We start from the raw sequence: 71,696 nt of genomic DNA on the forward strand, positions 1-71,696 counted from the left end.
TCGCCTGGCCGTAGCCAGCCCCTACTCTCCCCTGCTGGGAGGGGTCCCGCCCGCCTCTGCGTACACGGCACTTCACTGAATCTTTTCTCCTGTTACTTCTCCCTCTCTGCCGCACGTTTGTTTATTTTGGCTGCGCTGCGTCTTCATTGCTACACGGGGACTTCGTCGAGCGGCAACCAGCAGGGCCCACGCCTTGTTCTGGTGCCAGGGCTTGTTGCGGTGGCTGCTCTAGTTTCGGAGCCCAGGGCCCCTGTAGTTGGGGCCTGTGGGCTCAGCAGCTGAGGCTCATGGACTCTAGAACCCGACTTAGTAGTTTGGGCGCGTGGGTTTAGTTGCCCCGTGGCATGAGGAATCTTCCTGGGTCAGGGATTGAAGCCATGTCCCCCCGGCATTGGCAGGCGATTCTTAATCATCGGACTGCCAGGGAACTTCTTTGTTATTATGTGTTTGTTTGAATGCACTTGTATTCGCCCCAAGATTTAAAACTCTGCGTTTGAGACTCCCTGGCAGTCCAGCTGTTAAGACTCCCTGCTTCCACTGCAGGCCGGGGCGCGGGTTTGATCCCGGGTGGGGGACTGGGATCCCACCAGTAGGCGGCACTGCATGGCCAAGAAAGACCCGTGAGTTCAGACTCACGTCTTGTTCACCTTTGCCTCTGCCACCGAGTCCCTAGCATAGGCCCTTGTTACTCTCAGGGAGTTTCCATTTCTTTTTCTGAGGTCATGGTACCTACTTCATAGGGGTTCTGTGGCTACTAAACCAAAAATACACTGTTTAAATTTTGATACAGCATCTCAATTTTGATACAGTCAGTATTCAATAAATGTTAGCCATGATTATTGTTATTATCATCTGAAGGAATAAATGATGGAGCAAGTCCTACCTACTCTACCTTCAAAGTGTCCTTCTGAATTCCACTTCGTCTCCCTACTGCCACTATTATCACCCTGCTCCCAGCTGTGACCGTTCTTGATCCCATCTCTAACAGTCTAATGGGCCCCAACCTTTCCGGTTTTGCAGAAGACAGTTTTTCCACAGGCTGAGGAAGAGGAATGGTTTGGGGATGGTTCAAGCACGTTACCTTTATTGTGCCGTTTATTTCTGTATATATGTTCTGCTTTATTATAAAGCATTTTCAAGGGGAAAACCAGGGGGCCACTCTGTCACCAACACATATATCCAGACTTAGGGGACAGTCCTCTTTTTCCATGAAATGAAAATTTAGCAGAAGATACGCCTAGGTACATTTTCCCACAGTCCAAGGTTAATTCTCCAGGGCTGACTGCAGGCAGAGCAGAGGAAACCAAGGTCGGGGGACTTGCTTGGCTACCCAGACCCAGGAAAGCACCCTCTGAGGAAGTGCCCCAGACACGGAGCCCCAGACCTATCCTGACCCTGCCCTCACCAGCTTCAGGACATTCAACTGCAGGAACCCTGAGGTCCCAGCACAAGAGTGGGGAAAGCTTTGGATTCAGGACTTCTGAATTCCAGGTGATCCGGGCAAGCTACCTCCCCTCTCAGGGCCTCAGTTTGTAACTATGCCATAGGTTGTTGACTTGAAAATATCTTTCAAGCGCCCTCCAATCGTCACGGTCTATAATTAAATGAGCTTCAGGTGTGGGATCCTCTGGACTAGGCTGTTTGAAGGGCGGGGCTGCAGGGGAGAGAAACCCAACATGGAGGCAACTGAACCAAACTGAGCGGTAGGAGCTCGGTATGGCCAGCAGGTGGAGCCATTGCCACACCAAGATGCTCAAATCAAAGGCGGGGGAGATTCTGATTTCTCTAGACAGCAATGGGTCCCTCAGGGCAAGCTGTCCAGCAACAAGAAGAACCAGCTGCCACCCCACGCTGTCCCCTAAACACACACACACACAGACGGCTTGCTCCCAAAGCCTACACATTCTGACAAACTCAGGGTAATGTACTGTTACAGGTTGCTTAGCCTGAGGCTGACAGCATATTGAAAAGCAGAGACATTACTTTGCTAACAAAGTCCGTCTAGTCAAAGCTGTGGTTTTTCCAGTAGCCATGTATGGATGTGAGAGTTGGACTATAAAGAAAGCTGAGCACCAAAGAATTGATGCTTTTGAACTGTGGTGTTGGAGAAGACTCTTGAGAGTCCCTTGGACTGCAAGGAGATCCAATCAGTCCATCCTAAAGGAAATCAGTCCTGAATATTCATTGGAAGGATGTTGAAGCTGAAACTCCAATACTTTGGCCACCTGATGTGAAGAACTGACTCATTTGAAAAGACCCTGATGCTGGGAAAGATTGAAGGCAGGAGAAGGGGACGACAGAGGATGAGATGGTTGGATGGCAGCACTGACTCAATGGACATGAGTTTGATAAACTCCGGGAATTGGTGATGGACAGGGAGGCCTGGCGTGCTGCAGTCCGAGGGGTCGCAAAGAGTCGGACACGACTTAGCAACTGAGCTGAACTGAGCCTGAGGCTGAAGGAGTTTCAAAGACCCAGCTGCCTTTTCTCCTCCTGGTTTCCCGGGAGTCTGTACCCCGTACCACCAGTCTTACCTGGCCAGACTCTCCTCCAGTCACTCTCAGGGCAGGATGTGTGACCAGATAGAGGCCAGCCTGACTTTTTTTAAATTAACATCTTCCCTTTCTCCAACCCCCAGCCATCACCTTCTAAGGAAACCTCAAGACTTCCTCCCTTTGCCTCCCTGAGTCTTGGGGAGGAACGTCTGGTTAGAGCAGTGGGAGAAAAGCAAGGGGGAAGTGGGGCGGGGCGGGGGGGTGCTGCTGAGGGGAAAGGTCTGGCCTGGGCCAGATAAGCCTGGAAGGATCCTTTGTTTGGCCCCAACCGCCTCTGCCATTGTTGACACACTTGGGAGCCTTTCCCGAAGGTCCTGAATGTCTGACAGCTCCCCTTCCCCCATTTCCTATGGGCTTGGGTGGAGTGGGGGTGTCTGGGCTCTGTGGGTGGGGGTTCGCTTACAGACAGCTTTGCAGTTAGGCTGCTTTCTTAATGCAGAGGTGGAAACCACCCCCTCCAGGGGCTGGCAGCCGGATCTCTTAGAAAGACATTCCCACACTGTGCCTCACTGTTGTGCCCGAAGCTGGGGGCAGGGATGGTGTGACAGCTGAGAGTTCACAGGCCCTGGTTCCTTCCCATGGTCTGGCATCTTTTGCATATGTACCTCTTCTCAGAAGGTGTTCACGAAGGGCATGGCTCCTAAGTCGTAGGCATTCTCTCTGCTTTTCTTTCTGCAACTAAGAGCATCAGCTTCCCTAAGAGCATTCCTGTCTCCCCTCCGAGAGGGGAGCAGTCAGTAGGCCCAGACGAAAGGCAGCATCCTGGTTGGTACCCTGAGATGGCCAGCCCCACCCCCACGTCCTGCACGGTCCCCTTAGGTCTCGTGGGGAGACCTCTGCTCTGGTCTTCAGACACACCCAGCTGGCACAGAACACAGAACAGATGTGTTTCAGTATCACTTTAATTACATTATTTACACACAGCATTTTTTATTCAGAAAAACAAACAAAAAATCCACCCCATCTTCCTATCTCTGGAAAGTTCTATTTCCAACCGTCATTGAAATCAGGATCCCTTTTCACCCTTCTGGAAAAAGAAAAAAAAAAACCAAGCACCTGGGTCACCTGCAGAAAAGGTGGCTGTGGTGAGGGTCCTCTGGAGAAGTCCCGGGGCCCTGACCACAAGGGGTGCAGAGTGGCTAAAGGGTTCAGGGTTAGGGAGACAGAGACAGAAGGAGTCTGCTGGGAGACTGAGGCCACAGTTCAACCCAGGAGTCAGGGAGAGGCGGGAGGAGGCCGTCGAGACAGAGGTGAAGGTCAGAACCTAGCCTCAGAGCAAAAGGCTTCCTTCGAAGCTCACGAGTCAAGAGATCTGGTCCCATGGTCCTGTCCACTCTGACCCACTGGCAGAAACGGCAGCCCCAGCAGAGGCTCTCCGTGGCCCTGCAGAGACTGGGACCAAGCTGTGTGCCCTCACCCCTCTGCCCTTTGAGTGGGAACCCATGTGTCCACATGTATCACCAGGTCAGGTCCTCCAAACACACAGACTCTGGACCTTGTTCTAAAACTTGGAGTCCGGTTCCAGGCTCAGCCAGAAAAGCTGCACAGGCCTCAGTCTACAGAGGCAGCGGTGGGGGTGGGGGTGATTTACCTGTGGAGCTCAGGGAACTTAGAGCGCAAGAGGGGAGCTGGTGAGCAAACGCTCAGTGCCTCAGAGGGCGGAATAATGGAGATGGTTAAGACGGCATGATTTTCTGGCCGACCATTACAAAGGGGCAAGTGCGGGGGATTGCTCTGGTGTTCCTAAAGTAGAGAAAGAAAAATACAAGGAAGAAACAGGAAAAGGCAACACCTCTTGGGACGAAATCACAGTTCAGAAAAGCCCCTGCTTTCCCCTGGGAGGTCCTATAATGAGGCAGAAAGGAGGTGGAGGAAAGGGGCCCTTCTGTGGAAGCTGCAAGACCATCTGCCCCCCACCCTCCACCCCCCGAGGAGCTTCTCAGCATCTTGGCTGTGCGCATCACACCTTTCCTCAGAGTAGCCCAACGGTGGGTGCAGGGAGCTGAATGCGTGGAGGGCAGGAGGACCCCTTGGCCTGGTACAGGGCGGGCCTCCGGGGATGGCTTCCCTGGGTATGTGCGCTGGGAAAGGGGAGATGGTGAGGGGGCGCCGCTTTGGCGCAGAGGCTGCAAGCGCTCAGACCCAGGGAGGGGCTCCTCCCCCGGATCCCTCCCAGCCTCACCCCTCCCCAGCCACGTCACAGTTCGGTATCAGCTACCACACGTTGTCTCGCTGAATGGCCGTTTCTGGAGGTGGCCTGGCCGGTGCCATTCTCCTGAGCCCCTCGATTCACAATGGCCTTTCCCTGAGCCTCAGGGGAGGCCTCAGGGCCTGAGCTATAGCCCTGGCCTCCACCGTTCTCCACGTAATAAGGGTCTTCGCCCTGGATGGTGTATAAATAAAGGAGCATTATCTCGTAAGCATGGGAGCCAGGGGAGGGGGAGGGGGAGGCGGGGGAGGGGGCTGCAGCTGCGTGTGCAGACTCCTTTCTTCCTGAAGAGCGCTCAGGGTTCCAGCTCCTAGAGGAGAAAGGACAGAGGAGAGGCGCCACACAGTGCCACGGCAGCTCGAGAGCCAACTCGCGCCAGGACCTGGGCCATCCCCAGAGGAGGCCAGGGGCCAGAGGCCAACAGCCAAACCCTCCTCCAGACCACTTCAAGAGTCGAGGTTCCTTCCACACGTCCCCTTCTTGTGAGACACTGGGTACCCACGGGCCTTTAATATGCTTGCAAAGAAGTGGCTGCTTTAGCTGCCTGTTCTGGTTTGTACCCAGCTAAACTATCCCAGGGACAACAATCAATTGATGACGCAAACCAGCTATTACCATGGTGAGGGGGGCAGGGCCCCAGTTCATGCCACCCTCCCCCATCTACTATATATTGTTTTGACTCGTCCACAAACACAGTAATGTGCGTGCACACACATTCCTGTGTGAGGGCACAGAAGTATCTCTTCTGGTATTTCTCCTCCCCTTCCGTGACATGCATAGACCTCCCCAGGAGACCTAGCTTCCTCATGTGCTTTGCCCTGGAGCCCAGAACTGACCAGCCTTTCTCCTGCTGGGCTCCAGCTGCGGCGGTTCATCAGGAAATAGCACGTGGTGATCAGGATGGCCAGCAGGATCCCCGAGGTGACCAGTGCAATCAAGGTCTTCCGGGAATAGCTCTGGTGGCTGCTGACATCTTCTTCAGAGATGTCCTGGATGCCCATCTTGAAGAGAAGCCACAGAAAAGTGAGCCTTCCACTTGTGGAACGTGAGTCCTAGAAGAGGAGCCCGGCCCATGCTAGACGCCTCTGTGTGACTCAACACTGAATACACCCAAGAAGACACAGACCTCAGGGGTTTTCTAAACAGGACTTTAGACTGGTATCTCTTCATTAAGCCGAACTGTAAAATTTTGTTTCAAAGATAGAAGGACAAAGACTGTTGGAGAAGGGTGAAGAGGTAGGAAGGGTAGGTAGGTCTGGAGAATATGACTACTTTCTCCCCTGAGACCCCTCATCTCCACAAACTTACCTCTCTCAGGTCAGACTGGTACCTTTTCAGAAGTTTGATCTTGCTGGAACTTTCTGGAATGAGAAACGGAGTTTGCTGCATCCAGAAGCTGGAACAGCTCCTCCTGCGCTGTTCTAGGTGCTCTGACAGTGAGGGCAGATCTCAGAGGGTCTTTCCCAGACTCAGCACGGCCCTGCTCACCGGCACCTCTGCCCTCTGAGCTACAATGCCTGGTTTCTACCCAGCATCCTCTAGCCTCAGCCCGTCTCCCCCTCTAGACCTCAGCACAGACCTGTCCCTTACCTGTCCTGTTGGTCAGGACCAGCAGCAGGCACTGAGGCTTCACCTCAGACTGGGTCAGGAGCAAGGAGCACACCTCGGCCTGTTCCTCCTGACACAGGACCCGGGTCAGCTTCTCTTCATTGTTCTTCTTAAACTCCTCCTGGGACAACAGAGAAGGGTGGTGAGCAGGACATGTGGTCGCTGGTATCCTCTGCACTGTATCCGGAGTCTCAGGCAGTAATTTGGATTAAAGTCCCATTGTTACCCTCAAAACAAAAAGAATCCTTTTTCCCCCCCTAAAATTCCAAATGAAAAAAAAAAAAATCTTGCAAACTTCATATGTGCAAAAACACAATAAGAAAAAAAAAACCTCCAAAATTTCCCAAGACCAAAAGGTGGTCTTAGCTGGCACTCTATGATGTCAGAGAACAAATTCAGGAACCATTACCTTATTGAAGGATTGCCCATGTAAACCTACACTATCCAAATTAAGTTCAAAAGAAATCACCAATAACACAAAATATTAACAGTGCAATACTGAACTCCGGGAGTTGGTGATGGACAGGGAGGCCTGGCGTGCTGCGATTCATGGGGTCGCAAAGAGTCGGACACAACTGAGTGACTGAACTGAACTGACTGAATACAAAATGAAGATAAAACCCTCTGTTTCAAGGTTATAAGAGGCCCAGATATTGAAGGAAAAGCCAAGGGAGGTGAGGAGTAGAGAAGAAATTCATGACTATAGTTGCAATGGGATCCTCATCCCTTCCCTCTTAGTCTCCAAGGGATCTCACAAACAGCATGGCTCAAACTCAAGTGGGGCTCTTGTCTAGTCTTCCATTCCCTGTCCCCACTAGAGACACAGAACCCAGTTTTATATGAGGTGGACAGGTCACTCCAGGTTGCTGGCTGACTGGTCCGTGGAGTCAGACGCTCAGACTCAGAAGACAAACTCTGACAATTCTTCAACAGTAAAGTCCCAGGAAAGGGATGAATTAGAAGCCCTGGCTGTTCCCCCTCCTCAGTCTTCCAGGATTTATTCCAGCAGCCTCCGAAGGGAGTGGCCTGCTCTACCCAGAAAAAGAATCAAAACCAAGACTCTCTCCTCTGTCCGGATGGCAGATGGCGGGGGAGGAAATGCCTGAGCAGCTCTGACAGCTTTCCTGTGAGGGGAAAGCTGCTGGGGCGTGTGAGGGGCATCAGAGCTGAGCCTCCGCGGAGGAGAAAGCTTCCTGTTTGCGGAGCGGTGCTGCTCCGGGGGCAAGGCCACAGGGCCCTCCCAGCTTGGCAAGCAGCCTGGGTATTTTCCTACTGCTGTGGCCCAAGGCAGTAAAACCCAGGCTCCTTTGCTCCTGCACAAGGCAAGGTCAAGATTGGCCTCAAGTCCCAGCTTTCTTCTGCCAGCTGGAATTCAAGGCTTTGGGGAGGCCAGACAGCAGGGCGAGTCCAGCGGGAACCTCAGAAGGTTCCCAAGAGCCAAGCTTACAGAGAGATGAGTCCTCAGGCCACGGCTCCTTCTCCCTTGGGAGAAGGACAGATGAGGCGGGTCTCCAGGGAAGTCCCAGGATAGGAGCTCCTCACAACAGCATTCGCTGTGGGGAGTCTGGGCACCGCACTGGATGTGATCAGCAGTCTCCTTCCTCTCTGGGCTCGCATCCCCTCGGACTTGTCTTGCTGCCCCGTGAGTACCTTCTGGATAAGGAGGAGGGAAGTCCCTGCCTGGATGACTCTGGGCTCGTAAGCTGTCTCTGGCTGACATGTGTCTCGTTCCCGAGAGAGGCAGGGGGACGGGGCTCCTGGACAGTCTAACCAAGTCAAACAAGGAGGCCCCTCCTTGGTGTGCTAAGAAGCTCCGCCTCGATCAGACTCAGCTGTTCCGATGGTGGTCAGGACTGCGCGAATCCCTGGTTGTGTGTGTGGTGTGTGTGTGGAGCGGGGCTAGCAATAAATTCCACGTGGTCAGAGCTGTTGGTGTGTATGCACGGCCATGAAGATAGGTGCCGCCTCCTATGTCTCAGGCACTGGTTCTAAGTGCTTTCTGCATGTTGACTCACTTAGGTTTCACACAACTCTATGAGATGGATACTATTATTCTCCCCATTTTATAGATGAAGAAACTGAGGCACAGAGAGTCTTCAGAGTTGACAGAGCTAGTCACACGGTAAGAACCCTAAGAGAGGCACAATCAGGTACCGTGGACATGTACAGGAGAGCAAGCACACACCTGCTTTGGGGTTATCAGAAACATCTCAAAATAGACCTCACAGAATGGACAGACTGTACACAGGAGAAGCTGGGGAAGGGCCTTGGCAGTGTGGGTGCCACCCTGAGGAAGCTCCGGCATGCACGACCCTGCAGCCTTCACAATACGGGTTGCCCCGGGAATGAAGCATGTGGCCTTTCCCCTTGGAATTTCATCCTTCAGGACTCGATTCCACCCCCTCCTCAAAGAAGCCAGTCCCCGTCTTCCAGCAGACTGGGTATCCGTCCTTGCTCTGCTATTTACTAGATTCTTTGCAAGTCATACAGCTCATCTGAGTGTGAGGTTCCTCAGCTGAAGACTCAGTAGGGGTGGTGACTGAAGAGCTGGTCTGTAAAGAGTGTCTGACAAGGTGCTTGGAACCAAGTGGGCACGGGATAAATGGCAGCTGTTCTGAAGCAACACCTCCTAGACTGTTCGCCTAGAATCTACACGTCGATGTTTAATCACATTCTGCCTTACTGCTATTATCATTTCTCTGTGACTAGATTGTAAGGCTTCTTAGTGGGGGGCGGGGGGGATGCGGGTGGACGTTAAATAATTTTGAACCCAGACTGCACGAAGCATAGCACCAGAAAAACAAGAACTCAGTGAACTCTTGTTCATCTTAATGCCCCAAGTGGTTTGACTTCCACACAGGGGCCCTCCGCCCCTTGTTTAGTTTCTTGGACTCGATTCAGGGGAATAACAGTAGCCAGCCAGCCTCCCTCCTACTCTGGAATCCAACAGCACCAGTGAATTGTGTTTGAGCTTGGACAGAAGCAGGTGGATCCTGAACAAAGCACAATGCGCCTCCGGATGCTTGAAATAAACATCCTCCCCCGAGAGAGGCTGCAGGCAGGCATCGTGGGACAGTGGGCAGGAGGAAGCCACGGCCTCACCATGTTGCTCATGGGAATCAGGCTGCATCAGCTGGCACATGATACTTTATAAAAGCAATTATCGTCATCATAATAAAACCACCTCAATTTTCTAAAGCAGCATTCTCAAACTTTGCAAAGACCAGCATGTTAAAGAAGCACATTAAATATTGGAGTAGGGAGAGAGGAACAGGTATTTTTCTAAACTTTAAGATATTACTCAGTCTTAAATCTCTAGGATCAGTCACCTCTCTATCTCCCTTCCTCCCTCTCTCTCAGTATTTTATTGACTTTGGTGTAAGCTTGGCAATGCAGCTAAAATCTCTCTTTTCATATAGAGACTGGAATAATTAAAGGACCCATTACAAATCACACAGGTGGGCAGCTGACCAAAAGTTAGGGTGTCCCAGATCTCAGGTTCTTCCCAGAAGACACACTGTCTTCATCAGTCCTCCATCTGCAAGTTATCTTTTCTGCATGGAAACTGACCTTTAGTGTTTGAGCAGAGGGCACGGAATTCACGGGCTGGGGGACATTATCTGGAGGCAGCCTGCCTCCAATGAAGTAAACGTTACAGCACAAGGGGGATATGAGCTAGCTGAGTAAATATCACCCCTGCTTATAAACATACGTGGTTCTAAAGAAAGGCAGTGCTGAAAGACAAACTGGAAGGCAAAGGACTTGAATAGAGGTTTCTGCAGAGAACATACACAAATGGTTAGTAAGCACAGGAAAGGATGCTCGGCATCATTAATCATTAGGAAATGGCATCAAATGCACCTCACGTCCAATCCGATGGCTACTATGAAAAAAACGAAAATAATGAGTGCTGGTGAGGATGAGGAGAAACTGGAACGTCTGTGTCCCATTGGTGAGCACAGGAAGTGGTGCAGCTATTATGGAAAACAGTATGGTGATTCCTCAAAATTTTAAAAATAGAGTTACCATATGATCCAGCAGTTCCATTTCTGGATATATACCAAAAGAAATGAAATAAGAGTGTTGAGATATCTGAGCAAACATGTTCATAACAGCATTATTAACCATAAGCCAAAAAGGGGAAGCAACCCAAGTGTTCATAGGTGAATGGATGAATAAAATTGGATATGAACATACAATGGAATATTATCCAGCCTTAAAAAAGAAAATTCTGACATATGCTACATCAAGGATGACCCTTGAGGACATCAGACTGAGTGATTACATATCAGTCACAAAAAGATAAATACTATATGATTCCACTCATACGAGGTGCCTAGAATAACCAAATTCATAGAGATAGAAGGAATAGTGGCTATCAGGGAGAAGGAAGAGGCAGGGGGAAAAGGAAGTTGTTTAGTGGGTGGAGTTTCAGTTCTGGAAGATGAAACGAGTTCTAAACGTCAATCACACAACAGGGTGAATGTACTCAGCAGTACTGAACTGCACACTTAAAATGGTAAAGTTCATGTTATGTATATTTTACCACCATTAAAATGACTCCTTGGTAGATTCCCCTGGATCTGTAGATAATAAGAGAATAAGGGCTTCCCTGGTAGCTCGGCTGGTAAAGAAGATGGTAAAGAGTCTGTCTGCAATGTGGGAGACCTAGGTTTGATCCCTGGCTGGGGAAGATCCCCTGAAGAAGGGAATGGCAACCCACTCCGGTATTCTTGCCTGGAAAATCCCATGGATGGAGGAGCCTGGCAGGCTCCCCCAGTCCATGGGGTCGCAAAGAGTCAGATAGGACTGAGCAACTCATACACGCATAAGAGAATAAAGTAAGCTTACATTCTGAAAACTAGGCGGGAAATCACAACCACAAAAAAGTAAATTAACCTGCTGTTGCAGCAGAGAGAATGAACGTCAGACGTGGGTGACACGTTCTGCAAATGAGGCTCCTGAGATGTAGTAACAGCTGCTTGACAAGAGTATGGGATTACCGTCCTCTGGCTGACATAGGTGACCTCTATCTAGAGGTGAAGCACAGGAGCAAAAGGAGAGTAGCTGGGATAGAAATGTCTGCAGGATGCACGTACAGGAGGCAGGCTGAGTAATCCCCATAGCAAGAGCTAGCAGACTGGATCCTCACTGTCTCATCCTTTCCTGTGCTTACTAACCATTTGTGTATGTTCTCTGCAGAAACCTCTATTCAAGTCCTTTGCCCTCCAGTTTGTCTTTCAGCACTGCCTTTCTTTAGAACCACGTATGTTTATAAGCAGGGGCATCAAGTAGATTTTACCAGTGTAAAATAAGTGTCTGGAGAGCGGAGAACAATGCTTATTTCTGTTATGGGAACTTATGAGATGGAAGAGCATGACAGCATTACATAAGTACTCGAGGGTGTGATGTCAGGAGGACCCACGTCCTTCATGCTTCTCATTAGGCCTGAGTTTCCCATTGATGGGAACCAGGGCCATAAGGCCCTCTGACGCCCAAGGTACGAAACCAACGTAAGGAAGACTAAGAGGCACCACACCACTGTCGGGGAGAAGCTGATTATCAGAGAAGCACGCAGTAGGGCTCATGGAAAAGGAATCTGGGGAACGGGAGCTGTGGCCCAAAACTCTGGAAGAAGGATTACTGACTGAGGAAAACAGGGGGCGATGTTGCCTGGGGGCCGGGGAAGAGGAACCCCCCAGGAAGACAGGGATCAACAGTGGCAGAAGGAAAAAGAAAGAAAAGGAAACCAGCAGTGCACAGGTGCTGCTATCTAGCTGGTGCATCACGGGCAGCGCAGAAGCCTTCTTTAGGATATTGGGGGAATTACTATCTTTCCACATCCCTACTCGCGGGTTCTCCCCAAATTACAGTGGAGTGCAGATCTTTTCAGCTGTGGCATCAAGTAGATTAGACAGTAAAGGCCTCAGAGAGAGAGAGACTGCTGCACAGTAAAAGCCGTTATTTCTGGAGTAGCAGTAAGTTTCTGGCACTTATCTGGTACGATGACCCTCGTTAAATGTGAACTTTGAAGAGAAGTGGACAGACATTTAGAATAAATCGTCTGCGATTAGCTCTAAATCGTTTGTATGAAGAATTAGTATTCTGGCACAGACCACCGCAATGCACAGGAAAATAAGTGCTCAGCCAAGATAATACAGAGAGAGACAGAAGATGATCATTTCTCTTGGCTATAATTAGCAAACTGTTGGGCAAAAAAAAAAAAAAAGGTTTTTTTTAAATGAGTAGAGTTGAAAATCAGCATCAGAAACACACAGAATCTTAACGTGGACACACTGTATATTCATGCTTAACTATTTTACAAGTTGCACTTAGCTATTCCCATTGCGTGAACCTATGTCTTCCAAATTTCTGTTGTTTTTTAAAATTGTAAGTTAAATAATTTTCTTAGGTATAATTGTAGAAGACCTGTGAGTTAGAATGACCCAACTGATAATCAAAGATACTAACAGTCAAAATGGACAAAAACAAGGAACATCACACCCTCTTTAGACTTCAGTATTTACCCAGACTCTTTCCAAAATACATGCATGTCACATGTCATATATATGGTTCCCTGAAATGGATTCCCAACTTGTAAGAACATGCTTTTTTTCTGTAAGTAAATATCACTCTTCCTATCATCTTTTCTTTCATCCAGGAAATTGTTACTGTCAGGAAACTGGATTTACTGAAACAAAGCAAGGAGATCTGCTGTCATCATTAAAAATTAATTCAGTGCAGAACAGTTTGCCATGTAATAAGACAGGAAACGGAAAGAACAGGCATAACTACTAAAAAGAAAGACAAAACCAACATATTATGAGAAATGACATGAAGGTTTACCTTAAAAATGAAAAATAATCATTAAAAAAATAATCTCCTGGAATTAATAAGCATGTTAAAGAAAATGGCTAGACCCAAGATAAATATGAAAAACTCAATGAGCTTTCTAATATACAAGAAACAATCAACTGGAATATATCGTGGAAAATCTATATAATAAGTCTTAAGAAATCCATAAAACCTATAACATTTTAAAAATTAAAAAAATAAAAAGACACAGAACAGTACCAGAGGAAAAAATCAGAAAAAAATGGTGAGATTTTCGAGCGGTTCCAATTAAAATTTCAATGGTTTTGTGGGGGTTTTTGACTTGTTTCTAAAATTTTTCTAAAAAAATAGATGAAAAATGCCTTATACACAGGTCTTTGTATAGCAAAGACCTGCTTGGCTAGATCTTGAAAGTGTTGGTGTATAACACTATAAGGGCTTCCCTGGAAGCTCAGCCGGTAAAGACTTCACCTCCAGTGCAGGAGACCCCGGTCCAATTCCTGGGTCGGGAGGATCCCCGGGAGAAGGGACAGGCTACCCACTCCAGTATCCTTGGGCTTCCCTGCTGGTTCAGGCAGTAAAGAATCCTGCAATATGGGAGACCTGGGTTCGATCCCTGGGTTGGGAAGATCCCCTGAAGAAGGGTGTGCGCCCCACTCCGGTATTCTTGCCTGGAGAATCCCATGGACAGAGGAGCCTGGCGGGCTGCAGTCCATGGGGTCAAAGAGTCAGACATGACTGAGCGACTAAGCATAGCACAGGGCACAGAAAAACTTAATACAAACTAAAGGAAAAATCTCGGTCAATAAAGGAGAGAATCATTGAATAAATAATGCTAGGGGAACTGGTTATATGGAGAATGAAGCATTTACAGCAAAAAATTCTCTCTATATTCAAGAGTTATATGAAAATAATAATAAATTGTTTTTTTAGGTGACTATATTTCCTGAAGGACTTTCCTAACATAAAAGCAACCCTAAATCGGACTATATACTACAATATGCATGTGCGCGTGCTCAGTCACATCCAACTATTTGCAACCCCATGGACTGCAGCCCGCCAGGCTCCTCTGTCCATGGGATTTTCCAGACAAGCATACTGGGGTGGGCTGCCACTCCCTCCTCCAGGGGAGCTTCCCCACCTAGGGATGGAACCCGTGTCTCCTGCATTGGCAAGCAGATTCTTAACCATGGAGTCCCCTGAGAAGCCTATACAGTACAACAGAGGAGGGGGGAGAGTAAATTTAAATAAAATCATCTTTGCCTTCTTTGTCCACCAGATGGGGCCTCTTACTCCCTAAATCCAAAGCTCAATATTCAAAGCAGCCTATCCATGTTAAACTGCCCCTGCCTCCACCCAACTCGCTCCTTCCAAGACTCACCTTAAGGAGGTTCAGAAGTAATTTCGGGAGGAGAGGGAGGGGAACGGAATGGGCAGAGGGGTTTGACTTACACAGCTGGAGGTCTCATTTAGCTTCAGGCAGATGCTGTGGGCCAATTTCACTTCTTTGACTCTGGAACATTTTATTTCAGTCTGTATTAAAAAAAAAAGTAAATAAGTCAGCATCATTTCTTCCCCACCTCTTTTCTGGTTTGATTTCTATGACATAGGTTTTAAAGAGGTTTCAAAAAAAAAAAAAAAAAAGAAAGAAATTTAAACATGTTGTTAGGAGACTAGAAAGTTATAAGACATACTCTTCTTTCACCTCACTTCTTAATACATCAGATAGTCAAAACTTTAGTTACTAGCCTGGGCTTGCAGGCAAGTAGCTATTTGCAATCTTGGTAAACATTGGCTTGGATGCTGCCGAAATGGAAGAGGGTAGGATCTTTCCCCTTGGAGCTGTTTTCCTTCCAGCGAATTACACGCTTGCAGGGGAACAGATAATGAGGGGGCCAGGCAGACTCTGGTGACACTCATTTTACTCTTGGGCCCTGGGACTCTCCAGATTTCTATCCTGGCTCCCTTAAAAACAGAAACCAGGCAGGTCTCCCATGCCTGCTGGCAGGCTCCATGGCCTCACATTTTTGACTCTTCCTGCTGAAAGCTGCTGATAGCCACAAGCCCCAAGACTGAACAAGGCAGAGTGAGCTCAACACCCCCAGTCTTCTTAGCTCCTCAATGCCTCTCTACACCTGGTATACCACCAAACCCTCTGGCAGAAAGGAAACAGTATTTGCCCTAAACATTTTGGGAAAAGCAGCACCATTAAGTGCAAGATAGTTTCCAAATATGCCCAAAGGCAAGTGGTACCTTGGTCCATGACTAGACCAAGAGGTATAAGAAAGAACCACCAAGGCTTGGATGGATTTCTGAGAATCCTCTTCACTCTCTACTCTCTGAAAACATTATACCCATGGCACAGATCAGTCTTGCCACCAAACCCTACCCTTCTCCTCCCCTTTCAGCAATCTTTAAGCTGCATATTTCTCATGTGAACTCCTATATGATCAAAATTCATTGGTTTGGATAAGCAGAGGTTAAGGGGAAGGGAGAGAGCTTGCATAGATATGAAGTGAGGGGGTAATCTGTCATTTTTAGCCCAGTTCACCCACCTTGAGGATATTTTGGGTAGGAGAAAATGATGGAGAGGTATTAATGGAAGAAGTCACAGGGCTGGTACTATTGTATAGGGAATCCGAAATATTTCCAGGAAACGTGCTGGGCTGCAGAGTCACCTCTGAAGTCGCAAAGCTGATGAGGGTAGAAGATGCCATGGTGGCTAAAGAGGTCTGTGGTTGGACAGAAGAGTTCACCGCTCCAGAGGCTGGGAGGGTCTCAGAGGCAGACGTGAAATTGACTGTAGATGCTGGAACTGACCAGTACACAGTGTGAACACATGCACAACGGCATAAACACACAGACAGACACACAAACACATCTCAGTTCATTCACATAGGCTCGGACTTCAACCCAGAAAAGGGAATCTGAGGAGTTAAAAATTACTTCACGTCCTAACCCTTGGCAACTCATTTCCAGCCAGCTGTTGAAACCATAGCTATAATCTACAATGTGTTAGAAATGCCCTCCAAGACGCTGAAACTGAACATTGAAACTGGTACCTTAGAGACACCAAAGACCCCCAATTTGTACATGGTTTGCTTTACTTAGAAAAGATCATAGATTTTTCTTTATCACTAAGCTGGACTCAGGAGTACAAGGAGAATTACTGATCAGAACGAGCAGCCCAGACGTTGACTGGAGAAAGCTGTCACTACAGGAAGAATTGTCTAGGACATACTTCAGGGTTCCCTAAGCATGATACTCAAGCCATTATTAAAAGGAGCTTGTATGTTTCCATCTGTGGGGGAACATAGAGGACAGAGGTGGTTTGCAAATATCCTAATACTTCACCCAAGTGCCAGTAGCATCCTTCTGGGGGCTTGAGATGAGAAATCTTTACCTAAGGTGACTTCTGTGGTCCCATTGCTGTCCTGAGAGACATTGTAGAGGATGGTGCTTCTAAAAGTACTTGCGTTCATGCTTCTCTGGTCAGACACAGTTGTAGAGACAGGTGAAGATATTCCTGGGTTGGGTGACACTGTGGTATTACTAGTTGTGGTCATATTTGTGAATACCATAGAAGCTATAGAGAACAAAGAAGAAATATCAGAGTGCAGATCATCCTGAAGCCTCATAACATCACCTGATTCAGTTTCTTGACATTAGGGAGAATCCATCTAGAACATCCCCTGGCAACAGAGCAGAACAAAGACCCCCTCCTGGACAGTGGACTAATTTCGCACTAGATTTTTTCCCAAGGAAACAGAGAAAGAAAAGTTTGCATGCACCAAGCATCTAGCATAGTATTATTTATAGGAGGGAAAAGTGGCAAGCAACTAAATGAATTACAACAGGGTAAATGTTATATGCACTCAGCATACCATAATCACTACAAACAAAAGTATGCCACAATTATAGCAGCACGAGAATATGAGGCAATGCTTATAATAGGCTAAGTAAAATAGAAAAATTTCAAATTACACCTGAATAAGTATTGCCAAGATCTAAAATGTGGGGAAAGATGCTTCTATTTCCTTTTGAATGTATCCTCTCCATTCAATTTATTAACTCGGAATAACCACTAGATTCACACCATCTCTACGCAATCCTTTAAAAAATCTTTTTTCCTTCGTAGATTGCCCCATTACCCAAATCCTTTCATTCTCTCCCTCAGGGCCTTAAAACCTATTCTTTTTTTATTTTTTATTGTTTTTTTTAATTGAGGAACTGTGGCTCACAAGCCCAAGATTCCTTTTGGGAAACTCTGACCTAGGAATCTAGCTGATGGACTAGAGAGCATATGACTTGGTTTCTCATCAAACGCTGTGGGGACAGACACCTGGGTTCTGGTTCTGCCAAAAATACGATAATTTAATGTGTGTGTGTATTAATTTTTAAGTGAGGGTCTTTTCTTATTTGGATTGTTGGGGAAATCAACGAGATAACAAATGCTATAGCATAATGTTTCCAGAAGCAGTTATTCTCTGAAACTTTTCCGCAGGTTCTTAACCCTCCCATGTTCCCTGTGGTGCCCAGCAGTGCTATCCTCAGGTCCAGGAAGGAAAAGCTAGCTGTATGGACCCTGCGCTTAAGAGCCTACACACTGTTCCTTCTCCTGCCCTCCCTGTTCCCAAACTGTGAGGAGTCCATGGAGCCAACAGAGGGGTACACTCTCTTCTAGATCGTGTGTTGGGACCAGAAGCCCTAGAACTTCTTGCCCAAATGGCTCTTTGCTTACTGGAGGACCTGCATGGGTCTCTTCTCCATCCTTCCAAGGGTGAACTGCAGCTCCAGTGAATATTCTCCAAGCTCAAGGGTGGCCAGTGTGCAGGGAAAAGGCGAGAGCTCAAGTGTGTGTGTGGGGTGTCCCTTGCCTGCATGCATGTCCCTTACAGTGTGGACCAGAGCCCTGGGTAAGAGGAAGAGAAGAGGGTGGGCAAAGGCCGAGGACCATCTCTTCCTGCTAAGCCCCCCTGTGACACTGACCCCCAAGGCTCTGAGAGTCTTAAATTCAAATCTGGCCTTCCAGGTGGCCATGAAGGTACATTTTTAAGAAGATAAAAGATACTTTATTTACCAGTTCGTTGGCCTGATTTATACCTTGAAGTATTTAGACATAGAATATATGGGATATGGGCCTCTACTGTATTCTTGGCTTGAGCCCTAGAAACAATTAGAGGTAGACTTGGCATCCAGAGCTCACACCCAGCAATACCATCCTGAAGGAAAGGCCCCCCAGGGTCCCAGGGCACCCTAAAGCTTGTCTCTAACTTTTCTGATTGAGATCTGAGTCTGTGCTTTTCAGAGGTTTCCAGGTAAAAGCAGTGCAGAAGAACACCTCTTCTTTTCCGCAGCCTCAAGGCAGCAGTTAGGCAATGGTTTCAAGGCAATGAATTTTCCCCCAAAGGTGGGGTCAAGTCTCACTCTCCGTCATCCACCTCTCTTCCCAGCCTGCTTCAGGCAGGCTGGTACTCCTGCTGAATACAAAGCACCTATCTGAAAATGATGGGGCACAAGAGGAGAACACGTGGTATTACTATTTCCATTTCAGAGATAAGAACCTGGGTCACCAAGGTTTCAGCCAAGGGGGAACGTTGTCATCCATGCAGGGCGAGGAGCCATGGGGCGCCCGAGGTTTAGCTGACCCTTGAGTAGAAGCAGCGAGAGGGTCAGGGGTCCAAACTGCTAAGGATGAGGATGCATCCTCCACACTTCGGAGAGAAAAGGGTGGGCTTCTGGCTGGCTGGGGTTGGGGGCAGGAGGGATGAACCTCTCAAAATAAAATAGATGGGGAAGCAGACCCAGTGGTTTTGTCCTTAAATCAGTCCCTCTCGTCCTCTGTCATCCCCTTCTGCTGCTGCTTTCTATCTTTCCCAGGGGGCCACAGAGGAGGAGACAGTTGGATGGCATCCTCGACTCAACGGACATGAGTTTGAGCAAGCTCCAGGAGATGATGAAGGACAGGGAAGCCTGGCGTGCTGCAGTCCACGGGGTCGCAAAGAGTCGGCCACGACTGAGCGACTGAACAACAACAAGTCCTTCTCAGCAATCTGACCCGAAGGTCTAAGTTCAGTGCAGGGGGCAGGTGGTGGGAACATTTGGACACTGAACTGAAGGACCATCCTCCCAAGGTTACCATTCCAAAGTACCACTGGCGTTCCCCCTCGACATCCCTCCTGCCCACCCTGTTTTTCTTCTTCCTCCAGGACACCGATTCTTGGGAATCCCATCTGGCCCAGCCTGGCCCAGCCCTCTCCTCTCCCCAACAAAATCTGGGCCTGGCTGAGGTTATGTCATGCTTTTGAACCCCCTCCCCTGGGGCCTCCTTCACCCAGACAAACAGTTTTGAACTTTTCCAGATGTGAAGAGAGACCCACTGCCCGTTCTGAGCACAGAGGTGGCTGTTCCAGAGGAGTGAAGCAACTCAGCACCCCAGCCAGCTCCTGAGCCACCGGGGTCAGGCTCCCGGCTGGGGCTGCCTCCTCCCACATCCCCCTGCCCCTCTGCTAAGAATGGACGAACAGGTTGCAGGATCTGTCTGCAAATGAGGAGGGAACCCCAACCGCAGATTCACATCCCCGAGCCTAGGTGGAGTGGGGAAGCCTGTGAGACCCTTGAAAGGTAAGACAAAGAGGGAAGGCAGGAGGGCAAGGCTGAGTAATGGGGTATGTATGAGCTGGTGCAGGGCAAGGTGACCCCTTGGCAGAGCCCTGGGGGCCGATCCTGACCTAGGCGCCGCGCCTGGAGACTGTCGGTGAAGAGGGCTCTTGTTTTCACAGCCTCTAGGGCTCCCTCTCTAGTGCTCCCATGAAGAGATGGGTCTTGGAGGAACGCAATGAAAAGAATCAAGACCGGCCACAGGTCTGTTTTTATCCTGTCTTCCCCGACATGCCCCTGGCGTTAGACCATCCAAGGCGGATCTTTCTTTATCTGAGCTTCTCATCCTCAACTGCGTATGGAAGTCATAGCAGCCTCCCAGCCAGATCCAGGAGACGGTCAATGAAGCTTCTACCTCATTTCACTCTAGAAACTGGAGGAATGGCCCTTACCCCAACCCAACAGAGCATTATGCCACAAGTTAAACTTGAATGAACGCCCATCTTCTGCTGTTCACCTCTCACTCCGTCTGTATTAACTGTGTCTCCTGAAGCACACTATTTCCCCCTACCTACCCTACTTGATCTCAGCCCATGAACTCAGGATAAAAGGAGACAGGGATTGAGCAGTTAGAGACATGAGGATTCCAAGAAGCCAAAGAGATGTCATGAAATTCATGTTGTAAACGTCATGCATTTAACCACAGGTACTTATTTCAGAGGCAATTAGTCTTGTTTGACACAGAAACCTAACAAACGTCTTGATCTGCTATCCTAGTCAAAGCTAAAAATTAGTAAGAGACTACCAGAAGCAAACAAGGCAAAGCAACAGCTGAAAATGAAGAAACAGCAATAAATTAAAACCAGACACGAGCATTACAACCCACACTAGTCTGGAACCATTTGTGGTCAGAGTAAATAAAAAATACACACTTTCATAAGTATTTACACTCAATGGACATGAACCTGAGCAAACTCCAGGAGATAGTGAAGGACAGGAAGGCCTGGCTTGCTGCAGTCCATGGGGTCGCAAAGAGTCGGACATGACTTATCGACCGAACAATGAGAATTAACAATGGCACTGAGTTGCACCATAACCAGATTATTTTCCTGATACATCTAAGTCTGAAGGTTAAAGCCCTTTTTTCCCCAATACAGCAAGAAAGCAGAAACATATGTAATAGGTTTTTAAAAGATTTCTACCTACAATTAACATATTGAAAATTCTTTTAAACTTTAAAGGGTATTTACAAATCTTCAGAGATCCAGAAAGCTCTGCTACCTAAATGACTAAACTCCTGTACTTTAAGAGATGTGTTTCCCTGTTATTTGGTCTTGTTTTCACAGCCCTCTGAGTTGTAGTGGTGCTGTTTTTTCTTTTTTTGCTGGTTCTGTTAGCCAGGCAGCCCCATTCTGCCCACCCTTTCAGGTTCTAGCACCTGGCCTGAGAGCAGTTTCCTGGAGGAGAGCTTGGATATCTTAGATGCAGACCTGGGAAGAAGGAACAAGCTGGCTCTGCTGGGACCCCACAGCCTGCACTGATGGCTGATGAGAAGACAGGGGAGCCCCAGAACAGAGAGCTCAGACTCTGTAATCGGACTGTGTTGAAAGGTTCCTCTACCAAGTTCTAGCTTCATGACCATAGGAAGCTTCTTCCCCTTTCTATACCTTATCTGTAAAATGGAGATAAAAATAGCCCGTTCCTCCTTGCTCTTTGGAGGAATAAAGGTGATAGGGGGTGTAAAGCAGTTGCTTATCTGCTAAGTGATTATCTTTAGGACAAAGGACAGGTCCCTTTTCTCCTGCCTCTAGGAGACGTAAGACATATATCTGTACAACTTATCTGGCAGAAGACCATAGACACTGTTTCCTGAGTGTAGGTCTTGTCACCTCAGTTACATTGCAGATTTCCTGAGTGCCGGAACCCTCTCTTAGACTTATTTTTAACTCAAGGCGCTGAACACAACCCTGAGTTCACAATATGCACTTGGGTTGAATGGCAACTGCATCAGGCGTGTTCACACTGACCACTTCTCTGTATTGATAGAACCATCTCATTCAATGCTATAAGAGGAAATTAATTTAATTAAGGAAATGCCCTTGAGAGGATAATCAGAATTAGGAAAGTTCTAGAAACTAAGTCATATGGCTGAGGGCTTAGTGTTATTTCATCTAGATCAATGGTTGATGCTTGGTGCTGGTGGACCAAATCTGACCCATGGGTTGTGTGTTGTTTGGCCAGTGAGCTAAGAATGGCTTCTACAGGTTTAGAGTGTTGTAAAATAAAACAATGTAGAATATGTGTCAGAGACCACATATGGACTCCAGAGCCTAAAATATTTACTATCTGGCCCTTTACAGAAAAAAAAAAAAAAATTCACTGATCTTTGATCCAGACAGGAAGAATTTGAGGAGAGAGAATAAGTCTTCTTCTAGATTAATTTCACTTATTCATTCATTCTTAATTTTCCAAAGCACCAGTGATGTGCAGAGGACCAGACTCAGCACTGCAGGGAGCGCAAATTAACACCTTTCTACTGTTAGGTGTTACTGTCACTAGAAGTCAAATAAATCCCTGTCCTCAAGGAATTTGTAATCTCGTGGGGCAGACTAGAAAGGTTGTTAAGGATTGTCCTGAAGAAAGATCAGATTTAATTCTATGAGAGAGACCCGGGTTCGATCCCTGGGTTGGGAAGATCCTCTGGAGAAGGAAATGGCACCCCACTCCAGTGTTGTTGCCTGGGAAATCCCATGGATGGAGGAGCCTGGTGGGCTACAGTCTATGGGGTCGCAAAGAGTCAGACACGACTGAGCGACTTCACCTCACCTCACCTCAAGGAATAGAATTACAATCAATGACTAGAAGGTACAGAAAGGCTAATTCCACTGCAGTACCCACGCCCCTAGAAAAAGCTAATAATCATACGATTTTTAAACGACTCTGGGAGACAACAAGGTACCCATGTTCCTGGGAGCATTCAGGAAGCCTCCACGCTATGGGTCTCGGCGGGTTTGGGTCATGTGCAACTGGATCAAAGTTTTAGGCTAATGCCTTCCTATGCTACAGAGGCTAAGTTGAGGTGTGAGCATAAACTGAGAGTCTGTGGCCTGAGTGTTCCCAGGGTTCTGAGACTTCCCTTTAATGTTCAAATAGCACATCTTGGACCCCTATCCACTTCCTGGGGAACCCTAATACCGTGAGCTCTCTTAGGGGGCCTACGTTTCTCCCAGTCACCTCTTCCTCCGCTTTCATCATTTCCAGGAACCCCTGTTTTATAGCTCTGAGCTCAGGCTGCAGGAGCTCTCCTTCTACACTGCTGTGCCATGGGCTTGCCAAATACCCATTCCTTGATTCCCCCTACCCAGAGCAGAGCTAACAGTGCTGCAAGGCCAGTGGGAACTGACTGAAGGTTTAAGATCATGCAGGGAGATTACAGCAAAACCCAGAAGAGACAACAGCATCATCTTGAAAGACCAGGCATTCCCGTGCTAAACAGCCGGGCCACGTCATAAGGAATTTTCGCAGGCAGGTCTTTTCCACCCTGCACTCACTACTGTTCCCCTATTGCTCCAAGCGCTTCCCTCCTCTCTCTATGCTTCCTGGGCTCGGAGTCCTTTAGCCTTTTGTCTCTTGGGTTCATGCAATACAAAGTTCCGCTTTATTTTATCACGCTCAGCAATTCAACTTCCTGTCTGTGCGAGGGTCCGGGTTTTCTCAACCAAAGACACGTTAAGGCATTTTCTTAAACAATGGAGCGGGCTACCTAGAGATGGTGCTCTCCAGGAAGGTAGCAGGGGTGGATTCTTTGCAGTTTTTTTCCCTCTTAAATCAGAAGCAGACTTCCCAGTGAAGCCAGAGGCCTTTTCCTTTGTGTCCAAAGGGAAGTGATTCATTCTAGCAGGCTTTAGGGTGTATGTCCTGGGACGCCGCACACCCTGGTATATATCCCACCTCATTTCTACCACATTCTCCCAAGACACATGCATCTTTCTCCTTAGCAAAGTCGAGGGCCCTTGAGACTAAAAAGTATAGACACTGTGTTTTTATTTCTTAGCTGAGGAAGGAAGAGCATGTTCTCATTAGGAAAGTCAAAGCCCAGAAAAATATGGAAATTCTGCCCTGGCAACTCTGAGCATTTTCTTTTGGAGGATGGTGTTTTATTCCTTTTCCATACCTTCAGATTTTCAGTTCCCCACACTCGGGGCCATTTAGTGACATCCAGCAAAGTCAATGGGAGAGGGAGACCCAGGCACCCTCAGGGTGGAGCCGGGTAACCACCCCACCATGATCGCAGGCCTGTGCCCTCCTGCCCAAGGAGCTAAAGGAAATTGGGCAGCGAGGTGGTAAGAAGTGGAATTGTTGCGCCTTTTGATTTGCTTTTGTAAGAGTGCTAGGCATGAGTTTATCTGCTGCAGTGTGGTCCTTCTGGCCCTGAGCTTTGGAAGACAAAGACTCTTCCAAAGGAGATGAGAACTAGTGAACACAGAGGCCCAGGAGGTGGAGCCAAAGGGATGAGAAAAAGATGCCCAGGCTCCTTTTATCAGTCAAACAGGAACGAGGAGGGAAACCTGTATTTGCAAAGGCAGTGCCAGCTGGGCCGGCCCTAGGAGGGGGGGTGCTGGGGACCACGGAATTAGTCAGAGGTCCCAAGGCTGCTCCATCTTGGTCTCCATGTGGCAGCGAGTCAAGGGTGGAGTCTCTCCCCTCCGGAAAATATCTGATAAAATTCTTTTCCCTTTTCTTTTTCCCCTCTTACACACAGCCACAGACAGGATATGGGTGTGGGGTCAGCAGGCACGAAGGACCCAGAGGAAGAAGAGGAATGTGAAGGGGTGGGACACACTGGACAAAGAGGAAAGACAGGCCTGGAGGGCTTGGAGGAAACAGACACCCAGGGCCTGACAAGTGGGCTTCCCTAATTACCTGCAAGGTTTCTCCTCCCAGCTGGAGGTGTGATTCTGGTCACATACACACACGCAGGTCAGACCCCACCCTGCCTCTGCTCACCCCACCGAGTAACCCCGTCTCCAACGGAGAAAGTCCGCTCTGGCTCAAGCCCGGAACAGCTTCTCACAGGAACGGAAAACTGACCTTCCCAGAACAAAGCTCCAGGAGAGGAGAAAACTCCAGGCCTCCCTTCTGTGGGTGCCCTAAAGTTCAAGGTAACCATACCACAGAATTTCTGCAATGTCCCTTCGTTAGCATTTGAGGTATAGTCACTCATTTCATCTACCCCACAATATATCAGAAAATGACTCCTGGTATTAAATAAAAACAAACCCCAGAAAGCTCTTGGGGAAGGCATAAAGCTACAAACTGGCCTGAGCAGTGGGGCAACACTGAGCGGAGGCACTCAGGCCCCGTTGCTCATGCCCAAAGCGGACACGCTGAAATTCTCTGTGTGTCTGCCCAGGGTTCTGCAGAGGTTAAATCACTTTCGCGTCCCCTCCACTGCAGGCCAAGGCGAGACTGAGACTGGCCAGCTGAGGAAATAAGAAAAGGGTGGGCCTCGCTCGGCCGGGGACCAGGTCATCATGAGCTGTGAAGCCAAAGGAGCCTGGAGCATCGGTTAGGAATCCGAGCTGCCGGTCAACTCAGCTCGTTGTGAGGTGCAGACAGCCCCCAAGGCCGTTCCCCATTCTAGAGCTTTAACATCTTAGCAACAGCTTTTTTCCCGGCCCCAAACAGCACATCTGGGTCCACCAAACAAGTCAACCCGGAGCCTAACAGAGCTTCCCCCGGCCTGGAGTCTCTCTCCAACTGGGTGGGCCCAAAGGGAGAGGCCTGGCTGGCTGACCCAGGTCACTCAGAGGGGCCGTGGTGGGTGGCTTTTAGGATGCAGTTAAGACTAGGGAATTGGGAGCCCTGGAGCCTGGAAGCTGAACCTGGAGCTAACAAGAGAATAACATATAATATTTAAATTCATCTGAGCTCCATGAGATGAGATGGAGAGTGTTATCCCCAAATGAAAGCAATTACGAATACTGATTGTGTGCCTACCATTTTTTTTTTTCTTTTCAACAGAAATGACAGCAAGAGCTTAAGAAGTATCCAGGCCTGCCTGGATAAGCAAAGGAGTGCCCCCCAGTCTGCAGCTCTGTCCACTGGTTAGAACTTGGAGAATAGGGCACGGAAAGAAACCCCCCCCCCCCCAAATGCAAGGAGCTTGAATTTGTGCAGGGGTGAGCGGCTGTGATGGGGAGAAAGACAGAGCACAGAGCAAATTCCATTCACCCGTCCCTCCTCTCCAGGGAAGCAGGTGCGGATGCCCAGAGAAGGGGTCTTCACCGAGCTTTCCCATCTTAAATGCACTCTCACGGACTCTTCTTCACTGCAAACTCCCCATGTCACCTAACTTAGCCTACCTCCCTGGCCTCTGGACCTCGGACCCGGGCCTCGACCCAGGCGGGCTTCGCTCCCATTGCTTGAAGGTCCAGTTCTGGCTCCCCGTGTCCGGGTGGTACGTGGGCGCCAGCTCTCCCTTCCCGGCAACCGGCTCCGGCTGCCGCTCGCTTTCTGAACCAACCATCAGCTACAAACTTTTCCTTTCCTTTCCTTTTCTTCTCTCCTCCCCTCTCCCCTGGTTCTGGCTCCAGCTCTGCGCTCCGCGCACCTTTGGCATCTCCAGAGCGCTTTATTTCAGAGAAGAGTCTCCCGGCCTGACTCCGGGAGGCCTGGGGCGCGCCGCCTGGTTTACACCTGGGCTACACTCAAGGGGTGCCCTTCCCGTCGCGTCCCACCCCCACCGACTCCCAGGTGAGGGGCCGGTCCCCACCGGGCTCTGTTGGAGCGGCCTCAGTCCCACCAAGCCAGGAGCTGCGGCAGTGGGCGTGGGCGCGGGGGGTGGGGGGGGGGTCCCCGGGGCGTGGGTCCCCCTGGTTCCGCGGTCGCCTCCACCCGGCGCGCTCTGCCCCCGGGAGAGCGCCGACCCTCCCGGCCGCCCAGCGGGGCGGGCCCGGCGCGCGGCCCGTACTCACGCAGCAGACTCAGCAGGCAGAGCGCGGTCCAGCCCCGCGCCATCCCGCGCCCCGCGCGCGCGCCCCTGCGGCCCAGCATCGTTCCCGCGACGACCCCGGAGAGATGCGCAGAGCGCGAGACACTGCCTGGCCCGGCCGGGACGCGCGGCTCCCCGCCCCTCCGCCCGAGCGTGGGGTGGGCGAAACGCGCTTTTTCCCCTCCCCTCCCTCTTCGGTCCTGGCACGGCCAGCCCCTCTCCTTGGCTGCCACTAACGTGAGCTTCCCGCTTAGTCCCAAAGGCCGAGGAAGTTAGGAGCGAGGCCGAGGTTGCCGCTGTCGAGGCCAAAAAAGGTTTTGTAAGGGCCCCCAGATGCCTTGTGCAACTAGATAGAGCGACCCCAGCTTCTTCAAGCTCACTTCCACTGAACTTTTAACCCCTTGGTGTCAGCCTTACAGGTATCCAGGGCAGGTTTCCTCTGATTTTTTTTTTTTTTTTCTTTTTCCTCATTTCCTTTCCTTTTTGTTTTTCTTGGTTTTTAAGTTTTAAGCTGAGAACAATCTTGCAGAAGGAATCTACTGGTAAGGACCTGAGTTTACAAGTGCGAGCATTTTTGCTAATCAGGTAAAAACAGGGAAGCCAGGCAAAACATACCCCGTGTTAAACCTGATGCAGACTGGGATGTGTGGTAACGATGCAGAAAGCCTGAGCAGGACACGTAAATGACGGTAATTGTTCACTTTGTTTTGTTTTTTTTTTTCCCCTTACAAGATTTATTTTTATTTTTCTCCCTGTGACTGGCCCTACTTTCTCACATAGTTTGATCCTGTCACCAGCATCATAAAGACAAAGAACTCGACTAGCACCTGGGATGCTTTCTCCCCAGTCACCCCAGCCCCCTCTCCAGTCCTGGGGCTGAGACTCTAGGGGCTCCATCCTGATCTTCTATCAGAAAAAAATACTTCTCCTGACTCCACCACCTTTTACCTAGTTGGTCCTGGAGCTCCCGTACTCCTCAGGAGTTGTTCTCGATGTTGGTAAACTGAATTACTGAAACTGGGAGCTAGGAGGTCAGCCTAGTTACAGACCTGATTGTGGGGGTGGAGACGGAGGGATAGAGGAGCCTGGAGGAGCAGATGATGGCACCCGGAGCGGGGAAGAGAAAGCACAGTCTTGGAGACCATGCTCTGAGATCCTGAGTGGACTCGCAGGATTACAGATATCCAGTCCAGTCTCTTCCACGATGACCGCAGCACCGAGCCCAAAAGGACAGAAAGCCCAGCACCCTCAGCTCCTCTCTGATTTCCTTCTCTGCCCAGACCCCCCCTGGCATTATAAGAGTGGAAGTGTGTCCAGGTCTAAAAGTAAAACCCAGAACTTCCACTGTGGTCTTGTTGCCTGACTTTCCTTGGCAGAGGAAATGAAGCCTTGCATCACAGAAGGAGGCCAAAGCCTCCCGAAGCTGACGGTAGCACGTGTGGTGGTGCTATGACTCTGATAGAAAGTCCAGATGGGAATTCACATCTGACCACACTGACCACACCGTGATCTCAAGGGCCTGCAGATGGGGACAGAAAGTGTTACAAGACACATTTTAAAAATCAGGCTTTTGTCCTTGGAAATCCAAGTGGACAGAGAAAAAGAGTTGCCCTCCGCCACCCCGACTCTCTCAGCTCCAGGAAACGGGACTGCTTTACCCCCAGTGAGACGAGGTGAATAGAACGGGAGGTTGGAAACCCCATGTGAAAACCAATTTGTCTCTCTTGGCTCTTCCTTCATCCTCAGTAAATTCTTCTGGTTACTTTAAATGCCCTTTGTCTGCCCTAGCTGGAGCACAGGAAACAGGAAAGAACTTGTCCCTAGCACCTGAATTTCTTAATTCGTTTTGGGGGCAGAGGAGAGAATGATCCTGTGGAGCAGAGCTTCTCAAAGCATGGTGCACAGAGAATAGAGGTAAGGTCTGGGACTCTACACTTTTAATAGGCACTCTCTTTTACACATGCTAAAATTTAGGAAGCCCTGGTATAGAAAAAAGTCAGGCTAGGTACAAAGTGGATGACAAACTTCAGGGAGGGAAATAGGAGTAGAGGGCATGGGAGGCTGACCGATCACTTACTCTGGGAAACCAGAGCTGTTCTCTGGCTATGGATGACACCAGAACCATGACACCAGGGGATAACTGTCCACTCTTCCTATTTTCCAGGGTCCCTGAGACTCATGACCCTGAGCACACATAGCCTTACCCTGATCACCCACAACCTCAGGTTCTAGCCACTGGATACATGTCCTTCCTGGGACCACAGCCTTGTGTTCCGTCACAAGCCACACAGAGTTGAGCTAGTAAGTGCCTTCAAAGCTCTAGCCTTTCTTGGCTGCTCCTTAATGTCTCTCCTCCCCAACTTTGTCACATAAGCTGTTGCTGAAAGAGGATGTTAACTACACCACACATCGTGGAGGATGGCTCTGTTGGACCCTTTATAGACCACTCGGTCATGGCTACCCTTACCAGTGAACATCTACCACCCCAGGCCCCAAACACATACATGTCATATCAATCCATTTAAAATAGACCCTCATCCTGTGTTAAATGTAACTTCTTTGATGTATAAAAAAAAAATAAGGAAAGACTCTTTGCAACCCCATGGACCTCAGCACGCCAGGCTTTCCTATCCATCACCAACTCCCCGAGTTTGCTCAAACTCATGTCCATCAAGTTGGTGATGCCATCCAACCTTCTCATCTCATCAAAACAGTGAGTTGCAGCTTCTAAGTTGGTTAAGTTTACCTTTTTGTTTGTTTGTTTTTCTAAGTTGCTTCAGTCGTGTCCGACTCTGTGCAACCCCATAGATGGCAGCCCATCAGGCTCCCCTATCCCTGGGATTCTCCAGGCAAGAATACGAGGCACTTAATAAAACATTTGTTCATTTTGATTTACCATTTTCATATTTTGGAACCAAGACTTTTTCCCCCACATTGCTTTCTTATCTTGGGTCTTTGAAAGTTTTCAGGATTTGGAGCCCAGTTTGGCAAGGAGGGATCCTTGGTGGTGGAAGTGTCCAGATATTAATATTAGAAGGAAGTGATGAGAACCTGCAGTCAGATGTGAGCCCATTCTTTCCTCTTCCCACCTGCCAGTCTCTCCAGTATTTCCTCTTGGCAGAACAAAACCAGCAACCAGCTGGCAAGGGAGTATGGGAAATGTGGCATGTAGTGTCTTTTGGGAGATTGGTTCCATGCAGTGGAAACCTCCATGTATGCTCGAGGCAGGCTATAGAGGCCCCAGACCAAGAAGGCTCAAACCAAATTATGGTGATCAAATCACAAAGGTTATGTATTTAGAGGCTGTCTATTTAAACCATACAGTTAGAAACAATAGGAAAGAATCAGATAGGTTAACACACTTTGGGGCTTCCCTGGTGGCTCAGATGGTAAAGAATCTGCCTGCAATGCGGGAGACTTGCAGGATATCTGGGTTCAATTCCTGGGTGAGAAGATCCCCTGGAGGAGGGCATGGCAACTCACTCCAGTATTCTTGCCTGGAGAATCCCCATGAACAGAGGAGCCTGGTGGGCTACAGTCCATAGAGTCTCAAAGAGTCAGACATGACTGAGTGACTAAGCACAGCGCGGCAAAGCAACCCACTTGGGATGGGGTGCCACAGAGCGAAAGGACTGAGCTCCCCGAATCTTGTGTTTTGCTCTGCTAGTGTAGTTGCAAGGATCAGAATCGAGGTTAAGGAGTCAGTAGGTGGAAGATGCTTGGAAGTAACATATACTTGTTCTACGGGGAGACGCAAGGGCAAGCAGATCTGGCGTCAGGTTTATTGATACAACGCGTACGTTCTGGGCAGCCACCCCTTTTGCCAGGGTTTCTGCAGCAGAGCATACAGGGGCCAGGGTGATGCAACCAACAGGAAGAAAGCTTAAAGATGTCAGCCCTGAGGGGCCATGCCCTACACCTGCTGACTTATGACTTGATTTTTCTATTCCTTTCTACACAGAAGTAACACTCGTTTGTTCTTCTTTTTTATACAATACATTGCATTTATTCTATTTTTTCATGTCTTACAGATTACAAATTTGCTCCTATTTTTAGTCATCTGAATTCTGCTTATGTCTCACAAAATACTTGCTTACTTATCATCTATAGTTAATACTGATGATTTTCACCTATCCTGTTTGCTTTCCTTGTCCTCTGTAGCAGAAGTGAATATTCTCACATAATAGAGCAAACATACATTATACTCTGCATTACAGAGAAGATTACAGAAGTGTGGGGTTGGGACTGAGAGATGCAGGGTGAATACTTGGCACAAATCCAGGTTCATGTCTCTTTTATACAGAGAAGCCCTTGCCCAGCTCTGCTTGCTGTGTGGTCTCTCCCTGTTCATCTGAAACGCCATTTCTGTTCCATATCTGCACTTCACATGTACGTGGGCCTCTTTCTGGGCTCCCTATCCATAGGTCACCATGTGTGCAGCTTTGGATAAGTCCTGATATGGTTAGGTCAAGTGAAGACTCAGTTTTTTTCTCAGAAAAGTGACCTGGCTATTCTAGGCTCTTGGAAAAGTGAAGGTTAAAGTCGTTCAGTGTGTCTGACTTTGCGACCCCATGGCCCATACAGGAATTCTCCAGGCCAGAATATTGGAGTGGGTAGTCTTTCCCTTCTCCAGGAGATCGATCCAACCCAGGCCTCCCGTATTGTCAGCAGTTTCTTTACCAGCTGAGCTACAAGGGAAGCCCAAGAATACTGGCGTGCATAGCCTATCCCTCCTGCAGCAGACCTTCCTCACCCAGGAATTGAACCAGGGTCTCCTGCATTGCAGGCAGATTCTTTACCAACTGAACTACCAGGGACTCTCCCATACAGATCAGAATTCACTTATCAGATTCCTCCCCAAAATAACCTTTTGGATTTTGATCAAAATTTCCCTGTAGATTAATTTGGAGAGAATAGAATCTTCCATTCAGTGAAGCTGGCATAGCTCTTTATTACTTGGGTCTTCTTTAAAGTTTATATTTTTCCCTGTAGTGGTTTTAATTCATCTTTTGTTAGATTTATTCCTAGGTAATTGATGTCCTCTAATACTGCTGTAAATAGTACCTTCTATTTAATTATTTTTGTTTCTGGTGTATGAAATGACAGCTCATTGTTTTATATTAATCCTCCATTGAGCTACCTTATTAAATTCTATTATTTCTAAGTATTTGTAGATTCTTTTGGGTGTTCTATGTAAATGATCAGATCGACCGCAGATAGTGATAGTTTTAGTTTTTCTTTCCAGGCCTCCCTTTGAATTCTTTTTCTTTTTTTAAAGTTAATGTACTTGGAGAACGTCTGCAACAAGAATGAAAGATGGGTGATCTTAGACATTCTTGACGCATTTCAGACTTTAAAGGGTAACGTTCTAATGTTTCCCCACTTAGGATGACATCTGCTTAATTTTTTAAATGTGCTTTTTATATCATGCTAAAGAAATTCCCTTCTATTTTAATTTATTAAAAGATTTCTTTAATAGTGAACGTATGGTGATTTTTTTTAAATATCTGTATCTATTGAAGAGATTCTCTTTCAATATGGGAGTGTAGTGAATTACATTTATAGACTTTCTAACATTAAGCCGACTTTGCATTAAACCCAACCTTCTCATGGTTTTTTATCTTTTTTATATACTGTAGAATTTAATTTGCTACTGCAGTCGTCTATTTATGGCTTGTGTTTCTATATTTATAAATGAAATGGGTCTATATTGTCTGATTTTGGTATTGGGATTATTAAGTCCTTATAAACTGACTTGGAGAATATTTCTTTTTTTTTTTTAAATAGTCCCAGGAAGAGTTTTCATAAGATTGTGATGATCACTTTTTTAAAGATTTGTTAGAACTTTTTCCTGCAAAATCACTTGGACCTGATATTTAGTGTGGGACAATTTAAAAATACTATTTTCCATTTGCTTATGAGTTCTCAGTTTTAAAACATTTCCTCTTGAGTAAATTTTGTTATTTTTCTAGGAAATCGTTTATTTATGAAAGTTTTCAATCATTTTTTGTAAAATTCCTTTTTCTTATTTATCTATATTTTTCCTAGAAGATATCTTCATTTTCACCCATATTATTACTTGCTTGTAAATAATTTGTGTCTTAATTTATTATAAATATTTAAGTTACAAAAATGTTCAAGTTGCACGTATATGTTATGTTGGGATGACATCTGTCTCTTGCTGTTGAGTTGGGATGGGGAGGTGTCTGTTCCTTAGAAGGGAGTGAGCTTGGGCCAATCATCCAGGGCAGGTGCCTGCGATAATATGTTAGCATCTTTCATAGGCCCCTTGGGATATCCTTAAAGCCCGAAAATGTAATGATGTCCAGAAAAGAGGCATCAAATGCAATGTTTCGTTTCTCCCTCCGTTCAATATTGGCTCAGATCTGCCATCTGAGTTTTGCTTCCTAAGGGACAGGTTCCTCAGTAAGAGAAGGATGTGGTGTTTCAGCTGGACTTGCATGTAATCCCTAGCTTTTCTGTGCATGGCTATGGCTATTAAGAGCTAGTGATCAGACACTCATGTGGGAAGAAAGCACACCGCGGTGTGGTGATATTTTGCGGTGGGAAGGGAGAAAAGGTCAGTGTGTGAAAGGCTATAAGCTGCATCACGTGGTCATCTCTGGCTGGCAGAGTTAGGGGCAAATGCTGCCTTCTTCACTTCTGTGTACAGCATGGCGCTTTTTTATTTTATTTTTTACAATAATGATGCGTTACTTTTACAAAAAAAAAAAATGACAAAGCTATTTGCACCGTAAAAAGGAAAAAAGGTGTGCTGATTTTTATTGTAGTCCTCTTAAGATTTGTTAGGACCTAGGTTGTCTGAGGGAGCAGCCACGTGATAACCGAAAAAAGCTTGGCTTAAGAGTGAATATGTCAGCGATGAGGGCACTTGGATAAAACATTTCTAAGCCGTGGGAAGCAGCCCTCTGAGAATGGAGCAGAAATCCGTGGCCTGTGAACGTGAGTGTGTCTCTACCTCGGCGGTTGGCTCTGCTTATGTCCCTTGTGTCTCTTCTAGATTTCCAATAAATCTTCCTGCCAGGGCAGGCCTATCTCAGCATCCCTCCTGAGTGCGACCAGATAACATTTGTATTTCCAGTAAAGCCAGAGTACAAGAAGGGGTCAAGGCTACCCTGGGGGCTGGAGTGTAATGGATTCAAGGAAATGCCAATGTGAAGGATTTATTTGGAGTAACAGAAGGGGAGCTACTTGGCAAATTGCTCTTCCTCACTTGGGAACTCTGTGGTGCTACCTCCAGGTAGGAGCAGGAAAGTGATGTCTGGGATCCAAGAATCACCTCAGGGCTAGAGTCATCTTGCACCCAATCCTGCATCTAGCGCATGGCCCAACAGGCTGGAAAATCCAGGAACCCATCAGTCTTTGTCTCTGCAAACCCAAACAGACAACTTTAATGACATACATTTGATGGAAGCCAAAGCAGAGAGGGTAGTTATTTTTAGCTTGGGCGAGGAAAAGGTGGCTGGAAAGGAAACATCTGTCCCCAACTATTGATTGTTGCACTTTCCATGGAGGTCTTTTCTTTCTTGAAACCATCACATAAAATAAGGTGGTTGGTTGGGGCCTGGCTCGGGGAACATTCCTCCCTTCTCCCCTCTCCTACTGCTTATCTTCTGAGTTAGGGCTACGCCTAAAAGAGACCACCTCAGAGGCAGCGGGTCGGGGAATGGGTCAAGGACAGCCCAATTCCTATGAATTTTTCACACTCCTCCTAGTTTACCATCTTCATCCAAGATGGCCCCACCCTTTAGGGTACAAATTTTGCAGACTTCCCAGCTGGGAATCACCAGAGGTCTCAGGCTGTGAGAATCAGACCTCTGAGAGCCAGAACGCTCTCCTCGGCTGTGCTGGTGTCTGACCTTTGAGCAGAGTTGTTCTTTCTTCCATAACAGCAAAAAACTTCCCTTTCCTTCAAAACATGGCAGCCTCCTACATGTCCGTCTGAGGGGGAGGAAAGGCGCAGGTGTGCCAGCAAGGAGGCAGGGAGCTCTTTTCGCCTCAGCGGAAGCATTTTCCGTTTCTGAGCACACACAGCAAGGCTGAATGTAGCCACAGAGGCTCAGGACGGATAACGTGAAGGAGGTATGGAGGCAGCGCTGGGCTCGGGCTGAGCACGGCCGAGATCAGCAGCTCTGTTCCTGTGGACGACGGCATGAAAACGGCTCGTCCGGAAATGGCCACAGTGTAGAAGGCGAGGAGCAAGACCCGGTGTGTCAGTGGTTGAGGGGTTTCCAGCCTTGTGTCTTGGAAAACTAACCAGAATAGTGCTGTTGTGTTCTTTCTTTCTCTCCTTTCTCTATCTCTCAATTCCTTCCTGGTTTTGGCCCAAGACTGGACACGGAGAGAAACAGTCGCCTTCCGGATTGAGCAGACTTTTGCCAGGAGCAATGACAAGGGATGAAGAAGAATAAAAGAACCTCCATGGGTCCACTCCTTCCCTCTCCTGGGGCAGTCCCAGCAGAGCAGTGTCAGAGCAGGAGGGCTTGGAGGGTGTGAAATGGGATTGCTAAATTGCCCGAGTCTCTAAAAAGATCCATATGTCTGGGCGGCATCAGGCTTCTGGGCTCAGGGAGGGGCGGATAACGTCATCTGCTGGACGGGCGTCCGGTTCTCTTCCTTTGGGGAGGATTCCACATCAGTGTGACTAGAAGTTGTTAGACTTTGTGATGACCCATGTTGGGAACTCGGGGTGCAAGTGTTTGGGGTGTGGAGGAAGGGAGAGGGACAGAGAGTAAACAGGGGTAAATAAACAGGAAAGGTGAAGTTTCTAAGCTTGGGTCTGTGAAACAGTTAGTAGGGAAAGAATTTGGAAACTCCACCATACTGATTTTTTTCTTTGAAATTTTTTCTCATGCCAGGAGAGTTTTGGGGGGAGCCACTGTGCCGTTGGATGTTGGGCCGTTTGCCTACTTCGTGGGAAGTCTAGACGCCTGTTCCCATAACTAACCCTCCAGAGCCAAGGAAGAGTCACTCTCTTCCCCCTCACATCTTTAACCTCCAAACTGCAGCTTCCTTCGGGGTAGGGGGTGGCAGATGGCACACAGCTGCGGGGCGCATCTGGTCTTGTAGTGATCAGAGGAAGGCGCAAAGGCCAGTTAGAATCCCAGTGGCTACCCCGGAGGCATGGCTCCGAAGATTTGGGGTGGTGCCCCTGACACTCTACCCAGATCCCATCTTGGACAGATTTTCTGCTTTTCCCTAGTCCCCCACGCCTCTTCTCCACTCTGACTTCAACTGGATCAGAGAAGATTTTGTGAGAGTGGCGAGGCAGCTGCTTCCCAGATGTGTGTCTTCAGAAATGGCCATATCCAAACACGGGAGCTTTGAGAAGACTGGTTGGGTGGGACTTGGGAGATTCCTCTGAGGATGTCCTGAAAGGGGAGAGCTAGCACAGCAGTCGTCCGAAGACCCCAGAGTAAAGCTGGAGGACTGCGACTGGAGAAAGAATGGCAAGGCCCTGGAGTGTTCTCAGCTCTTCTCTCCAAAACTCTGTGTCCAAACATATGACTTTAGTACATTTGCCAGCTAATCTGACTCATTGTGTGTGTGTTTGCTTCACAAGTAGAACATAGTCTTCTCCAAGGAGGTCTTGAGTCTGCCACACAACTTCTGAGTAACTCCCCTGTTCCTGCATTTCTCACTTGGAACACGAGTAGCTTCTAGTCTGGTCTCCTGATAACCATTTTTTGGGGGTTGTTGTTTCTTCTTCTCTGCATTCAGACAGCAGGCAGGGATACTGTATGAAGCATTAAAACTGAGGCATTTCATTCTCTTGTTGAAAATTCTTCAGTGATTGCCTTTTGCTCTAAAATAAGATCCAAACTCCTCACCGTGATCTGGAGACCTGGCTGGGCTGGACTCTTCCTTGTCTCTCAGTCTCCTCTCTTGGTCTCACCTCCTTGCCCAGTCTCCCCACCATTCTGGTGGTTCGGGGTTCCTAAAACCTCCCAAGGTCTTTTCCCACCTTTACTCATGACCCAAGCTGTTTCTTTGACTGCTCCTCTTTCTGTAACCTGGCTCATCGTCCCATCCTCCCTGACCACCCCATGGAAAATAAGCACCCCCACCCCCAGTCACTTTCTCACAGCCCACCCCACCTTGAAACATGCATTCATGCTGCGTATCATAGTCTACAGCCACACATTTACTTGTTGGTTCCTTGTCTTTCTCTTTTGACTATAAGCAACACAGCAGCAGACACCATGTGTATTTTGTACCCTGGAACAGTGCAGGTGGGTAACAGGCCCTCTCAATATTTACTGGGTGAATGAATGCACTACCTCTTTATTTTCCTTTGAGGAGTCTCCACTTGCCCAGACATCAGTAAAAAAAAAAAACGTTTTCATGCTAGGGACAAACCTGGGATTATCACATGCCATTATCGTTGTTTCAGAAAAACAAGGTCATTTTTACAACCTTAAGGTGAGTGGAGCCTAAACTCAAAAGAAAGCCTTTTCTACAAAGGCACAGTTGGTGATCTTATCCTAATTTCTTCAGTTTCCTGTGAAAATGTTGTCACAGATAAGCCCACGTCTTCTGACTGCGTTTGGAAATCTTAGCCCGATCTCATAGTTCTTAAAACCCATGACGCTGCCCAACGCCGGTTAGGTGTTCAGACTCTGAACATCCGGGTGGACCCGAGTGAATCCTCGCCCCTCCGTGGGGCCCAGTCCTGGTATCTGCCGTGTGATAGGGCTGAGAGAGATGGTTGCCAAGGCGACTCCGGCTCCAACCGTACCCACCCACCAGCTTCCCTCTAAGAGACAGGCCGAGCCATGCCTGCTGCCGAGGGGACTGAGCGGGGTGGGCGGCCGGTGTCTGAGCCATAAGCTACTGCCAGACGTGGGGAGTGTGGGGGTCGTCTCTTGTGTGCCGGACAGCCAAGGGCGAGAGGGGAAGCAGCCAGAGTGGGTGGCCAGTTCCTGTCTCTGACCCTTGGGGCAGTGCCTGAAGCTCCTGCCAGGCTCCCACACCTTGGCTAAGAATAGCTCAGCTCCTTCCTGCTGGCCTGCAGGCCCCCGGAGCCCAGAGGAAAGACAGCCGGACTATATAACCTCAGGCTGGGCTGACCCTTCCGGCGATTCTCTCCTCCGCCCTGCAGATCAAAGGGCCCCCGGGACTGCAGCTCTAGTTTCTGGCGCTACCTCCTAATAATAGTGTTCTGCTGGGGGAGGGGGCGGGGTGTTGGGGAGGTGGGAGTCAGGCCACTGCTGAAGGCTGGTGGGAAGCAGGAGGTCTGGAAACTGAAAACTAACAACTCTGGGTACCCAGGGCTGGGAGGATGCGCGCTTGGGAGAGAAGCAGGTTGCCAGAGGTCTTCAAGGTGAGGTGAGGTTATAGCCCAGAGCATCAGACTAAGGCCTTGCGGGGAAAGCTGCTCCTGGTCCTGAGCGACGAGTACCAGAGTGGATCCTGGGCACTGCACGGGCACACAGCTCTAAAGCTGGCTGAAGCAGTTGGCCTGAAGACCACACCCTGAGAAACAACCAACAATGTATGGCTTAGCAGTCCAGAAAGCACTTCCCTGAGTGAGGGGCTGGCCCTATTCTGCACCAAGGCCATGAGGGTAACTTTGGGTCCATCACTAGGCTCCGAGGGGGATCATTCCTCTGGACAGTGAATGAGGATGTTATTAATAGCTATGCCGGGAGAGCAAGCCTGATGGAAACTATCCTGGAAGACCAGACATCTGGTTGTTCTAACCACCAAATATGGCTGTACCTCCCTGCTCCTCTCCCTGGATTTCTCAATAGGAAGAGATGAGATGGAATACATAAAATAGAGCATTGGAAATTGAGGGGCCACAGAAACCTGGGGATTATGATCAAGCTGCTCTGTGCTTCATAAATCAAGTGGAAGTTAATTATAGCCACAAGGAAGCTGGGAAAGAAAGGAGAACTTTCTCAGGAAGTCCATTGCTTGGCTGAGGTCGGGGACTGCCTGGACGGAGAGATAAGCTTCATTGACAAACCAAGGACAGCAGATTTAGGCAGCTGAAATCCTGGGCTATAGCAAGCCCCAGAGAGAACCCCTACATCCTCTTTTACAGCAAAATAACCCCGGTCCCCAGTTAACTGTCCACAATCTATATAGTTCACTTGAATAGACAGTCCATTGCTCATTCATTAATGAGCATGTAAGGGACAGATCATATGTTTCAGCTTCTGTGTTAGTTTCTAGAGATGTGAAAACAAACAGATTCATCCCATCACTTAAGGAACTCCCAATCTAGCAGGGGAAACAGGGCTAAATAATTTGCAGAGTGGTGGAGCAATACTGCTTTGGTGGAGAAACCTGTTTCCAGAGTCCCTTTCTCAGAATCACTGAGGACTTTCACAGTCTTTCTTTAGACAGATAGCAAAATCCTTGCTAATATGATGATGAAATTTACTTCAGGGTGTTTCAGAGCATTTGTTAGGAGGATAGGCTTTGGAGCTGATTAAATCTAGATTTGAATTCTGCTATCTCACAAATTACACACTCTTCAGCAAGGTTCTCCAGGCAGATAGCAGTGCTACTTTGTTAAGCGGTGGGTCGAAAATTTTAACATGTACACAGATCACCTCGGGGAAGTGTTAAATGCACATTCACATTCAAGAGGTCTGGGGTAGGGCCCAAGAGTCCACATTTTTAATAAGCTCCCAGGTGACATTGATGCTGCTCATCTGAGGACCACACTCTGAGTGGCAAGAGCGTGGAATACTAAAAGAGCAAATGAGTGCTGAGCACAGTGCCGACAAGTGGAAAGTGTTCAAGAAATGTGCCTTGAAAATGAAAGTCACTCAGTCATGTCTGACTCTTTGTGACCTCATAGACCATGCAGTCCATGGAATTCTCCAGGCCAGAGTACTGGAGTGGGTGGCCTTTCCCTTCTCCAGGGGATCTTCCAAACCCAGGGATCTAATCCAGGTCTCTTGCATTGCACGTGGATTCTTTACCAGCTGAGCCACAAGGGAAGTGCAAGAATCCTGGAGTGGGTAGCCTACCCCCTCCCCAGGGGATCTACCCGACCCAGGAATTGAACCAGGGTCTCCTGCATTACAGGCGAATTCTTTGCCAACTGAGCTATCAGGGAAGCCCAAACTGTGCCTTACTACTATTCAAATGAAATACTAAAATGTTCATTGATCTTCATCTAGATCTCTCCCCATATATTACATATTACCATAGTCTAAAAGCAAATTTCTTAAGTCAAGGAAACACTCCCTGTTCTATCTCTTGGAACCCACACAAGGCCAGTCCTTTACGCAGTCCATGGCAATGGGGTAATTCCAGAAGAGAGGAGTGGAAGAACAGGAATTTGTTTTTAATATCTCCCCAGATCCTTGTGATGGAAAGAGCAATGGGAACTCATGCTGGGCTGTCATCTCTCTTGCAGAGTGTATCTACTTGTGGTACTGAGAAGGCATTACTCTCAGACCCCATACTAACAGGAAAGAGGGAAGCAAGCATGCAGATAGCAAAAACACAATTAAAGTCTAGAAAGTTTTATAAACGGTGGTGGTTTTAAGGTATGGCTCCACGAGTGTTGACACTCCTACCATTGAGAGGCAGGCTGCATGTCCTTTCCTCTTAAAGCTGAGCTTGCTCGAGACTCCTTCCACCAGGAAAGTACGATGGAAGGGCTGCTGCGTGACTTCTGAGACTGGATGGGAAAGGGCCTGCGGCCTCCTCCTGCTTCTTTGGGATGCTTGCTCTCCTGACATGCTCCCTCTTTTGGAAGCAAGGTGCCGCAGGCCAAGAGGAGAGACTCCATCTAAGCTCTCTGGTTGACAGCCTCAGTGGGGTGCCAGACACTCCAGTCTTCCCGCTGAGGCCCTGGACCTCTTGGTAGAGCCAAGTCAACCCCTTCCGGCTGGGCACTGACCCACAGAATTCACGAATATAATAACACACTTGTTTTATGTTGACACATTCCCAGGGCAATAAATAATTTAAACCATATTTTTATTTAGAATAAGAAAGTATAGATATGGTAGCTAAAATTGAAAGCTGATGTTAAACCCTTATTTATAGGTAGTAAATATTATTTCTATGAAGTTAATAATTCATTAGGTTTTTAGAAAGTAAACATCACATCTCTAACAAATTAAATTTAAATTCTGTGATTAAGTATTATGTCATTAGAAGAGGAGGAGTAAATAGTGAAAAAAAAATCATACTTTGGAATCTGGATTTGAATTCCAAATTTAAAACTTGCCAGTTGCGTGAAAGACAGTTAGGTTTATTTTTCTATGTCTCATGCTAATAATATATTAAATATTTATATCATTTCATGATATAGTAAATGGGATAGTAATAAGATGAGAAGCTAAGCAAACTGTGTTGAGGAAGAGAAAAAGGTTTCTGATGAAACTGCCCTCTAATCCTTAAAATGAGTGAGAATAACTGGGTTAGATATTCTCAGATTGTAGAATTTCAAAACTTTCCTTAAAAAATTTAGGGTAGATTTAGGTGGGGGAAGACTACAAAAAAAAAAAAAAAGCAACTTTCTAAAATATGTATGAAAATTTGAAGAGCCAATAATAACCAAGCCAGTCTTCAGCCAAACAAGCTGAATATCTTAGTTCGTCTAGATCAAGATGGAGTATAAAGATACAGCAATGAAGACAGCATGGTTTGGGACCAAGGATAGACAACCTGATGGATGGAACAGATAGCTTAGATATACGCCACATGCATTTGGTCTGATTTACAACAAAGGGGCCAGCTCAGAGGTTGTGAAGAGTACAGCCGCAGAACAGAGAGCTGTGAGAACCAGGAAAGTAGAGCATCCCAGAATCCAGGGAGGAAAGAGCTTCAGGGAGGAGAAGGACAGAGCCAAGGACAGCAGAGGTCTATTAAACTGGAAAGCTCTTCTGAATTTGACTTTCCAAAAGTTGTTAAGAGTGAGCTCTTCCGCCAACATGGACAGGAACCAGACTGTAGTGGTTTGCAGAGTGAGTGGAAGTGATGAGTTAGAGAAAGAAAGTATAGGCTGCTCTTCCAAGAATTCTGGTAAGAGGGGAGGGGAGGAACTCACAGCAGGTATCCATGATGGGAATTCTTTCTGAGGTTTATTAAGGACAGTGCAGGCTTGAGGGTGTTTATAAGTTAAGGAGGTGGTGAGAGTTGAGAGAAAAAGTAGAATGAACACCCCACTGAAGATATATTGACAGAGGAAATTCAGTGTATTCCTGGGGAGAAAAGAAGATTAAGAGTTAAGAATAATACATGGATAAACTGTATTTTATGAGTCTTTAAATGTCTCCAGAAACTATTAACATTTCAGTTTAAAATAGCCCAATTTTCAGACATCCTCAGTTATATCTCAAAGGCCTTTTAGCGGCTTAAAAATGCATTTTGAAATATATTAGACATAAAAAAAATCCATAAAGAGTACTGCAAAGAACTTGTGAGCCCTCACTCACCTTAGAAAATAGAATATTATCAATACAATTGAAGATCACTTTTTGCACCATTTGTGTATGTGTGTGTGTGAATGTAACTGTGAGCTTTTGTTTGCTATCATTTTGCCTCAGATAAAGAAATGTCAAAAGTTAAAGAATGAAGAAAAGTCTTGCACCTCTGCTTAGTCTTGCATGGGCATGCTAAGTTGCTGCAGTTGAGTTCCCCTCTTTGCCACCCCATGGACTGTAGCCTGCCAAGTTCCTTTGTCCATGGGACTCTCCAGGCAAGAACACTGGAGTGGGTTGCCATGCCCTCCTCGGCAATAGCTTAGTATATTATTATTATTTCACTTACTGTCCAAGTATACTCTTGCTTTCAGTTCAGTTCAGTCGCTCAGTTGTGTCCAACTCTTTGCGACCCCATGGACTGTAGCACGCCAGGCTCCCCTGTCCATCACCAGCTCCCGGAGCTTACTCAAATTCATGTCCATTGAGTTGGTGATGCCATCCAACCATCTTATCCTCTGTCATCCCCTTCTCCTCCCACCTTCAATCTTTCCCAGCATCAGGGTCTTTTCCAATGAGTTTTGGATCAGGTGGCCAAAGTATTGGAGTTTAAGTTTCAGCATCAGTCCTTCCTTCCAATGAATGAATATTCAGGACTGATCTCCTTTAGGATGGACTGGTTGGATCTCCTTGCGGTCCAAGGGACTCTCGAGAGTCTTCTCCAACACCACAGTTCAAAAGCATCAATTCTTCAGTGCTCAGCTTTCTTTATAGTCCAACTCTCACATCCATACATGACTACTGGAAAAACCATAGCTTTTACTAGACAGACCTTTTTCAATAATGTCTTTGCTTTTTAATATGCTCTCTAGGTTTGTCATAACTTTTCTTCTAAGGAGCAAGCGTCTTTTAATTTCATGGCTGTAGTCACCATCTGCAGTGATTTTGGAGCCCCCCCAAAATAAAGTCTGTCACTGTTTCCATTGTTTACCCATCTATTTGCCATGAAGTGATGGGACTGGATGCCATGATCTTCGTTTTCTGAATGGTGAGTTTTAAGCCAACTTTTTCACCTTCCTCTTTCACTTTTATCAAGAGGCTCTTTAGTTTTTCTTTGCTTTCTGTCATATGGGTGGTGTTATCTGCATATCTGAGGTTATTGGAATTTCTCCTGGCATTCTTGATTCCAGCTTGTGCTTCATCCAGCCTGGTATTTCACATGATATACTTTACATGTAAGTTAAATAGGCAGGGTGACAATATACAGCCTTGACATACTCCTTTCCCAATTTGGAACCAGTCTGTTGTTCCATATCCAGTTCTAACTGTTGCTCCTTGACCTTTTGCTTTAAAGTTTGTTAAAAATATATAGTAAGTTGGTGACTATTGTTGCCCCTTTATTATGGGGAAGTGTTTGTATAAAATCAGAATTACTTGCTTTTTGACTTTTATAGAACTCACTTCTGAAATGTCTGAGTGAGACTGAGTATGTGTGAGAGTGTGGGTGTCAAGTTTTAATGATTCATTCAATTTACTTAACAGTTATAGTAATATGCATTTTTTCTGTTTTTTTTTGTCAGTTTTAGTATATAATATTTTCCTTTTCATCTGTTTTTTAACTTAAAGGATATAATTGTTCATACTATTCTCTTATCTCTTAATCTATACTTATGAATTATTTTAAAATTCTAATATTATTTTCCTTCTTTCTTTTTTAAAACTCAATCTAGTCAAAGGATATCAATTTTAAGGTTTTTAAAGATATCAACTTTTGGCTTTGTGTGCATTCTGCTGTTTTTTTGTAATTTTTTAAGACTCATCTCATTAATTTCCATTCTTTCTTATTTTCTAAACAAACATGAAAATTTGTAAAATTCCCACTAATAACAACTTTTCTCCTTACATATATCTTGATGTGTGCTATTTTATTATCCTTTGAATTTATGCATTTTCCTATTTATACCTTGGTTTGTTCTTTGATCCAAGGAATTTTTAGAAGTTTGTTTTAGAATTTTTCAAACATATTGAGTTTGTTACGTTCTTTTTTAAAAAATACACTTAAGTCCATTTTGGTCAGGAAACATAGTGTCAGTGATATGACAGCTTTCCCACTTACAGAGACTTGCTTACCAGCTTGTTGATAAAGTTTCATTTTCATAAGTGTCCCATGTGTGCTTGACCACAATGTGTATTTGCCAATTGTTGGATTCAGAGTTCTATGTACAGTCTTTGGAATAAATGTGTTAATTGTGTCTATGAATTCTTTTATTTCTAGCTAATTTGCTTACTGCTTGATTTGTTATTTTTGGAGAGAATTGTACTAAAATTTCTACTGAGCAGGTGAATTTTGCTCTTTAGGTCGTTCTACCTTTTTTTGCTGTGTATATTTGAAACTATATCATTAGATATAGAAAATAATAGAATTTTTATATTTTCATGGTGAATGAAACATTTAATCTATTTAACCTGTAGATTAGCATTTAATCTAAAGGTTTTTACATTAAAGTGTGTTTTACCTCATATTGATGTAGTTACATAGGCTTTCTTTTTATTAATATTTGCCAGAAAGATTTTTCTTCATCCTTTTATTTTTGACATTTCTGTGCCCTCACTTCAAGGTTGTCTTTTGTAAACAGTAAAAGTTGAATTTTCCCAGGACCGTTCTAATAATCTCCGCCCTTTAGGTGGTAAGTTTTCAGTCCACTTACACTTATTATCATTACTTATCCATTTAGATTTATTTCTACCATCTTATTTTATGTTTTCTATTTGTCCCACTTTTTATTTTTCCTCTTTATTTTCTCATCTTTTTAAATTGGTCATTTTTGGACTCAATTTTTTAGCATTCTATTTCAGTTATTTTAGAAGTTAAGCTTTTATTAATAACAAACATATTAATTTTAATGAAGTCTACATACAGGGATTTCCCTTTTTGTGTTACATGTTATTGTATTCCGGTAATTGAATTCTGTTTTCATACATTATCAATTCATTCAGCAAATATTTATTGAGTGCTTGCTGTGTGCCAGCACTGTGCTAGTAGCATGGGGTACATAAGGAAGCAAAATCTTCCAAAAATAAAAATTCTTACTCCATTATCTAATGAAGGCAGTCCTATAGTTGAGTTCCAAGGACGTATTTTTGGTCCGCCACTCCAACAAGACCCAAAGACCAGATAGAAATTTTAAATTTTCCTTGTGATTTATCTTTGTATATAAGCTGGTAGAGGTAGAAGTTGAAATAGATCAATTTAGCTGCACACACATTTATATATGCATATATGACAGATTTTATCAATCTCTGCATATATAGTTTAGAGACTTTTTGTTATTTAATAGGACTTATTGCTAAAAAGAAAAAAAAAAAAACACACACACAACCAAAAAAAGATGCTTTTTCTCTTATTTCCCATCTTTAGATCAGTCCACTTTACTCTCTTTTACCTTATTCTATAAGTATTTACCTCCATATCTCTAAATAATGTGTTTACATTGCTACTTCCAGATTTTTCATTTAAGTCATTACTCAAATTCCCTGTGTTGGCAGATGAGGTTTACCTGTCTTTCACTTTACCTCCTCTATTATCCCTTTCACGCTTCTTATCCCCACTAAGTTAATTCCAAGAAGGATAATGTGATTCATTTTGCAAAGTTATAGTGACCTATATGATCTGCATTCTGTATATTCTATTATTATACAAACTCTACTTACAAGTAAGCTAAGCAACTATTAATTTTATTTCCTGAATTATTTTTTAATCTTCCCCAGAAATAACTATAGTCTTCAATTTTCCTTTTTATTTCATCAATTAAATCCTAACCCTGCCACTATTTTTGACCCCTCCTCCCGAGACATTCAAATGCACCAGGCATTCTATCAATCTCATCTTCCTAAAGAAATATTTCTTAGAGCCTTTGAATGTGCTCCTGTCTGGACTGGCCGCCCCTGCTGCTAAAGCACAGCTCTCATTCTAGGGTCTCCCTTTACATTCATCCCAAAGATTCTCTTTTCCTCTCTTGTGTTGGATTCCCTGTTTCTTGTTCCCCATTTCCCTCTTTCTTAATTTATTTCCTCTTTATTAACAAGCACATTCTTTACCAGCTTTCTGAAAATCAACATGCTAGAGGCAAACTTTTTCGTATCTTATGTGTTTGAAATTGTCTTTATTCCACTGTCACAGTTAGTCTAGCAACAAATAGAATTATTGATTGTAAATTGCTTTCTTTTATAATTTTGAAGGCCCTGCTCCATCATTATTTAGGTCCCATGTTGCTGTTAAGAAATTCAAAGCTATTCCTGAAATTCAAAGCCAATTCCTGATATTTGGATGTGCCATATTCTCTTCCTGGAAATTGTAGGATGTTTTCTTTATTTGTTAGTGTTCTGAGAAACCTTAATGTACCTTTTGTGGACTATGTTCCCCTATAATGTTGGATTCTCAATAAGTCCTTTATCTCTGGAAACATGTAACATTCATTTGGGGAAAATATCTTGAAGTACTTTGTTCTTTGGATGTTTCAATTTGAAACAAGCCCTCTCACTTTATCTTTTTAATAATATTTTCCATCTTGTGTTTTTTACTCTGTTCTAGGAGATTCTCACCACTTTTATTACATTTTTAATTTCTTCCAGAATGTTTTTTATTTCTAGAGTACTTTATTTTCTATATGTTGTTTCTTTTCTTTTCTTTTGCATTCTATTTTTGTTTTAAGGACAACTGTGTCTTCTCTTACTTCTCTGAGGATATTGGTGATCGTTCTTTCCCGTTTTTTTTTTTTTTTAATTCTGCTTCCTGCATGGTCTCCATTTCCTCCAGGTTTCTTTTTTTTTTACCTGTTTGTTCATTTGCTTTTTTGCTTTGATCTATGTCATTCTTTGATATTTGATGGCACTTGAAGTTTATGAGTGGGGCACCAGCAAGCCGACTGTGAGCCCTGAGAGAAAGGGTTTGGTTTGTCAAGTATGGTCTCTTTTGTAGGAGTGTTCTGGCTAGGATGTATCTTTGGGAAAATCCCTGGCATCAGTAACTTCCGATCTTTTCTCTTGTGTTTGCCAGAGGCCCTAGAAGATTTTCAGTTCTCGTGCCTAGAGTGTTTATTCCTAGATGCCTGCAGCCTGGCAACTAGTGGGAGAAGTGAGCTAGATGGGCAGCGTTCAGTTCATGCCCCTATTTTCAGGGTGATGTGCTTGTCCTAAACAAGGGCTATTTTCTGACAGTCCAGAGACTTTCTGTTTTATATTCTTCAGTCACCAAATCTCCAGACCTCTTGCTGTAGTTTAGAAGGGGCAGTACCTCATGGTATGATAGGATGGGACAAAGGGAAGCAGAGTGGAAATTTGGGAATCTTCAAATTTGAGTTTCTGCTTCAACCAAATTGATCTTCAACCTATCACTACGTTTTTAAAAACTCTATGTTATGCATGAAAGTGAAAAAATCGTTAGTTGCTCAGTCATGTCTGACTCTTTGCACCTCTTGAGAGTCCCTTGGACTGCAAGGAGATCCAACCAGTCCATTCTGAAGGAGATCAGCCCTGGGATTTCTTTGGAAGGAATGATGCTAAAGCTGAAGCTCCAGTACTTTGGGCACCTCATGAGAAGAGTTGACTCATTGGAAAAGACTCTGATGCTGGGAGGAGAAGGGGATGACTGAAGATGAGATGGCTGGATGGCATCACTGACTCGATGGACGCAAGTCTGAGTGAACTCTGGGAGATGGTGATGGACAGGGAGGCCTGGCGTGCTGCAATTCATGGGGTCGCAAAGAGTCGGACATGACTGAGCGACTGATCTGATCTGATCTGATGAACCTTGGGGTGCATGTATCTTTTGAATTAGAGATTTCACTTTTTCCGAAAACATACACAGGAGTGGAATTGCTGGATACTATGGTAGTTTTATTTTTAGTTTTTTAAAAGAAACCTAAATACTGTTTTCTATAGTGGCTACATCAATTTGAATTCCCACCAGCAAGGTGTAAGAGTTCCTTTTTTCCCACATCTTCTCCAACATTTGTTATTTGTAGACTTTTTGAGGACAGTCATTCTGTAAGATGTAAGGTGACGCCTTGCTGTGGTTTTGATTTCTGTTTCTCTAATGATTAACCATGTTGAACATCTTTTCATGTGCCCATAGGTCATCTATACGTCTTCTTCAGGAAAAGAAGGGAGTGTCTGCCAAGCCCAGAAGGAATGAAAGAACGACAAAATATCGTACAGAAGAGGGCAAGCTAATGGAGTGATAGAGACTTGGTAACGTGATGGGAACTTGATCACTGGAAGGAGACATTTCATCTGATAGGAAAAGAAATGGGAAGTTGATGTTTCCTCAGCCAGAAGCTATTATGATTAGTGTTTTGCCAGAAAAATCTGAGGGCTTTGTGCTGACTCCTGGGACATAGAGGAATAGAGATAATTAAACATACAGAAGCCAACTAGGAACAACCACGGTGGTCATAGCCCAGCTATGGCTTCCACAATCAATGTTTTGTTTTTTTCTTTTTTAAGGAGAGAAGAGCTTAGAAAGACATCAAAAATTTCAAATGTATTAAAGATTTGGGATTTTAAAATTTTATTTAGGATTCCAACTTTATTTCAACATTACAGGACTGCTTTGAAGTTCTGTTTGGAAATCATTTAAAGTCATCTATTTGCCAAATATCTCTAAGTAACATAAAAATGTTAAGTTCTTTGTACTTTGTGAGACTGTTCTAGGCATGAGAACTATAATACAGATTTGTTTGTGACACCACCTGATTCTGTTTTCACTTTGTGACCTCAGGCATCCTGTTTTATTTTATTACCCAATTTATTCCTGAAAATATTTTGGATATTAAAATTTCAAATAGCTTGAGCTCATATTTCATGATTTTAAGTGAGAAAAATAAAAAAGCATTTCTTAAAACCCCAGCCAATTCCACCAGCCCCCCATTTATCATTAAAACCCTCCTAGAAATCTCTGTAATAATCCATGGAGGATTTCTGAACTATAAAGATAAAGGATTTAAAATGACAGGTGCATTTAATGAACTCGTTAGAGAGTAGAGATAAATGCTCTGCAACCATGTTGTTCAATAGCCAATACACATTATGTTATCATTTCTACCTGTTTATTTTCTATCTGTTGTCTTCTCTCAAAATGCTTTTTCGCTCTCAGCTATCTTTTTAGTGATTTGGGCTTTTCTAGGTCTCTTTGGTTCGTGTACTTGGTTCACAGGCTTTTCCACTTTCTTAGAAGGCATTTTCACTGAACAATGTGGGGAGATGACAGCGATAACACACAAGTTTAAACAATGCAATCAACGGGGAAAGCAGGAGAGAAGCCGTCTGGCCGGGGAAATAGCTAGGACAGACTGCAGGGCATTCTGTGTCCTCTTGTCCAGACTTGCATTCAAATGATGAGTTTTTACTGGCCCCAGCATGCAAATACTTTACAGCAGGTTTTCAATTAGGGCAATGTATGTGGGGTAAAAATGGTTCCAAGTCATTACAGGGAATATTTGCAGAGTGAGGATTCAGGTAGTAAAAGCAATATCTATATTGTATCCTGTGTACCCATTGTCTTTTCTTAAAAACAAACAAACAATAAAAAGGTTGTTATAATTAACAAAACAAATTCAAACACAGTACAAAAATACAAGAAAACAAAACCAAATGTATCTGTGTAATTTTTCATGGTTTGCATTCTGTCTTCTGATTAGACAACAAAACTCTTGGTGGAAATGATCTCATTTTTATAATTCAATCCAGCAAATGCTGACCGCCTATGTGGTGGCAGGCACTGTGCCAGGCAGAAAGCTGGTTACGACACAGACAGAGCACCATGGCGGGGCGTGCAAGCTTGTTCAGCAAGGGTTCATTTCCTCGCAGTTTCCATGTCCAAGTGCTATGTATCTGCCATCAGGTAAATGGGTTATTTCTCCATTGCACCCTACCTCCCCAAACAAACAAAACCTTTCCCTAACCATGCCAAAGTACCAAACAATCTGATCATTTATACTGATATTCTTCCAAAATATGATTGTTAAAACAAGGGCATGAATTATTAGGTCATAACAAATCATTGTGTATGATTCTTGTATAGTTTAGGGAAATACAGAAAGAAAGAAAAAATGCACAAGGGCAAATTAAACATCCTTCTCCCACTGAACTTCGATTTTAGCCCTAATCACTTCTTCACCTAACCCAACTTTTCTTACTTTGCAAAAACAACCTTTTAACTTCTTAGATGAAATTTCCAGTGTTAAAGAGTCTTAGCTCTTCCAATGTTCTGAGAAGCTCAGAGTCTCCGTTTTTCTGCTTTTGGGTTTCTGATACATCTGGGCTCAAAAAGCCTGTAGTTAATTTCTTAGACTTACTAGAGAAAGGGCATTCTCTTTCACTCCTTGGTTCTCTGAATAGACTCTGACGTATTTTAACTGGCCAGCTAGATTTCCAGAGGAAATCTGGCTTTAAGCTTCCAGAAGGGACCTTCCTCTTTCTTTTCTTTCTGTGGTTAGAAGAGGAAAGCGCAGAAAGACAATGGCCAGCACTGACAAACAGTATATACCCAACAGGGCAAAAAATTCTCCCAGTTGTCGAGGCTGCTTCCTCCCCTCCTTGTTCTTTGAGGCAACTCAGTACCGTCTTTACTGAGGAGACAGTTTGCAGACTCCCCCAGACCAGCGCTATCTGATAGAAATATAAGCCACATATGCAATTTAAAACTTTCTTATAGCCATATTAAAAAGGTAAAAATAAATAAGCAAATTAATAATATACTTTACATAACATGATATATTCAATCATATAATCAATATAAAACATATTGAGATGTTTTAGGCTGTTTTACTCTTACTAAGTGTACTTTAGACTTACAGCACACCATATTTGGATGCTCAGTTTTTACGAGGAATAGGTGAAGTATTTGTAATTTTATGTAATTCATAGTTGGATAAGTATACTCACGTACTTAAGGTGTTCTAAACATATTTACATTTTCCCCATAACTGAAAAATCATTCTCCTTTAATACTGCATCCACATGGGCAAGACTGGTTTATCTTTTTAAAAATAATCGCTTTGACTTCAAAGCCAAAGATACCAATTTCAGATTCATGTCAAAGCTAAGTAAATTCATTAACTCTCGTGTTAGTTCAGTAATATAAACAGTGAACTCAAAATGGTATTGACAGATTGAAAAACAATTCTTTATTAGTGTTGAGTTCTTCACATATTTCTTGTAGCTTATACAGTCAGTTTACCTAAATGCTATCAATCACAATGAAAATTGTTTTCATATTTGCTCATATAAGAAAACTGTAAAATCATTATTAATTGATCATATAATGAAAAGTTTCAACTTCAGCTTAAAATCTTATGTCTCTCTAGCTAGGTCACAGATAAGCTTTTCCTTTTCTTATGCCTTCAAATTTAGCTCATTCATATGCAGCCTGAAAATGTAAATCACATTGCCATATTTTGTTTTTGAATTTCGGTCATTTGGCAAATATTCCTTTATTTTCAAGAAAATCTTAAGTTAGAGTTCAGGGTACAGCAAATCATTGCAAAACTCTCACAACTCAACCGGAAGAGCACTGAAGTCATGAGGCTGTTAAACTCACCAGCTTTCATTTCTTTCAACAGTTCTGTTCACTTGCAATGGTTCATTAGATTAGATACAAACACTGAATGATTTTAACAACTATATCCATGACAAATTTCATGGTGTCTGCTTCAACTAAGCATAAATATTTGTAAGATGTATCATACAGTGAAACAAAGACTTAAAGGAAACATCAGTTCCTTTTAAAAAATTCCAATAAACTGGGTTTTTTTTTTTTTTTGGCCTAATACGGCTGAAAATTGTTGTGTTAGAAACTGATTTTTTAATATCTAGCCAATATTCTTCTTTGACAGATGTAAAATATTTTTTAAATATCTATATCCTCAGTTTGCTATTTTAGGACCATGAATGGAAAATATTTCTTTGTAAACCAAGAAATCTTTGGAGACAAAACATACCCAAAGTACTAATTATACAGTGTCTTTTATATCTTGCGGCTCATTTAAAGGCAACCCAAGAAAAGGAAAAGCTTATCTGTGACCTAGATAGACAGGTGAAATGTTTTTACAATTTTTCAGATTTTGAATCAGTTGATCTTTGGTATTGTTAAAAAGATCCTGTATTTTATAAACAATAGCTGTGGTGGCTTAAATGAAGTTCTTATTTTTGTGAAATATCTTCTTTAGTATTTTTCTCAATTTTCTAACAAAAATTTCTGTAACTGAGATAATAGTTTCTTTTACCATCTCTCCATCTAAAAATGTGAAAATGAGAGCAATTTTGTATCTGGTCAAAATGACAAGCTCAAATCTTATTAAAAGCCTTAAGAATTTGGGATGACATGGATAGATCTGGAAGACACCATGCTAAGTAAGTGAGTTATAGAAGGGCAAATACTGCATGATTCTACTTATATGAGCTATCTAAACTAATCAACCCTACAGAAGTAGAAAATAGAATGTTGGTTGCCAGTGGGTGGAGGGAGAGAAAAATGGGCAGTTGCTATTCAACTTGTATAAATTTACAGTCACAGAAGACAAACAAGTTGTAGAAATACGCTATGCAACACATCTGTAGTTAACAATATGGTCTTGTGCACTTAAAATTTTGTTAAAAAGGTAGATCTCATGTTAAGTGTTCACACACACACACACACAAAGGGACACAAAGAAACTTTTGGAGGCGATAGACATGTGGTGATGGTATCACAGGTATATATAACGTATGTAAAAACTCAACAAATTGAATACGTTAAATATGTGCAGGTTTTTGTATTTCAATTGTATCTTAATAAAGCTGTAAAAGGGAAAGTGAAGATAAACTGTCTACAAAACACGAAAAACTTAGATGTTTAATCCTGATTTCAGGTAATTTCAACAATTCTTTTGCAAACACTAGAGGAAATATACCAAATTCAGTATGTGTTTTCTGAAAAGTCTCTTAACATTGTGTACTTTATTATCTCTAAAGATTTTTATAGGACAATCTTTCTCATTTTGCTCCATGTCAGCAACTTACAGTTGTCATTCATTGTGAAATTTACAACATACCTTTACCAGTCATTTTTTTAGTGTTCTCATCAGCTTTTGCACCTGTATGCAATTCTGCATCAGTACAATGCCTTCACTTTGAATTAAAAAACTTGTCCATTCTTAATTTTTAAATAGAAAAATAATTTAATTGTATTACAATTAAAATCATACTTTATATAATTTGTTATTTATAAATTGGTATAAATTATACCAATTATAATTTATAGAGGTATCACTGGAACTTGTGCTGTCTATATAAAACATTCAAATAAACACATTATAATGTTACATTGGTGTATAGGAAAAAAACACTGAAAAAACACTGAAATCAGTGTATAGACATCAACTTGGTCAGTACAGTGTTTACACGTAATTTTAGAAATAGTGTATATAATACAGTAACGTGAGAGTAAAATTTCACAGTAAAGGTTAAATGCTGTCCTTCCAAAATAATCAAGTCATATTGTTAGAAAAATATTTTATACTCTTTCAGTTTTTAAATGTAAAGTATCAGTTCAGTTCAGTCGCTCAGTTGTGTTTGACTCTTTGAGATCCCGTGGACCGAAGCACACCAGGCTTCCCTGTCCATCACCAACTCCTAGATCTTGTTCAAACTCATGTCCATTTAGTCGGTGATGCCATCCAACCATCTCACCCTCTGTCCTCCCCTTCTCCTCCTGACTTCAATCTTTCCCAGCATCAGGGTCTTTCCCAGTGAGTCAGTTCTTCGCATCAGGTGGCCAGAGTATTGGAGTTTCAGCTTCAGTATCAGTCCTTCCAATGAATATTCCAATGATTTCCTTTAGGATTGACTGGTTGGACCTCCTGGCAGTCCAAGGGACTCTCACGAGTCTTCTCCAAAACCTATTCTAAAGCATCTATTCTTTGGTGCTCAGCTTTCTTTATCACTCATTGGAAAAGACCCTGATGCTGGGAGGGATTGGGGGCAGGAGGGCAGGATTGGGACGACAGAGGATGAGATGGCTGGATGGCATCACCGACTCGATGGACATGAGTTTGAACAAGATCTAGGAGTTGGTGATGGACAGGGAAGCCTGGCGTACTGCGATTCATGGGGTTGCAGAGAGTCGGATAGGACTGAGCAACTGAACTTTGAACTTTCTTTATGGTCCAACTGTCACATCCATACATGACCACTGGAAAATGTAAAGTATCGCAATTAAGTAAAATGAAACAGTGACATATTTCAAGGGCTCAGTGGCCACATGTGGCTGGTGATTATGGTACTCACTCACACAGTCTCAGATTATCACTAATGAGAACTGATAGATACCTAACTGAATCTAAAAATCCCCAATAAAGGGATTTTTTATTCCATTTCAATAGATGAATATTTAAAAACACACATGAATAGAATCGTGGAGTGGGTAGCCATTCCCTTCTCCAGAGGATCTTCCTGATGCGGGGATTGAACTTGGGCCTCCTGCATTGCAGGCAGATTCTTTACCACCTGAGCCACACAGGGAAACCACAAATAGGTGCTGTAAAAAGTGTGCTTATGCTGTAATTCACCGTGACCCCTCTAAAGAAAGGTGTAATGAAATAACAGTATACATAGGAATAAAAAAATACCAATTTTCAGAAACCTAGCTTTCATGGATTTCACATTTTTGCCTTACATATTCTATTAGATATTCCATGTAAACCATTTAACACAATGTCTGGAGCCTAATAAAGTGACACGTGTTTGCTTTCTCTCCTTGGTCATCTGATTGCTGATGCTTTTGAACCCAAAGAGTTTGGTGCTATATTGTCCGTCTGCTGCTGCTGCTGGGAGCAGGGAGGAGCCCAAGGATGATGGTGGAGAGCTGAAGCTGGGCTTCTGAGATAGCAGTTGTCCTTGTCACCATCTTTCTCCCCAACCCATGACCCAGTCCCTTGACTACCAGGGTCTGGAGCTTGCTCACAATATGCAGTCATCATCTCAAGTGGGTATCTTGCTAGACCCCATCCTCTCTGACCACAGGGAAGGCTGGCCCCTGAGTGAAGACTTTACTCATGAGTGAGCTTGGAAGAAACAGATCAAGACTTCATTCAGCTCTTGTTTGGGAAACAAGGAAAGAGATCTTGTTTCTGCCACCTTTTCCTTTGTATCCCTAATGTCCTGTGGCGGGGAGGTGGGGATCAAGGAAGGGGGCTGTATGACTCCCTGACCCTGTAAGTTACTAAGTTTTGATCCCTCCCTCCATGCTCACAGCTTCTCCTGCCTGCCCCAGTGGGCCTGTCAAAGATTTTCATATGTTCTAAATCACTGGAGCTTAAGTGAGGCAACATCTACAGGAAGCAAAACAAAGGCCTTTCTAATCTTTAGCATTTGGGAAGATATGTCATCCTGCCTAAAAAGATGTAAGCCTAGAGTTCAACTTCTGAATACAGCGCTTTTAAACACTGTCAGGATATGTTGTTAGAAGCATTGCTGTAAATTAGAAAAAGAGAGTTGTGAGAGTAAAAGCTAAAAGTTTTCATTGAGAGCTCTCTATATCCTAAGTATCTCGTTAATCCTCAAAGCAACATTAGTTCTGTTTTTATCTACAGTTTTGAGATGATGAATTTGAAGAAATGAGATGATACATGACCTGTCCAAGAACATAAAGCTAGGAAAATTCGAACATGTCTAAAGTGATTTAGCGTGTGTGTGTGCACACACACACACATACATATACACGTGTATGTGTGCGTGCAAAGTGAGGCATGCATGCTAAGTCGCTTCAGTTGTGTCTAACTCTTTGTAACCCCAAGGATTGTAGCCTGCCAGACTCCTCTATCCATGGGATTCTCTAGGCAAGAATACTGGAGTCGGTTGCCATTTCCTCCTCCAGGGGATCTTCCCGACACAGGGATGGAACCTGTGCCTCTTATGTCTATTGCTTTGGCAGGCAGGTTTTTTACAACTGGCGCCACCTGGGAAGCTATATATATATATATATATATGCACACACACATATATATATGGTTGTTGTTGTTCAGTCATTAAGTCGTGTCCACTTCTTTGCAAACCCATGGACTGCAGCATGCCAGGCCTCCCTGTCCATCACCACCTCCTGGAGTTTACTCAAACTCATGACCGTTGAGTTGGTGATGCCATCCAACCATCTTATTCTCTGTTGCCCCTTTCTTCTCCTGGCTTCAATTTTTCCCAGCATCAGGGTCTTTTCCAATGTGTTGGCTCTTTGCATACTTCTATTTGATCCTTCCTGAACAGATATCTCAAATATCTATACAGTGATTTACTCACATTTGCTTATAATACTCACCTGCCGGGAGCCGCCACGGGAGATCCCACCCATGACAAGTTCATATGGAAGAGAACTGTTAAGCAAGGCTTCAGAACTCAAGGGGCTCCCTAGGCTTTCTCGAGCAACTACCCCAAAACCAGAATCTGTCTGTTTTACTGTTTTATGACTTTCACCAACTCTTCTGACATTAACAGGGGGCTAACCCTGACCACCTTTTTCTGGAGAAAAATCAACTTAGGGCTATAGCTAATAAGTCTCCTGGACATGAGAGGAATATTTCAAATCAAACTCCCTCTGTTAGCATTTTAGCTTGCTCGGCAGGTATATCCAGACTCTTACAGCTACGCATGTGATTATTTACAGCCTTCCAACTGTGAGAGGCACAGAAAGCCTAAAACATACAGCCTTTGAAAGAGTTAAAAGTTATTAGAGTAGTGCTAGTATTGGTGTAGGATTTCATTATTGGGCCAATGCTTGTTGCTAAGTTCCCATATCTCTTATCCACTGTGCACCTGGGAATGCATTAGTTAACATAGTGAGAATGCTAGAAAAACAAGTGTAGCCTTGAATTTAACCATATCAGACTTTTGAGCTAATTGGTTCTTTCTTGTAACTCACTGCAATTTTGCTCTGTGAAAAACGTAACTCTGTTTGGCATTTTCTGAGGCTGACATAGATTAAAAATATAAAGAAAAAACACTTTGAGGGAAAATAAGTTTTCTGGTTGAGCAGCCTTTATCAAAAGAGGGTCATGGAATGTTCACGGGCCTCCAAGGCCAGAAGATACTGTACACAACATCATTTGTGGAAAAGGTATGCAGAAAAATCCTGGTTTCGATAAGGGCAAAACTGCTGGAATGTTTGGGCTGACTCTGTATGACCTTGCATCTTTCATTTTCCTCTATGTATAAGGCAAGGTATAAAAGTACCTTTTGAAAAATAAAGCTTTTGGGCCTCGCTTCCAGAAGAAGCTTGGTCACCCCATGTTTTTTCTTCTCTCTATCTTTCTTTCTCTCTCTCTCTCCCTCTCCCTCTTTTTTTCAGGCTGATACCATGGAGCATAGAGGTTCCCTGTGTTCACTTATCTGCCTGGGTTTCTAAGACCTGAATGGGAAGACATTCCGTGTCTTCACTCCCTCGGGAGACTGGGAGGGCACCTGTGGCCTCCGTGAACAGGGCAAACTTCTTGTCTTGAAGTTTTATTGGTTCTCTGTGTAAACCAAGGAATATCAGCCTCTTTCTCTCCTCTATTTTCTTATCTACAACATTCTTATCTCTCTCTCTCTCTAAATCAATAGCAATCGCCGACGCCATTCCTCCTTCGGGTTTCCCTGGATCCTGCGGGGGCTGGACCCCGGCGCTCACCCAGTATTTTTGGTGTTATTCCTACTGTTGAATTGAATGAACTATCAATTTTTTAAAATTTAGGGTTGCATATTTTACTGCCTCCTATTTTAGAAAGGACTCGATTAAAATTTGGCTCAAACAGCAATATTATTTTTAGCATAGAAGTTTATTAAATGTTGCTCTTCATTTGAACACATGAAGAAAGGGTGGATAGAAAGGATTCAGCAGAAGGGGAATTTGGATGACCCATGGTTTTACAGGAGAAGGCAATGGCAGCCCACTCCAGTACTCTTGCCTGGAAAATCCCATGGACGGAGGAGCCTGGTGGGCTGCAGTCCATGGGGTCACGAAGAGTCAAACATGACTGGGTGACTTTACTTTCACTTTTCACTTTCATGCATTGGAGAAGGAAATGGCAACCCACTCCAGTGTTCTTGCCTGGAGAATCCCAGGGACGGGGGAGCCTGGTGGGCTGCCGTCTATGGGGTCGCACAGAGTTGGACACGACTGAAGTGACTTAGCAGCAGCAGCAGCATGGTTTTACAAAGACCTCACCAGACTTCATAGGAATCTCTGAAGCTGAGATGATCCCTTACAATAGTTCTGAGTTGTATCAAGAGGGCAGAGGCATTCCTGAGTAGGATGCCAGTCGTTGAATGCAGACTGTTCTAGGGAGGGGCTGTGCCCTCACGCAAAGTGCTTCTCTTTAGGCAAGACTTGAAGACTGACTGACTGCTGAGTGTTTGCAGTAGTGGGTGAAAAGTACTTCACCCCTGAAGAGGTGTCTGGGGGACACAGGACTCTGTCCACTATACCCAAGGTGGAAGCTCCTTTACCTGAAAACTGGGAGGGCGGAGCCTGCACACTACTGATGGAGGAGCTTAGGGGAGGGATGTGGGAGGTGCCCCTCTCTCTCTGCTCTGCCGGGCTCCCGCCTGCAATGCAGCAGACCGGGGTTCGATCCCTAGGTCGAGAAGATCCCCTGGAGGAGGGCATGGCAACACACTACAGTATTCTTGCCTGGAGAATCCCGTGGACAGAGGAGCCTGGTGGTCTACAGTCATGGGGCCACAAGAGTCAAACATGACTGAGCGACTAATGCTTTCAAAACTGAAACACAGTCCAAAATAAGATAATTCATAGTAAAGCCCTGCAGAGCACAGCTGAAGGATGCAAGAAGAGTGGACAATTAGGCACAGGTGCCAGAAGCTGGCTCTAAGACTTCTGGCAGCGAGGGCAAGAGCTACATACATTAGATTGAATCATTTTCAATTCCTGACATGAGAAGAATACAATTCAGCTGCAGACAACTCAAGTAGGAATTAACATATGAGCCTTCAAATAAACGGGATTAAACAATATGGAAAATATCTAACCCTGGTTTTATGAGACACAGAAGAATCATTCGGATAGCTGGTTGTCATGTTGTTCTTAAGTAAGAGCGATACTAGCCTGCTACTTGTGAAAGCATCTGCAAATGCTGAAAAAAAGGTGATGCTGCTCTTCCTTTAGGGCTAGACTTCCATGATTAGACCTTGGAGACTCTCTGATGGGTGACTTAGATGCTTTGACCCTCTCCAGTACCAGACGCCTAAACCATTTCTGGGCACATGCCAAATAGTTATAAATAATGACCAAATCCTCTAAACGATATAGATTTTTCCGAATTGTTTATTAAAATGAGAACTAGATGCGAGATGAGAAAAGACAGAAATGAGCCATGCTCTGTTGGAACGTTAAAAGCTAGACAGGCTTCTCAGACAGGCTGCTCACTTCAGGGGAGGTGCGAGACATCCAGGCTCGGGCAGGGGACAACTCAGGCTAGTAGGCAGCTGATTGAGGTGCTGGGTCCTGTTTCAGAAAAGTTTGTAGGGAAATGTTACTATTCTCTACATCCTTTGGATGAGGAAATGGAAGCTCAGAGAAATCCGAGGCCGTACATAAGCCTCCCTGCCTGCAGAGTGCAATACTGAGCCAAGAGATATGAGTCTCGTCCAAACTACTTGGGAAAACAAGACTTCAGCTTGACAAGCGATTGGGCTGGATGTTACCACCCGTCTCTACCTCTCAAAGCAAACGTCTCTATTATCCTGTACTTTTTTCCAAAGAAGTTGTCTGTTGGATGCCACTGATAAGTGATAGTGTGAAAAAGTCACTTAAATAGCAGGATGATTCAATTTAAGCAGCAAGAGAAGACTGTATAAATTTGCTCTTTGAAATTTTAATAAAAGCTTAATTATTTCTATGATTTAATAGTTGTATAATCAATATTAATTAGCAGTCCTTTTGGCAGTGGCTAAACTACAAATTCAACCACTGTTTAAAACCTATTTATTTATTTATTACCAATTTTCAAAAAACTGAAGTCTAGTTTTTTAAACTAGGCATTTATTATAATTACCGAATTCTCCATTCTAATGATTATATATTGCCTAAAACTTGTAAAACTGGAGTGTAATTTACGATATTGTGTTAGTTCCAGGTGAACAGCAAAGTGATTCAGTTGTACACACAGACACACACACACACAGACACACACATATACACACATATATACTCTTTTTCAAAGACCTCTTTATTGTCAAAGACAATAAAACAAGGCCACTGTTTCAAAGGAGAAAGGCCGGCCTTCCCGTTTCCTATTACAGAGGGACATGTCCTTAATTTTCCTAGTTTTATAAAGATTAAAAAATGAGCAGTGCTAAGTTCATTGTCCCATTTGATATCATTTAAAACTGGTTGTGTATGTGCCATGATAATCTAACTATTTCCAATGTGCTGCTTTTCCGAGGCACTAGAGAAGCAGAGGCTAGCTTGAAGTCTGTGATACAAAATGAATGATGTTACGTTACCCGAGGGTCCTTGATGCGTTCGCAATGTGGAGGGAAACTTATTCTTTAATTGAGCTTTGTTCTTATACAAAGCCATTTTTAGTAGTAATGAAGAGGAAAAGTTAAAATTTTACGTCACCTCCTGCTCATCCTGCCTCTGTAACTCAGCTTGCCTCTCGCAAAGTCTAGATCACGTAGGTCACGTAGTCTCAGAAAGTGGGGACTTGGATTACTAGGAACTGGAGTTTATCTCACTCACCCGTGTCCTGCTCTTTGCAACCACCGGGCCCCTGCAAACCTGCCTAATCACGCCTGTCCAGGCCAGGCATCCCCCTCCCCATCCTGACTGCTGTTCCCGCGCGCGCGAAACCCCTTAGTTTTAACCAGCCTATTAATAGCTAGTGTTGCCCACTACAGTCTGTCTATAAAAACTGTGTGATCCCTTTGTTCAGGGCTCAGAGCTTGGAGTATTAACTCCTCTGGGCCTGACGGCATAATAAACCTGAGTTCGCCAACTCTCCGAGTGTGGTGCTTGGCTCCTCAAGTACTGGTTTCTGCAACAGTAATAGCAGGAATAGGAAAGTGGGTGTAGATGGGGGGTCAAATTAGTGGACTGAGGGAATGCAAAGATCTGAAGTGATACGAGAGTCAAAGACAACACGGATGTGAAATTTTAGTAGCTCAGATGCTGGTGCCACCATCAGCGGAAGTGGGAGAATTAAGAACCAGGTAGGTTTGGGTGGTAGAGGGACAGGGATCATGTGTAGGAACCCATCTGAAGGTAGACAGTTGGAGCCAGTGAAGATTCTAAAAAACAGCCATTCTACCTACCTCCCTTATTTGAGACCTGTGCTGTCACTATTCCCCATCAATACTGATACAATGTCAAGGGCCCATAACCATCTGGTTCGGTTCAGTTCACTCAGTCGTGTCCAAATCTTTGCAACCCCACGGACTGCAGCACGCCAGGCTTCCCTGTCCATCACTAACTCCTGGAGTTTGCTCAAACTCATGTCCATTGAGTTGGTGATGCCATCCAACCATCTCACCCTCTGTCGTCCCCTTCTCCTCCTGACTTCAATGTTTCCCAGCATCAGGGTCTTTTCTAGTGAGTCAGTTCTTTGCATCATGTGGTCAAAGGACTGGAGTTTCAGCTTCAGCCTCAGTCCTTCCAGTGAACGCCCAGGACTGATCTCCTTTAGGATGGACTGGTTGGATCTCCTTGCAGTCCAAGAGACTCTCAAGAGTCTTCTCCAACACAACAGTTCAAAAGCATCGATTCTTCAGCGCTTAGCCTTCTTTATAGCCCAACTCTCATATCTATACATGACTACTGGAAAAACCATCTGGTAAAGGTCTGAAAAAACTGATGACACCATCTCACAACCTGATGCAACTTATAGAACCAATGCCTGATCATCCATCCATCTAGTCTTTCGACTTGAGTGAACTCAAGTTCACTCATCTATTTATCTAGAATGTGTTTCTACGAGTCAGGTACTGTGCTAGGTACTGGGGATGAAATGGTTAATAGCACAAGGAGTTATGATCTCACTGGAAAGATGATAAGAAAACAGGCAATAACAACAGAGTGAGTACGCAATGGTAGCAATCGGAGAAAGAACATTAAGTCAGCTCATGGCAGAAGCATGTGACTCGGCCTCAGTGAGTCAGAGAAACCCTCCTGAGAGGTACCAAGTCCAAGTACAGGGAGGAGAGAGCCAAGTGAAGTGGTGAGTAGGCAGCCTTCCAGATGGCGCTGTGAGCATCAACACAGTTGAAGCACAAAGAATGAGATGAGGTGTGGTGAGAGTTGAGAAGGGAGAAGTAAATGGACTCGATCAGGAGGTGCCTTGTAAGTCTTATTCAAGGCTTTGCACTGGATTCTGAGAGCAGTGAGGTGCTGTTACTGGAGGCTTTAGAATTCTCTCCCCACCTATAGTGGAAAGGATGAAGTGGGCTTGAAGCAGAGCTTCAAGGAGTAACTTTGTTGTCTCCAGTCACCCGAGGGTGAGAGCCCAGGGCAGAGAGCCCTTCAGTTCCCATTTCATTGGAAGCATCTTGGAAAATCAGAATCAAGGGTGGCAAGAGCTTTCACCCCAGCATCCCACACCCCACACTCTGATGCTCTGCCTTCTGCCACCACTTTAGTGAAGCTTACCAAGGAATGATAAGCACCTATACTCTGCAAGTATTTTCTCTGTACCAGTCATAATGGAAGAGCTTCTTAGCTTCCTCATAACAGCCTTATAAGGTAGGGATGATGTTGTCTCCATTTCACTGAAGAGGAAACTGAAGCTTCAAAATCTGAGTACCTTGCCCCCAGTGGCACAGGCAGTAACAGAGGGAGGATCTGAGTCCAAGCAAACTGACTCAAGAGGCTGCACTTACAACCGCAAGGAGTATGAAAGCTGCTAGTAGCAATCATTCTCTACTTGGGAGAGTTTGAAAGAGTAAATCACACTTTTTGGTGCGAAAATTATTAATATAATATAAAATATGCCATTACCCATGTTTAAGTGTACAATTAAGGGACATTAGTTACATTTGTCGGAGAAGGCAATGGCACCCCACTCCAGTACTCTTGCCTGGAAGATCCCATGGATGGAGGAGCCTGGTGGGCTGCAGTCCTTGGGGTTGCAAAGAGTCGGACATGACTGAGCGACTTCCCTTTCACTTTTCACTTTCATGCATTGGAGAAGGTAATGGCACCCCAATCCAGGGTTCTTGCCTAGAGAATTCCAGGGACAGAGGAGCCTGGTGGGCTGCCGTCTATGGGGTCGCACAGAGTCGGACACGACTGGAGTGACTTAGCAGCAGCAGTTACACTTGTGCCGTGGAGCAGCTACTACCACAGTGTCTCCAAAACCATTTCTCTCATCGCAAATAGAAACTCGATACCCGTTAAGCAATAACCTCCCCTTCTCCCTTCCACAGTCCACGGTAATCTTTACTTTCTGTCTCTACGAAAAGTCCTACTCTATGTATCTCATATAAATGGAATCATATAATATTTGTCCTCTGTCCCTGGCCTATTTCACCTAGCAGAAAGGCATCAAGGTCTACCCACGTCGTAGCATGTAACAAAGCTTCATTCTTTTTTATGGCTGAATAATTGAATAATATTCCACTGTATACAGTTCCACATTTTGTTGAGCTGCTCATCTGTTGATGGACGCTAGGCTCTTCCCATCTTTCAGCTACTGTAAATCATGCGTAATGCACATTGGTGGCCTAGCATTTGTTTAAGTCCCCGCTCTCAATTCTTTTGAGTCTTACGTAACTAGGCATAGAATTACTGGGTGGTATGATGATTCTATGTTTAGCTTTTTGAGGAACTGCCAAACTACTTTCCACAGCCAGTGTACCGTTTTACTTCCCCACCAACAATATACAAGGGTAGAACCATAAGACTTGAAAGGCAGAAAAGATCCTGCAGTGTATTTAGTTAGCTCCCTTACGTTTCCGCTGGGGAGACAAGAGTAGTTGAAAGATTAGTTACCATTTTTGGTCACTGACTATAAGCCAGCCATTTTATATACATTATTCCACCTTGTCTTCTCCAAACCCCTGTAAAGTGTTTATTATCTCAGTTTTACAGAGGCTAATTAATATGCTCTGCATCTCATGAATAACAAATGGTAAAATTGAGCTCTGAACTCATTTTAGTCTTAAATTAACTCAGGATCCTGCAAATGGATCTTCTCTGTGGCACGGAATTACCTGCTCTTCCTTCCTGGAATTGGTTCTCAGTTGATTCCGTCTCTAAAATGAGTTTAAGATTTTGTGTGCTTGTGAAAGCTTTCGATTACTTCTGTAAATTGATCTGGAATTTACGTTCGTCATATCACCCGGGGTCACATCTTAAAATTGCAGTTTCATTGTCGATGAACAATGGAACAGGCAGGAAACAAAACACTTTGTTGTTATTGTTGGGTAAATATAGCCTCCGAGCTGGTTTTCCTTTTCTGAATTTTCTCCAAAGTATTCCTCCTCCATAAAGCTAACTGTAATCTGATCCTTAAAAAGCACTCTGCTAATTCGGATGCTGTTAGTAGTTGTAGAACTCCTCCGTCTGTCTTTCTGTTCTTGGGTGTGCTTATCACCCATCTCTTGTCTGGTTTTCTTTGTTGTGGATTGAATTTCCACATGCTGCTACACAATCCTGCAGCCTTTCTCGCCAACGATCTCTTTCCTGTGTAAGATGTTCTGCTCGCCATTGTTAAGCGCAGGCAATATGACCACATTTCCTCCAAGAAATTTCCTTCTGCTTCTCCTCTGCTTTATAGGTTTTTGACTACATTCATTTGTTCTCTTTAATATCCTCATTACACAAAGTATTATACTGCGGCCTCCTTTTTCCTTCCTTCTTTATGTAATTTAGTTGGCCATTTTCAGGGTCATATTATTTTTGTCACACTTAGGATTTGAAATCTGGCTACTGGTGATACTGAGAATTCATCTGGCCTGCTTCTCAATCCACTCTTCTTATTTGGGGAATGAAAGCACACTTGAGAGAAGAAATAGCCATTGTAGCCACTTCCCAGCACCTTCTGTAAAGGGGTTCTCTTTATTTCTCTTTTCTATTAGAATTGTAGACTTTGTAGCTAGATTTTCACTGCCATTGGCTCACCTAGCTGCCCCAAGCATCCTGCTGGCTACTCTGGCTTCATAAAAATAGTAGCTTACTTTTGTTGCTGGTGTTCAGTCGCTCAGTCGTGTCTCTTTGCGACCCCATGAACTGCAGCACACCAGGCTTCCCTGTCCTTTACACTCTCCCAGAGCTTACATTTGTACACGGCTCCATATTTTATAAAGTGCATTGGACTACATTATGTGACTCAAGTCTGACTTAAATGCAGTAAGTAAACATTATCATCCTTATTTTATAGATGAGAAACCAAGATATGGGAATGTTAAGAAGTTTTCTCAAAGCCACACCAACTGAGTGGCGGAAGTAGAATTCAGGCTTCATATTTTTCTTATATTGTCTTATATTTTATCAGCACTTATTGTGTTAGTCGCTCAGTCACATCTGACTCTTTGGGACCCCATGGACTGCAGCCTGCCAGGCTCCTCTGTCCGTGGGATTCTCCAGGCAAGAATAATGGAGTGGGTAGCCATTCCCTTCTCCAAGGGATCTTCCTGATCCAAGGATTGAACCTGGGTCTTCTGCATTGCAGGCAGCTTCTTTACCATCTGAGCCACCAGAGAAGCATTTCAGTTCAGTTCAGTTCAGTCGCTCAGTCGTGTCTGACTCTCTGCAACCCCATGAATTGCAGCACGTCAGGCCTCCCTGTCCATCACCAACTCCCGGAGTTCACCCAAACTCTTCTCCATCGAGTCGGTGATGCCATCCAGCCATCTCATTCTCTGTCATCCCCTTCTCCTCCTGCCTCCAATTCCTCCCAGCATCAGAGTCTTTTCAAATGAGTCAACTCTTAGCATGAGGTGGCCAAAGTATTGGAGTTTCAGCTTTAGCATCAGTCCTTCCAAAGAACACCCAGGACTGATCTCCTTTAGAATGGACTGGTTGGATCTCCTTGCAGTCCAAGGGACTCTCAAGAGTCTCCAACACCACAGTTCAAAAGCATCAATTCTTGGTGCTCAGCCTTCTTCACAGTCCAACTCTCACATCCATACATGACCACACTGGAAAAACCATAGCCTTGACTACACGGACCTTTGTTGGCAAAGTAATGTCTCTGCTTTTGAATATGCTGTCTAGGTTGGTCATAACTTTCCTTCCAAGGAGTAAGCATTGAGTCAAATTCTTTCTGGTTCTTAGTAATCAGTTTGTGACTTTAATTTTTTATTTTATTTTTTAGTTTGTGACTTTAAATAAAGCTAACAGAAAATAAAAAGGAAATAAAGGTAGGAAGAACCAGAATATCTAGAAGATGAAGATGGGCACATTTCTAAGTCCTAAGTCTGGACTATATATTTCTTCACTGATCAGCATAGAACTCATCACAAACTTACTGGCTTAAGATGTCCATTTGTGCTAAGTTGCTTCAATCAGGTGCAACTCTGTGCGACCGACCCTATGGACAGTAAGCCACCAGGCCCCTCTGTCCATGGGATTCTCCAGGCAAGAATACTGGATTGGGTTCCCATGCCCTCCTCCAAGGGATCTTCCCAACCCAGGGACTGAACATATGTCTCTTACATCTCCCACACTGGCAGGCACATTCTTTACCTAGAACCACCTGGGAAGTCCAGAGACTTATGACTTACCTACTTATTATCTCATAATTCAGATTTTGAAAGTAGTAAGCCACAGCTGGACTCCTGCTGAGGCTATCACAAGGCTAACATCAAGGCGTTGACCAGGTTGGACTCTCACCTGGAGACTCACTGAACTTGTGCATCCTCTTGGAGGCCTGATAGACCCTTCCTGACTCTAGTCCCAGGGATTTCCAAATACCTTCCACCACTGCCCTACAGGTCTCCCCAGCCCCAAGAATCCCCTTCCCATCACTGCCCATGTCTCAGTGCTGGGTGATTGCCTTAGCACCACCCAGTGACGGCCACCATGGTCCCTGCTCCCCGGTGAACCTGAGCCCTCTTCCCCAGGGACCCAGCCAGCATCCCGCCTGGCTCCCACTCCTTTTCCCACATAGCAGGAGATGATGAGTTACACCTGGGCTCAGCTCGGGATGCTCCTGGGGCTTCCTCTCCATTTCCTGGGTGGATTCAGATAAATGAAAGTGTCTCCTTCCCAGTATCTCACTACCCACTTGGCACCTTCTAGTCATTCTCCTTTCTGATAGGATGACCACACTGAATCTCAAGCTTGTTTGTTGAGCCGGGTGACAGACATCACGGGACCCAGCCAATACTACAGACTATGATTCTCTGAAAAGAATCCCATAGCCCACTTGCCCCAGGAAAGGGGTCTTTTATAATGACACCTTTAAAATGTTATAATAGTAAGTGCTCGACATTTTTTTAGGTGCCTGTCTGTATATAAGGATCCTGGCGATCCTACAAGTGAAGTTTTATTAGACAGATTTTGCCTACGAAGATTTTGAGGCTCAGAAAGTTCAAAGAATTCGCCTAAGGATACAGCGCCAATGAGAGACAGAAACATCTCAGTTTGCACCTCTTCCACGCCTGTGAGTACTTGCGCTTAAGGGGAAGATAACCCGCATACTATCAGAATGCCACAAACACAATGGGAGAGTGTCACACCGTCACACGTGGGCTCCCAGGCGCTTAAGTCACACTTATGCATGTTTAACGTTTTGATTCAGGAAACACTCTGCCACCGGGGGTTCCCTCGCTTCTGCTCACGTTCCATCAGCCCTGCTGTCACTCACACATCCCAACGCATTGTTTCACCATGACTGAAGCAACAAAACAACTCTTGCAACAGTTGCCACACAGCGCCATATGGGAAAGTCACGTGTGGTGTGTGTGTCTTGGACAACAGCCGTGCGCCTGCTTCCTGTGCGGATGCACGGGTGGGTGCACTTGGTGGGGATGTTTTTCGAGCTGTATGACTGAGTGTTTGGGGGTAGATCTAGGATCTGGGCAGGCCTTTTGACTGGGAGCCCCTTACTCTCAAGTATAAAGCAGATCTATAGCAGAGAAGGCTTGCGGTGGGAATGGATTCCTTTGCTCTGACCCTGTTGGCTCAGCATTGCCATTTTACAGCTCCCCATGAAGACCGCTGGCAAGTCAGTCCTGGTACCCGTCAAGAGGACTGTTCCTTTCCAAGGGAACCTTCCTAGCCTACGACCTTAGCCTCAGACTAAGTTGGGCTGGCTGTGTTCTGCATCCACCCTCCTTTCCATGGTGGATTAGATGGGATTTGGATTCAAGGACAGTCATCCCACAGACCCATCAGCAGCTGATGAAGTGATCAGGCATGAAGCGCTCTTCACATCTGAAGAAATGGTAGATGAAGAGGCCAACCAGGGTCTCATTCTTGGAAATTTGAACTGGAAATTGGAGAGTATCAGCCAGTTGGTAGAAAGAGAAAACAGCACGCAGAAGGCAAGAGAGTGGCAGAGCCCCACTCGTGGGGCACAGGGGACTCTCAAAACAGATGTGGGAGAGAAGATAGTCCAGCACCCAGAGCTGCCCAAAGTCTCCAACATCCTCCCCATAACTCCCTCTGACACCTTATTGGACTTTTTCTTTCTGCTTGTGTATTCCAGTGAGATCCTAATCACATTAATTGTATTAGGATGACGGGCAGCAAGTTACAGAAAACCCAACTAAAAATGGTCTAAATAAGAAAAATGATCCTTTTTTATCACTTAAAATCCCAAGAGTTCCCCCGCCCCCTTTCTCATCTCAACCCCTCACCCTAGCCACCACCCAAGGTCAGTTCATTTAGTGGTTCAAAAGTGTCGTGAAGACTCCAGGTGTTTCCTGACTTTCTCCCATCACCCCAATATGCTGCTTGTCCTTCTAGGCTAGCTTCTTCCTTTGTCCAGGAAGATGGGGGCAGTTCCCGGTAATGATGTCCAGAGACGAAAAAGGATGCGCTTTTCCTGTGTCTATCAACTCTTCATCACCTCCCCAGTCTTCCATCACATCTGCTTGGCCAGAATCACGCCTGATGCCCATGCCCAAGTCATTACCTGGGGCCAGCAGGGAAGAATTCAGCCTCCCCTGACTGGCACCACACTAACCCAGACAGTGCCACATTTCAGCTGGCCAGGGGATGGGCACAGCACTGTCTGCTCCACTTCATACCTCAGGCACCTAACAGTGAAGTTCCACTTCATGAAATGAATTGGTTGCCCTTCTTTCCAACTCAAAGAGTCAGCTAACACTGAGCTCATCTTTAGCAGGTACACGTTGGGGAGTTCAGTGAGTTTATAAATACAGTTTTGTGTGGGGTCCTAAAGTCTCCATTCCTTCCAGTGTTTCATGGGTGCGCGCACACACGCATGCGCGCACACACACACACACACACACACACACACACACGGAGTTAAGAGACTCTGAGGAACGGCCTTTCACAACTGCAGCTAACCACTGAAACTCCTAGTTCACTTCTTGCCTTCTTAGGCCCCTAAGTCAGCAGTCAGCCTTTGGGAGGCAGGGCCTGTATTTAGCCTATAGGGATGCTTTTCTGGACCAGGGGGTCTTCCAGATTTCAGAGTGCATCACAGAAAGGGCTGGAGAGCCCCTTAAAGCAAAGCCTGCTGGCCTCCGCCTTCAGAGCATCTGATTCAGTAGGTCTGGAACCACGTGCCTTTCTGATAAGTTTTCAGATGATGTTCCTGCTGCCAGTCTGTGGATAAGACTTTGAGAATCGCTGCTCTAGGGCCAGGAGTGCCCATCTTCCTTCCATCTAGAAGGGAAGTATCTAAGGAGGGCACTGGGCCACTCACATCGTTTCTTCTGCAGTAAGGGGAACCTGCGTCCTTCTCACTTGCTGTCAGCCCCTCTCCGGGCAGTAGGGATTCCACGGCCTAACTCTCAGAGAAGCAGAGGCCATCGTGTCCGGCAATGTCAGAGGGTGGAAACCCGGCCCCCTGCCACCGGAGGAAAAGGAGAAGGAACTTGCATGTCTGTTAGCGTCTAGCTGGGGACAGGGGCCCACAGCCTCAGGCCTTTCCCCGCTGTGTGCTCTCCCGTCCGTGAAATGGCCTGTCCAGTTGGCTACATACGGTTGCTGTGAGCATAAAGAGGAAAGGTGGGTTTGAAACTGCCCAGCCAAATGCAAAGCTCTTTATGATCTGCAGTCTTATTAATCAAAAAAAGGTAAGTCAGGGCTGTGTAAAGGCTCCTGGGGAAGAGGGGCGGCCCGGGTCAGTTTCTGGGTCCCCGTGCCTGTCTCCCTGGCCAAGCAGGTGTTCACTCTCCATAAGGCTGCGCCCCCCACCCCACACCCCCAAGCGTGTGCACTGGACCGCGGCCATCCCCCAGGCCCCCATGACCCGCGCGTGCGCGCGTGGATCGCACAACAGATTGACTACAAGGCCTGCGTTTCCCCGTCCTTCCCCATCCTGCTCCGGGATCCCAGCCGCGCGCCAGGGCCGTGGAGCTCCGAGGCGACGAGAGTCCAGGGAGAAAGCCCGCGTTTCCCTCCCGCCCTCCGGGGTCGGAGAGCGGGCTGGGGATTGGGCCGCCGCCGGAGGACCAGGGGCAGGCGGCTTGGCAGAGCCGCCATGGGGAGGGCCCCTTCAGCGCGGCTCGGCGGAGCCCTGGGGCAGCGCCGGCTCTTCCCAACATTGTTCAGCATCCCGCGTCAGCCTTGGCCGCGGCCCCTGGCGCGCGCCGGCCGCTTTTGGCCGCCTTGGCCCCGTCTGAACCCTGCGGGCCGCGGGCCAGAGCGGGCCGAGCGCCGCCGCGCCGGGCCCCTCTCCCGACGCCTCCCGGCCGCCCGGGACGGCTTCTCCCGGCCTCCCTGGCCCGCCTTGGGCTTCCCCCAACCCCAGTCCTCGCGCCGATCGTCCACGGGTGCAAAACCCCGGGGCTGGGTTTACGGGTTTGCGGGCGTATGAGCGGCCGGGGCTCCCTGCGCGCGCCGCCGCTCCGTACAGGGACGCGCGCAGGGGGCTGCCCCACCGAGCCCATGCCTGGCGCCCAGGGGTCCATCCTGACCTTGGGCTCAGTGCTCCTGGGCGCCCAGGCGGGAGCCGAAGGGCCGCCGCAGGGTGGAGAGGCCTGTGGCCGCTCTGATGTCTTCGGGCGCACAGTTTTGGAGGTCCCTGCGCGCCCCTCTGGGCTCCAGCCGGGCGAGGTTCCAGATGTGTGCAGCTGTGCCGCGCGCGGGCTTCCCCCTCGGTGGGGGCCGAGTCAGAAGCGGCCCCTGCTGCTCTCTGTGTGAACCGGGTGGGGAAGCTTTGCGAGTGCTGGCGTATGGCCATAAAATGTTATGGGGGAGTGAAGGGCCTTTGGATGAGAAGTTGAAGGCTTGGGTTGAGGATGGGATCTTGGTGTCACCATTTATTTATCAGCTGCCCAACCTTGAGAAATACAATCTCCCCCATTTTCTTGATTATACG

General features: G+C 45.5%; 1 protein-coding gene across 2 annotated transcripts; it reads right to left on the bottom strand.

Annotated features, from left to right (window-relative positions):
• Window positions 1-3,437: 3,437 nt before the first annotated feature.
• Window positions 3,438-27,001, bottom strand: CD34 (CD34 molecule). Of its 2 annotated transcripts, none has more exons than XM_040263759.1 (8): window positions 26,784-27,001; window positions 16,610-16,792; window positions 15,762-16,021; window positions 14,659-14,739; window positions 6,355-6,493; window positions 6,073-6,125; window positions 5,601-5,765; window positions 3,438-4,938 (listed from the first exon to the last, which is right to left on the bottom strand). In XM_040263759.1, exons 1-8 carry the CDS (start codon window positions 26,860-26,862, stop codon window positions 4,753-4,755), a joined length of 1,146 nt encoding a protein of 381 aa, XP_040119693.1. In that variant the 5' UTR covers window positions 26,863-27,001; the 3' UTR covers window positions 3,438-4,752. The 2 variants fall into 2 exon arrangements, with proteins under 2 accessions (XP_040119693.1, XP_040119694.1); XM_040263760.1 differs by having other exon boundaries at window positions 3,438-5,074; window positions 26,784-26,930.
• Window positions 27,002-71,696: the final 44,695 nt, after the last annotated feature.

Source organism: Oryx dammah, unplaced genomic scaffold (genome assembly GCF_014754425.2).
Source record: "Oryx dammah isolate SB20612 unplaced genomic scaffold, SCBI_Odam_1.1 HiC_scaffold_21, whole genome shotgun sequence".
Taxonomy (NCBI): Eukaryota; Metazoa; Chordata; class Mammalia; order Artiodactyla; family Bovidae; genus Oryx; species Oryx dammah.

What these genes read in the sequence shown, in the direction of transcription:
- CD34 (XM_040263759.1), bottom strand. Translation starts at nt 26,862, where the DNA reads ATGCTGGGCCGCAGGGGCGCGCGCGCGGGGCGCGGGATGGCGCGGGGC. An exon ending in ACCAGTCTGACCTGAGAGAG is followed by an intron (nt 5,766 to 6,072) that starts GTAAGTTTGTGG and finishes CTTCTCTTCAAG; the next exon opens with ATGGGCATCCAGGACATCTC. An exon ending in GCCCAGCAGGAGAAAGGCTG is followed by an intron (nt 4,939 to 5,600) that starts GTCAGTTCTGGG and finishes TACACCATCCAG; the next exon opens with GGCGAAGACCCTTATTACGT.